Source organism: Lactuca virosa, chromosome 3 (genome assembly GCF_052849685.1).
Source record: "Lactuca virosa cultivar CGN04683 chromosome 3, Lactuca_virosa_CGN04683_v6, whole genome shotgun sequence".
NCBI classification, from domain to species: Eukaryota; Viridiplantae; Streptophyta; class Magnoliopsida; order Asterales; family Asteraceae; genus Lactuca; species Lactuca virosa.
The window spans coordinates 296,751,123-296,823,211 of NC_136428.1; the positions used below are offsets into that span (position 1 = coordinate 296,751,123).

At 34.9% G+C, this 72,089-nt stretch overlaps 1 pseudogene across 1 annotated transcript; it reads left to right on the forward strand.

Moving 5' to 3' along the window:
• Positions 1-1,965: 1,965 nt before the first annotated feature.
• LOC145163009 (ceramide synthase 1 LOH3-like) lies at positions 1,966-43,886 on the forward strand (annotated as a pseudogene). The gene is made up of 6 exons (XR_013739503.1): positions 1,966-2,152; positions 2,427-2,602; positions 2,768-2,923; positions 5,179-5,364; positions 15,833-16,017; positions 43,780-43,886. The product of XR_013739503.1 is annotated as a ceramide synthase 1 LOH3-like (transcript).
• The last annotated feature ends 28,203 nt before the right edge of the window (positions 43,887-72,089 follow it).

Genomic DNA, 72,089 nt, shown 5'->3' on the forward strand with positions numbered 1-72,089 from the left:
CACTCATCCAAGATGTCCACAATCTAAACTTACAAGCACTAGAACAACATTTCACTAAAAGTCTCATGCTATCATCTTTCTTGTAGCATAACCGATAACCATTTGCAACAACATAGTTACACATCATGTGTTTCAGTTGGTTAGGACTCATAAATCTCATACCTAATACAAGCTTCTGTTTTTTCCAATGAACTTTTTCATTGTAAATAGCTTGGTCATTAGATATTACCTCATCCTCATCTACATGATCATATGGCTCTTCATGAGGAGGACTGTTAGGGGTAACTTGGTCCTTTGGGCACATCTTGCTCAATAACTCATCATCTTTTGTCTTGTTCATAGGAAAACACTCATCAGGTTCATTGTTAACTTCCAAGTCAATGCCATCATCTTCCTTACCTTGCCAATCCTCCCTAGTACCTTGCAGATCCTCCCTATCACCTTGCATATTGTCAACTTCAATGTTAATGCCATCATCTTCCCCATCTTGCAAATCTTCCCTAGTGCCTTGCAAATCCTCCGTAACACCTTGCCAACTATGACCTACCAAATCCTCAATGTCAATTCCATCATCCATATCCATACCACCTTGCACTTATTCACCAACTTCATTTCTAGCAGACAATTCGTCTAATGAACTGCATAATTCGGCTTGCTCGTCAAGAATCCATTGATGTACATTAACACCAAGATGGTCCATGTATACATGACTTACACTAGCAGAAGCATACCCTACTTCGATGAAGTCCATGTAGTCTATATCAGTAGCTATTACCCTCAAGCCATCAGGGAACTCCACATCAGGCATGCAAAAGTAAACATTGAAGCATACCTCATTAGAGAATCTTTGAAGGAACACCACAAACTCGTTCTTGTCCATTCCAACAAAATCGACATCATCGAACCTTTGCTTTGCACCATCTGGGTAACAAATAGCAGGGTACCTCGTAAAAATTCCGAAAAAATGGAGATCTATCTTCATGTAGACAGCCATAGGCTTGATTATGTTGGCCGATTTGAGCGAGGAGGAGTTTAAGAAACGGATTCGTGTCGATCACGGTTTGAAAAAAGTATACCGATGAAAAAGGTAGCAGAATTAATGAAAGCGACAGTTGAGAGGGTTTAAACGGATATTAAATTTCATTTACTAACAAAACACGTGGCAATGACCTGCCATATTTAATCTAGTTGGCATTGACGTCGATTAAACAAACATCCTAGTAGGATGGGTGTCACTGATTGCACCCTTCAAATCTTAAAATGTGACATTTTAAACCATAAAATCACAAGTACAAGCCATTTAAAAGCAAAAAAAAGTCACAAGGGACCATTTAAACTAATATAAGAAAGATGGTTGGGCTACAGTGCCAATTTCCCTAAAATGAATCCTTAATTGGTATTTGTTCTAGATTCATCACTTGATGGAAGCTTCGAATATCAAACTAGTGAGCTAACCGTATTTATGATAAGGGGTTAGGGAAGGTGTCGTATTTCAAGCTAGTAGGGGATATGGTAAATGTTTGGGAAGGGATAAGCCTTCATTTCAATAGAAATTAAAAATAATGCAAAAGGTAAAAATAGGTATTTTAGGAAATTTAACGGTTCACAACGTAATTTTAGCATAGGATGGACCAAATGTGCAATTAAATAAAACCATAAAAACGGTCTATGTAACAAAGTTAATAGTTGGATTGAAGTCGTAATGTTTACTATACCGTAAGGACCATTTTTGTAACTTACACTTTTAATTATGAATTCACACCAAATCAAAATTTCCAATTCGTGTGGTGTAAAGATGTTGCTCGAAGAGATTCATTGGCCGTAGACTCAGGAAACCCAAAGTAATTTTTTATTAAAAAAATAAATAAATGTTCCATTACTCACTCCCACCGCTTTCCCCGCGCGTAGATTATTTATAATCATAATTTAAGCAACACCCTCTTGGTAAATCGCGACATAGCTGAATTCGATTGAAATTAGGAGTAAATAAATCATCTTGGAGAACATGGGTTTGGTTGACGTTTTGAAATCGATTGATTTTGAACACGAATCGTTCCCAACTTACCATGATTTTTTAATTCTTCCTCTGTTTGCCATATTCTTCCCATCTGTTCGATTTTGTCTGGACAGACTTGTTTTCCAGGTAATTGTTGTCTGATTCCATTAATTTTAACTAGTTGTTTAATCGAATTAGTTTACCCTGAATAGTAGATCAACTACATGATTTGTCTTGAAATACTTTCTAAAATAAGATAATGTAATTTAATAACATGCAACTTGAACACCAATAATATAGTACTCCATCAAGTGTTTGCCTATTTGCGAAGCTGAATCAATGCCATTGATCATCTTCTACAAAGAAGTAATTCTGACTTCAAAGTTAGACCAACCCTTTTACATAAACATTTATATAATCAAGTTATAAGTTATATGTTGCAGGGTGTGGCAAGGCGGTTAATAATTAGCAAGCATGGAAATTTGTATATTATCTTTCAGCAGAAATCCTAGCCTTGGTTGTAACTTATAACGAAGCTTGGTTCACTAAAACATCCAACTTTTACATAGGACCTGGCAACCAGAGATGGCCTAACCAGAAAATGAAGTATGTTATCTTATTACCAATATAAAAAACACGATTCAAAGTAATACAAAACAAAAATATACAACTTTCAATTCCAATATGGATTGAGCTCATATTTCAAATGATATTATTGGGATGGGGCTTAACTATTTAGAATTTTGAATAATTTTGAATTTGATTTTTTAGGTTTAAATTGAAAGCTGTGTACATGTATGCCGGAGGATTTTACACGTACTCAATATTTGCTTTGATATTTTGGGAGACAAGACGATCTGATTTTGGTGTGTCAATGGGCCATCATATTGTAACAGTCATACTTATCATAACGTCTTACATATTGAGGTACTTTTTTTTTCTTTTTTTTTAGAGGAATTAGGGTTTATGTTGGAGACCTCGACATCCTTTGGATCGTGTAAATACTTTTCGAACTGATATTTCTACCATATGTCTAGGTTGTAAGAAATTCAACCTAGGATAATCCAAGAGGACACTTACGAATCTAGACACAGAAATCGTAAGCCAATTTGCTAGAAGGATTCTATGTTCGTTTGAATAAAAAAAAACTAATGATTTTCGTGTGTGTACTCTCAAAGTGAAGAGCCGTTTATTTATAATAAACGAGATTAGGGTTTGCCTCTTAGGGCATCTCTAACCCACCCCCAAACTCTATTTTTCACCCTATTTCTTCCCCTATTCTTCTTCAACTCTATCCCATTTTCACCTCCATTTTTGGAGATATGAATAGTATTCCCCCATATATGGGGGAATACTATTCATATCTTAAAAAATGGAGGTGAAGTTTGGTTGTCAATTTTAGTCCTTCTAATTTTTATTTTATATATTTCTAGTTTATTTTATTTACTAATTATAATTTAAATGCAATATTTAATATTTATAATATAATGTTATATACTAATTTATATTAATTAATCATAAATATAGAGTTTAATTAGTAGAGGGGTGTATTTGACAATATATATAAGTTATAAAAATTGAATATTCTAGGAATATACTGTTTGGGGTAAAAAATGGGATAGAAAATGGAATAGGGTTGGAGATGAAACACTATTTACTCCATTTTTTACTCCATTTATGGGGGGAAAAATGGAGATGGGTTGGAGATGGTCTTAGGGTTGGCCGTCATGGGTTGCTTTGGAAGCAAATCAGGAAATCCAGAATTTAATGAGGATTTAAGGTTTCCAAAACAAACGAATTTCCTTAGTTTTACCATAATCACCAGCCAAGGGCTCTGCCCCTTGGACCCCGCTGCCCCTAGACCCCGCCAAAGGGGCGCTGCCCTTTTGGATAGCCATGTCGAAAATATCTGATACCCAAATTACCCGTCCGATTTTTTCGGATATCGGGTTAATCGGATATCGGGTTAATTTTTTCGGATAACCCGATTTTTTTTCAGGTCGAGTATAGGGTACGTTTGTTGGGTTTCGGGTATACCCGAATTATTTTAAATTTTTTTTTCTTTCGTAGTGCTTATACTCTGTAACAGGTATTTGATCACATGCTTAAACTAATTATCATTATTGTAAAACATGAATCTCTTTTATTATGGCAGTATGACACCAACAATATTAAAAGCAATTGTTTATATGTCACAATGATTTTTAAAACTTAACTATTTTCTAGATTATAGTTTTTATTGCAACTAACAAACTCATTATCTTGACAAAACTTCGCAAAACTTATGGTTACAATTATCTTAAACATTTTAAACTATTAAACTAAGATCTTTAAGTATTTGTTTTCTAACATCTTATTAAATTAGATTAAGCTGTTAAAAGATTACTTGATATCTCAAGTATTATTAACTAAAAAATCTTAATGTTTAAAGATTGGGTAACTTCGTTTATGCCTCGTTTGTTTATATAAATAAAACTAATAGAGCACTGACATATTTATGTCATTAAATTTATTTTCAGGTGCCATTAAAAAAAATTATATATTTCGGGTAATACCCGAATTATCGAAACCCGACCCACTACCCGAATTACCCAAACCCGAATTACCTGAATTTAATTTGGGTCAGGTAACGGGTATTTTTTAACATGAAAAACTTGAATTACCCGGAAACCCGGAAAAATTACCCGATCAACACCTCTACCTTTGGAAACCCCGGACCCAGGGGCGCTGCGCCCGGACCCCCGACTTGTCGTCGAACCGACTTCTAATTCGATCTTATACATGTGTGCACTCCGCACAAAACCGTACATATATTAGAGTACAAATTATGAAGCTCCTTAGCTCACATGTTAGTGCCAATTATATAAAATAACATGGTGACACTAAAATCACCAACACTTTTTTGTGACAACGAGTTTCTAGTTTTTATCTTTGGTGGTATCTTTGTAGAAACAAGAAAATAGTCTCAGTCTCATTATAAGCTATTGTATATGAGTTTCAATTCCAATCGTGGATTGAGTTTTTATGGGTATCAGTGTGTCTAATTTACATTCTATATCCGAAGTACTAACAATATGGGCCCGTTTGAAGGTTGCTAGATGAACAAATCTGAACAATATTTTCTACTATTTATGATCCCAGATGGCTTCACACATATTTTATTATTTGTATGTTCCTCATAGGTTTGCTCGTGTTGGGTCGATTATTTTAGCTCTTCATGATGCTAGTGACGTGTTTCTTGAAGTAGGGAAGATGTCGAAATACAGTGGAGTGGAAGTGCTTGCAAGGTTTTCATTCCTTTTGTTCGTATTGTCATGGGTGGTGCTTCGCCTTATTTATTTCCCCTTTTGGATTCTATGGAGTACAAGGTTAGATACGATGCTTATTGCTTAATACATAACTAGGTTTAAACCCGTGGAAACCACGGTTGAAAAAGAAAAATACTATCGATAATTCCAAATCGTAATGACTAATCAAAGATTTGCAAAATAACATAGAGATTATAAAGAAATTGTAATTACTAATCATAGATTAGTATACATTATTTTTATACAATAAATAATAGTTTATTAAATAAACTACAATATTTCATTTATCATTAGTGTTATAGACAAAAAAGTGTTTATTATTCCTCTTCCGAGTTGTTGATCATCATATTATAGCTTCAAACCCCACATTTGGAACATAATAGTATTATTAGAGAAATATGAAGGGAATTTGGTAAGTACTTAAAATAATAACAAAAAAGAATATAAAGTAAAACTTTAGAGAAATAATATACGTAGGTTCTTTTTCTTTCATAAGGTAATCACTAAATGCCTTCGATATTTATTTTCAAACAATATAAACGATCAATTGAATTAATTACAAAAGACGCTCCAGTCAATTCTAACCTTCTTATTTGTATCACAATGGCCCTTCAAGATAATGAATAAGGGCAAGAAAGTCTTTTGCTTTAACTAATCTTTTGGTGGTGTTTTAAAACATGTATGATATTATTTCATTGACAAATAATATCTTTATCGGCTAGTGGGACTGTTATAAACAATCTGATTGATCCAAATACCCAAACCTTTGTATCAAAAATCAAATCCTCACAAACTACACCGCCTTTGTAACTTAATTTTCCAGTCCTTCCCTCATTATTAAGGTAATTTTCCTGATCACACACACCTAAAGGATTTATGATACCAGATCCTACACTCAATCCAAATACCCAATATGTCGTGCTTTAGTGCAGCCGCGTGCCTAGTTCCTCATGGAACTTCTGCCAGAAACAGGAGGTAAATCTAACATCTCGATCGGAGATAATGGAAACCGGAACTTCGTGGCGAGCAACAATCTCGCGGACATACACTCGTGGCGAGCAACGATCTCGCGGACATACACGTCGGCCAACTTCTCGGCCGATGAACTCTCCCGTACGGCCAAGAAATGGGCACTCTTGGTCAATCGATCCACGATGACCCATATAGCATCAAACCCCTTCGCCGTCGTCGGCAGCTTGGTAATAAAGTCCATCGTGATCTGTTCCCATTTCCACATGGGAATCTCCAGGGGCTGCAGCTTGCCATGCGGCCTCTGATGCTCGGCCTTGACCATCCTACAGGTCAAGCACCTCTCGACGTACCAAGCGATTTCTCACTTCATGCACGGCCACCAGTAACTCAAACTCAAGTCCCGGTACATCTTGGTGGCCCCCGGATGAATAGAGAAGTGAGACTTGTGAGCCTCCTCCATAACTGTCCGTCTGACCCCACCAGACATCGGAACCCATACTCGACCGCATCGGGTCAATAATCTCCGACTATCCTGCACAAACCGGGCGTTCTCGCCCCTGATCCTCTCCAGTTTCCAATTCTCTGGTCGCATGCCCTCAACCTAAGCATCTCTAATCAAACTCACAAGTGGAGAATCCACCGCTATCCTCATACATATCGCTGGGGTGGAAGACCCAGCTGACTTGCGGCTCAGAGCGTCCGCCACCACATTCGCTTTACCGGGGTGGTAAAGGATCTCGCAGTCGTAGTCCTTGACCACCTCCAACCACCTGCACTGTCTCATGTTCAGGTTGGGCTGATCCATGATGTGTCTCAGGCTCTTGTGATCCGTTTATATGGTACAGCAAACCCCATGGAGGTAATGTCTCCAAATCTTGAGAGCGAATACCACCGCTCCTAACTCCAGATCATGAGTAGGGTATCTCGTCTCATGCGGCTTTAGCTGCCGCAATGTGTAGGCTATCACCCGTCCTCTCTGCATGAGGACCACTCCCATACCTGTGATGGATGCATCACAATAAACCACAAAATCCTCTAATCCCTCAGGGAGGGTCAAAACTGGAGCCTCGCATAACCGCTGTCTGAGGGTCTCAAACACCCTCTGCTGCTCAGGGCCCCACCGGAAATCCACCCCCTTCCTCGTCAGACGAGTGAGGGGTACTGCAATCTTGGACAAGTCATGTATGAATCTCCGGTAGTACCCTGCCAATCCCAGAAAACTCCTGATGTCTGAGGGAGATTTCGGAACCTCCCACTGTATGACTACCTCGATTTTGGCCGGGTCGAGCAAAATCCCCTCCTAGTTAACGAGATGTCCGAGGAATTGGACCTCTTAACCAAAACTCACACTTCGAGAACTTAGCGTATAGCCGTTCCCGTCTCAGAACTCCCAGTAACTCCCTGAGGTGCTCCTCGTGCTGCTCTCGGGTCTTGGAATACACCAAGATATCGTCGATGAATACTATGACCGAGCGATCGAGCATCGGTCTGCAGACCCAATTCATCAGGTCCATAAACACTGCTGGCGCGTTGGTGAGCCCAAACGGCATCACCACAAACTCGTAATGTCCATAACGAGTCTGAAACGTGGTCTTCTCCACGTCCTCCTCTCTAACCCTGACCTGATGATACCCCAATCTCAAGTCTATCTTGGAAAACCAAGATGCAACCTGTAACTGGTCAAATAAATCATCTATCCTCGGGAGTGGATAACGGTTTTTCACTGTCAGCTTGTTCAACTCCCGGTAATCAATGCACATCCGATGCGAACCATCCCTCTTCCTGACGAAAAGGATCGGTGCTCCCCATGGAGAACTGCTCGGGAGAATGAACTGCTTGCCCAGCAGTTCCTGCAGCTGTGATGACAACTCTTGCATCTCTGGCGGTGCCAATCGGTACGACGCCTTGGCGATAAGGGCCGCACCAGGCACCAGGTCGATCTGGAACTCGATCTGTCTCTCCGGAGGTATCCCCAGTAACTCCTCCGGGAACACGTCAACAAACTCTCTAACCACTGGAACCTCTGATACTAGAGTCTGGTCCCTGACCCGCGTATCCACCACATACGCTAGATAACCCGCACAATCGTGCTGAATATACCGTCGAGCCCTGACAGTTGAACAAAACTCTGATCCCACTCTGGTGCCCTCTCCATGTACAATCAGTTCTCCCCCACTTGGGGTTCGAACTACAACCCGCTGACCCTCACAATCAATCATGGCACCGAATCAACTGAGTCAATCTATCCCCACAATTACGCACACATCCCCCATGGGAATCGGAATCAAGTCTATCAGAAAGGATACCCCAAAGATCTCTAACTCACATCCTCGGTAGACCGAAGAAGCAGAAACTCTGTGTTCGTTGGCGATAGAGACTCGCAACGGACAATCTAGCTCGCCTACTGGCACACTGAACTCCCTACTAAATGTATGTGATACAAATGACCGACTCGCCCTCGAGTCAAATAAAACCAATGCAGGCAAGGAGTTCACTAAAAACGTACCTAAACACATGTATACACAGATAAGCATAAAACATATAAGATCAGTAAGATAAGGGATAGAAACATACCAGCAACCACATCTGGTGCTGCCCTGGCCTCCTCTGCGGTGAGTTCGAAGGCGCGCCCCTGAGCCTTCGGGGGCTCTGCTCTACCTGACCTCCCGTCCGTAATCCTCAATGTAGCTTGCACGGGAGCCTGTGCCGGCTTGGCGGCAAGTAACGGACAGTTGGCCTTCAAGTGGCCAACCTGATCACAGTGATAACACAATCTCATGCTCGGAATCGAGGCGGGCTGGCAACAGTCCTTCGCATAATGCCCGTCCTTGCCACACTTGTGGCACCCACTACCAGCTCGACAAACCCCAGAATAACCATTGCCGCACTTTCCATAAGTGCGGCTCTGCTAACTCTCAACCATAGAATTAGTGGTCTTAGACCGTTTCGGCGTCGGCTGTGACTGTGTCGGGGCCTGTCGCTGCTCCCTCAACTGCAGCTCAATCCCTAACTCACGCCGCCTAGCGGCCTCCTACAAATCCAGGAGAGTATCACATCACTGTGTGGCAACAAACTGACGAATGTCAGTCTTGAGCATGCTCTGATAACGTGTCATCTGGGCCTACTTAGAAGCAAACTCTAGGCAGAACAACGCCCTCTCAGTGAACATGCGGGTGATCTCCGTCATCGACTCCCCATCCTATCTCAAACTCAAAAACTCCTGAGCCAAACGTTCCCGCTCGACCCATGGAATGTATCGAGCGCGGAACATATCCCTGAACTGCTCCCAAGTAACAGCAGCTCTCTGATCATTAGTGTACGACTCTGTCGTCAATCTCCACCAGTCCTTGGCCCCGAGCCTCAGCAGGTTTAGGGCACATCTGACCTTCTGGTCAGTAGGACACGAGCAAGTAAAGAAACACCCCTCCACATCAGAATTCCACCTCATGGCTTTGATGGGGTCATGAGTCCCCTCAAAATTAAGGGGCTTCGTGTTATCGAAGTCCCTGTACTGGAAAGCCCGACTGGATCCTCCTCCTCCTGCCGCTGTTACAGTCGATGCAGCTGCAGCGACAGCCGTCTCTACAAGGGCTGCGTAATGCTTGTCGAAATACTCGACCATGGCGGTCTTAATAGACCCAAACATCTCTGGTAGTTGTGTCCGGAACATAGCGGCAACCTCATCATGCAGGATCTCTTGAATCCTAGCATCTAGCTCCTCTATCCCCATCTGCACCACAGTCTCGGGTGCTGTTGGCCCTCCTGGCCTCCGTCTCCTGATCCTTATCCTGGCCCGGATCCAGTCACAAAGCGTCTCGTAACCACCATTCTGAAAACATACCAGAAAGATATCAGATAATCCACATGATAACAGGGGACCAACTTTCAACTAAACCCTAGGGGTTGTGACTTCCGTGCTACGCGTATGGGTCCTGTGCTTTTAGTAGTACGGGCCCATACTACCTTCCACACCTACCCATATTTGCCTCATGTATCACCACAACACCCTAACCATATATATACATAAACATAGCGAGCACTCAATCCTCACTCCTATAGGAATGCTAAATATCTCATAACTCGCCTCCCGGCCTCGCACGACCCACCCATCCATGAAACTTCCACCAACCCTGTAGCACTCGTGTATGCTAACCATACATAACGTTGGACCCTATAGACTTTCGAATACCTGATCCTACCCTAAGCCCTTCATCAGACAAGAACATGAAATAAGGCCAAACCAAACATTCTCAGGCTATAAGATCTTAATTATGTACAGCCGTGATGCATACATTAAGCAACTACAGTAATGATGTCAATCTCATATAAAGAAAACCCTAGGCTAGCAGGCATCATGTAATCAGACAATTCTATCATGTAATTCCTGAAGATCCCAAGCCTAGTACTAGCATGATGTTCTAACATATCATAATATCAAATAACTGTATGGTATTTTTGGGCCTACTTACTGGCTCCGGCTGATCGTACACCCTGCATCCTCCTTTGATATTTTGAAAACCTTTATGAAAAATCATTTTGAAAATCTTTTCCTTGGTTTGAGACTAGATTCACACAAGTGTTCCTCCAATTCACTGAAACCAAGGCTCTGATACCAACTTGTAACACCCATAAAAATCAAGACAAATTTAAACTTTTAAAAACATTTCAAAACCATTAATCATTACAAAACTTGTTTTCAAAATGTATAATATCAGAGTATCCCAGAAACATAAATATGAGGAGCTGTACGATAATGCCTTTGCCTTATCTGAAACAATAAAGTGAAACTGTAAGCCCGAGGCTTAGTGAGTTGCCCAAAATACCGATATACTACACATAACACATATACAAATAACAGCATGTACTGGGTCCACAGCTTTACAGACTGGATTACCCCTGGGCCCACAGTGTGAGTCTGGACTGCCTTCCGGGCCCACATCTCACATCTGGATTGCCATCGATCCCGCATTACGAGTCTGGTATGCCCCACCTGGCCCTCAGCTCGTATCTGGAATGCTCCCGAGCCCACAGTACGAGTCTGGCATGCCCCACCTGGCCCTCAGCTCGTATATGGAATGCTCCTTGGTTTGTTGGTTACCACACGGAGCATTATCACCTCAACCCATCCCACATAATATGTCGACATATAACACAACTAATGCACATACAAGTAATCACATAATAATCCAGGTAGCCCTACAAATCTACCTAACTGGCATAGCAACTAGCATGCAACACTAACTCATACTCATCATACTACCAACTGCTAGGATATCATATCCAATGGGCCGACCTTGGTGCCTTAGACCCCTTAGTATAGTGAGGTAACTCACCTCGCAAGTAGTGATGAAGTACCGAACCTCTGACTACTGTCTCACCGGGAATCCCAAACTATCACATAATAAATACCAAGTCAATACACCATATAACAGTCTTGACTAAGGGTCCACACAATCCATCATGTCCATTCTCCTAATTGGGCCTAATTCCAAGATCCATTATCAAAACTTGGCCCAAAACATCATATTCATAAAGTTCAGCAAAGGCCCAAATCCAACTAGTCCATAAACAGCCCAAAAACCCGAAGCCCAACAGAGGACGTATGCAGGGCGTACTCCTCTGGTACGCTGGGCGTACTCGTTCTGATGTTGATCACCATGGGGGTGGTTGACCCAGTACGCTGGGCGTACTGGATTTACGTTGGGCGTACGCCGTGTTTTGCCAAAAACTTAATAAGTGCTTAATGGCTTAAGCACTTAAGCCCAAACTTCAGATCCAGTGACCAAATGTGCCTAGGACCCATAAAGTCACGAACTTTATCACTTTGGACGTCCAGAAAGTTCTTAATACTTAGTGTTAATCCATTAAGACCTTCATACTCCATGCATGGGACATCTTAAGCCATTGAGACCTCATTTTTATCACTCAAAACTCCTTCAAGAGTCTAGAAGGACGGTTCATTTCGTCCAAATCACATCATGCACCATCTTGGGACTTTTTGGGAAAAGAAATGGTTCTTTAAAGCAAGAGTCTATACATATATGCATAAAGTTTGAGGCTTTTTACCTTCTGGAGCTTCTAGGGCACAAACCAACTTCAGATCTACAAGCTTGATCTTCTTCTCCAACTCATTCATGCAACACCTTCTTCTTAAAACACTCATGAAACACTCAATAAACTCACACACTCAAGGAAATGGCTAGGGTTTGGGGAAAACGACTCTAAGCAGTGGATGTTGAGGTAAGGGAGGGTTTGGTGCTCATAATGTTGCTTACATAGTCCCTAAACCCTAAATATTAGGGTTTCATCCTGATTTAAGTACGCCCAGCGTACACAAGTATACGCCCAGCGTACTAAGGCGGACCCTAATACGCTTAGCATACTCTTATGTACGTTTAGCTTACTCCTTCTTGACCCAAGGTTGCAACCTTGGCCCTTATACTTGACTTGGATCTACACTTCCAACCCCAAGGACTACAAATGACAAAGTAATGATAGAAGAGGGTTTGGAAATACCTGCAAAATCTCGGGATGTTACATATATATATATATATATATATATATATATATATATATATATATATATATATATATATATATATATATATATATATATATATATATATATATATATATATATATATATATATATATATATATATATATATATATAGAGAGAGAGAGAGAGAGAGAGAGAGAGAGAACCAACAATCCATCTGACAAACAATGAAATTGAAACAAGTCATATATGACTTCCACAATCAGTATTGCTCATAATCATTACTTTTTAAAGAAAAAAACAAAGATATTGATGATATTCAATTGAACCTCCAACAACAATGTTGTAATAGGCAACAAAACATGTCTAAATCATGGTATTCTCATGTCTAGTAAAAAGAACAAATAAAATCCTAGGTTTCTGAAGCATTTTTGTCCAAGTCCTCATAAATACAAAAGCAAGAAGTGCAGTCGAAACATTCATATTAGGTGTCATTACAGTTGTCAGTTTCAATTTCAATGTTATAATACTGTAAAATACTCCCTATAAAGAGTCGATTAATAAGAAATTTCAGTTTCGCATACACTACTTACTTCAAGCTTGTTAAATTTTGATAAAGTCGCAATCAACACCCTAAAATCAAACAAAAAAGTGAGTAAAGAACACTCATACAGTACTAAGCTTGCTAGTTTTGATAAAGTGACAATCAATGCCCTAAACTCAAACAAAAAGGTGATTAAAGAACACTCTTATACAAACTTACCAAAACTTATCAGTCGGTGGAGGATTTCGCCATTTACGATAAAACCTTTAAAATCACAGTTGCAAAGAATCAATGGTTAAGTTCATTGGAAGAAGGAGAAAGAGACAAGAAGAAAATGATTGATATTGAAGATTAGAGGAAAAGGTAACCTGATGAATTCATTTGGAAAAACAACCATTTCCTAAAACAATCAGTTCCTAAATTGAAGGCATTTAAGATGAGCATTCCAATTTAAATGGATGAAGAGTATTAGGGATTTAAGAGAGTTAAATCGAATCAAATGAAGAAACAAAACAATTGATTGGTAAGATGAAGAGGATTAGGGTTTAAGAGAGATAAATGGAGAAGAACACAGCTGAAGAGGAAACCGTTTAGGGATTTTTGATGCGTAAATTACGACCGAGAATTTGGGGGAGTTTGAATTTTGATTTTGATTTTATGGAGAAGAAGAAACATTGGCAAAGGATCAGCGTTAAAATGAATTAAGAAGAATGCGAAGATGAAGAGAACCATGGAGTTTATCGTAGCATAAGGCCAATATTGGTATTTCACTTTAAAATTTTGAGCGGGAAAATCTGATCGGAGGGCTTAGAGAATGCCATGTGGCAATGAAGCTACTAATTTATTAGGATAGGAGATTTAGAAATTTAACTATCTTACATGTGTTTTTACTTAACAAACTTATGGGAGAAATTATTTAATTCAATCAGTTTTATATTAATGTTTTTCACTCAATGTAGTAAAAACGACTTAAACATAAACGCAATGAGAGATTTCTCATTAACTTCTATCCTTTTGATAAAATAGTTTTGTGTTTCTTTCTATTTTATGTCATATTCTCTTTTTTTCTTTTTCTTTTTTAAATATTATTTATCCAATTTAAATGCAAAAGGGTATTGTTATTGTGTGACCATGAAAGTTGTGAATCCTTTTGTCTCGTGAAAGCTAGAACCTATACTTTATTGAAATCATCAGTAATTAAAGTTACATATTTGTATATTATTAGAGTTCAAATAAATTAATGACGCTGATACTGGTCCACAAGTTCTTGCATAGTTTTTATTAAAATGTATTTTTGATATTCAAAACCAATGTTTTAAAAAATCTAGATTTTAGTTGAATCGATTTAATGATAGTTTTTCAGGTAAGTGAGAAAAAAGTTGAGGTTTTATCAAACAAACGATGTACGATAAAAAAAAATCTGAAGGATGTGAAAAATATCATGTAAAATACCTTATTTGTGTTTGTTTTTATTCAATTAAACCCAATCATTTAGATTCAATTTAATTATTTTAACCGGTTTAACTGGGTTTTATAAAACCGGTGACTCGTTCCGGTCCAAAATAGAAATAAACCGGTCAAAACGATTTGACTACCCTTTTCAAACAAGTTTTAGAAACATTGTTTACGACAGCAAACAACTTTTTTTTTTTTTTTTTTTTGAAAGAACGTAAACTACTAGTTTTACTTAAATTATGCATGAACTCGAATAATATGATATTCATGTTACTTTTTTCCATAAAAATTGAAACACCTTGTTGAGCATCCCATAAGAAGGATAAATATTCACAAATTTTTATATAAAATTTGCATCAATCTTAGTTTACAAGATTCTTATAATTTTGCTAAATAGTGGTCCTTTCAAGTATTTGACGTGTATTTATGATGTGTTTGACAAAATAGCTGGTAGTTAGTAGCTTAAAGTTCGAAGTTAGGAGCTGGTATCTGATGGTCGGAAGCTATAGTTTTTATTTTCTAAAAGAGTATTTGGCAAAAATAGTTGGAATATTTTAAATTTTGTAAAATTACATAAAATGATAACTTTTATATATATATATATATATATATATATATATATATATATATATATATATATATATATATATATATATATATATATAACACTAAAGGCAATTCTGAAAAAGTTTTTTCTTAAATGTTACGGAGTAGTATACGAAGTAACATTTATATTTGTATATTTTTGTTGAAAATAAAAACTAGAAGATCTTACTCCGTAAAACTTTTTGTTTAAATTTAGATTTTTTTGTTAAATCTAAAAGTTAAAAAGCTCCTAAAATGTGCTTCAACCACGACTTTAAATTTTATTTCTATTGCACGTCAAAATCAATGATTAAGCTTTTTTATAGAGAGACACGCCTTTAAAACATATAAATTATATAAAAATAATTATTCTTTAATTCGTTAAATAATATTTTATAATTTTAAAATTATTGACGGCAGAGTCAATTGTTTTACAAATTAGCACATGATTATAATTTTTATTCTTTATGCAGTTTTGAGATGCTTGAAGCTTTGGAAAACTTTAAGGGCAATGAAGAAGGACTATACTACTATTATTTTTTTAACACTCTACTTTTCTGCTTGTTTGTTCTTCACATATATTGGTGGGTGCTAATTTATCGGTCGCTCCGTAAACAAATCCAAGATAGAGGCAAAGTTAGTGAAGACATTCGTTCTGGTAAGTTACTTTAAGCTCCTAATTTTGTTATTATATGTAATTGCAAATACTGGATGGTCCCACACTTACATAATGCATGTTGCTACACCTTCAACCAGAGGATGTGTATAGGAAACATCTTTCACATGTCACGTCATCTTTTTCCTTATATTTTTTTCTCTCATCAAAAAGCAGAAAATTGTCATCTTTCACTACCTTTCACTACATTTTTTTTATTTTTTTTAAATATATTTTATACAAATATTATACTCATTTTGTATGAAATTAAAAACCATGAATTTTGATATATATTTTTTATAATTTTTTAATAGGTATATAATTTAATAAATACTAACAAAAAAAATCTAAACATTCAGAGGAGGAGAGAGAATGAGGGAAGCATTCCCCTCACCCCCTTACACCATCTTTCCCGCACCCTCCGTGTAGTGTCCCACGGTGCGAATTCGGTTCCCGCATTAACTTCCCGCTACACTCCGTGTAGCCTTACGCCATCTTGAATGAATATACTATAAGATTAAAGTTTAAGAAAATGTTAACATAATCATAGTGATTATGAAAGAATATATGTTAAGATTATTTTTGAAGAATTTGACTTGGGATTAATAGTTTTAATTTGACACTTTGAATTTATAAATTAAAGTACCATCAATCATTTTTATGTGATTAATTTCATATATTAATAAATAAACAATATTAAAAATTTCTTATGTAGATATAAGAATAAAGAAAATAATCCATGGTGTAAATAGTATTGGTCTGGTCAAAAATTTATCTTTTAGGTTTATTGCTTTTTCTACGGAAACAACGAATAAATTATATAAAAAGACTCACACCTAGCAAAGAGCTAGATGAGGTAAAAAAAACTAGGTATATAAGAAAGTGTGTAACAAAATATAGAAATGCGAACAACACCAATCACTCCACCTATATGTATTATATTTTTCCCTATGTTTGCACCAGATATACACCATTAAAATTACATCATCCGCTACAATGGCAAGAAAATGAATTACCTTGTTGTAAATCTTGTCGTTTCTCACCTTCTAAATAGGCCATAAGAGACCATAAATTATCAAAACAATAATCTTGCGTTTTTAGGGTAATTTCCCCGACCAGCAACAAACTTAAGTATGTCAGCAACATTGATAAACTGTCTTTGAGGAATTCCACATCACCGAAATGTCCAATTGATTACAGTTTTTGCAAAAGGGAACCTAACAAGCACGTGATCAACAGTTTGATCGTATGTGTCGCAAAGATGACAGTTTGTTGCTGACAACTAAACAACTCTTTTTCGTTAGTATGTTTGCAACTAGGATACGACCCAACATTGACTTCCATATGATGCATAACACTTTCAAGGGGCCAATATTTGTCCCTTGAATCAAATCTCCATCCCTTATGGTAATTCTTAAGATCAATAGCTTTTTTGGCTTCCTCCACCTTGAATTTACCATGTAACGTTCCGAATTTCAAGGCAAAATTTTCATTGATATTTATTAAATATATCAGAGTACTATTACATTGTGCGGAAACATGTTACGACTGCGTGTGTGTACAGTTGACCCTTGCCCTTCTCATGAATCACTGAAGTACCTGGAAAACTTTTTTATTCAACTGGGTAAGCATGAAGCTTAGTGAGTTCCCCAAGATACCATATACCACAATACATATACATGCATTCAAAAAGACCCCACCCCCAAACTACATAATGGGCTCTGCCCCTCTACCTAATGGGCCCTGCTTAACTACTTAATGGGTCCCACCCAAGATACATAATGGGGCCCGCCCAAACTACAACACGGGACCCACCTGACATATATAACGATACATAGAGACTACACATTGCGTTCTACTGATAAAGGAACATAGAAGCTATATTATTGACTCTGTTTTGCTAACTATTATGTCCTAACATACATGGATATATATTGTAACACATGATATAGTGAGATAACTCACTTTGACAGTTACTCCGACAATTGATATCCATTTGGGTGATCCTACTGCTTATCCAACTGACGAGTAATGTGCCTAACAAGTATTAACCTATAATACTATGACTTATTAATATTTATGACAATCTGGTAATTAAAGTTAGATCTTTCATTAATCCCAATGAATACTGAGAGTTCTATCAAATAAGGATCAGCCAAGCCGGACAGTTGGGAGGCAGGATCATTTCGGCATATAGCCTTTTTGAAATGCAACAACCAAGCCAATGTGACCATTCTAGACATCTCTCCTATAAGTAGATTAATCAACATTATAACTAGAATTACTGATAAATCTTATTTATATATCCATAACAACGAGTATGAATATAAATATAATTTACACTAAAAGTGTAGCTTAACTTACTGGGATCCTAGTGAAAACTGGGATTTGCGCTGGCATAACTTCAATACCGAGCACTTATAATTCCCAAGCCCTCTGATGCTCGAGAGCTTCACTACAAATAAAACTTTCTAAACTTCTGAAAAACTCCAAAAATCAGACTTAAAGAACCAGAGAGAATGTGAGAATTGGTATGAGGAATAAGGGGATGAAAGCACCAAATTATAAGCAATATCAGGATGTGCGCCGCACACATGGTCTAGAGCGTGCCGCACACTTGGTCGAGGGTGTTGATGTGGCATCGTTTGGGTGGTGACACGTGTCTCGATCTTGTGATATGTTAGAGCAGCGCCGCACACCGTGTTGGCGTGCGTGTTTGGGCACAAATTTTTATAAATCTGTAAAAATATGTATCTTCTTCATAAGAGCTCCGTTTTCGACGTTCTTTATATCCACACGTAGCTATCGACGAGATATACAACTTTCGTTTAGACTCTGTCTGCTAATTCTCATTTTATTATTAAAGCTATATTTTTAATAGGCTTAGCTTATACTATTAAAATCCGTACAAAAATCATAACTCTCTCATATGAATTTTGTTCTCGACTGTCTTTATACCTATGGAATCATATGGACGAGATCTTCAACTCTTGTTTAGATTTTTTTTTCTAACAATCGACCGATTTCTATTTCGGTTTCTGTGTCGTACACTGTTGCGCTAAAACTTCTGAAAAATCATAACTTCCTCTAATGAAGTCAGATTAAGACGTTATCTATACGCACGCTCTCGGTTTTGCGATTACTACAACTTTCATCAGAATATTTATCCTAAATAGTCTTCTATCAACGATGTCTACTTACGTAACTGGTTGTTTATTGTATAAGGCGAAAATGGGGTGTTACATACCATTTAAGTTAAGCATGCATTTAAATTCATCACTTCTCTGCAAGAAATAAAAAACAAAAATGCACATAATTGAGTTAAGTGCATGAAGCTCCTGTTGCACCGAGACTGTATTACGGATAAACTTCCATGCCCACAAGATACCCGAATCATATATCAATTCCAAGATGTGGCAAGATTTGAGCAATTCTAAGGAGAAATGTTCAGGAAATTTGGCTTGTAATATGAATGGTCCAACCCATTTTTCTTTCCATAGTAGAGTGTCATCCCTAGAAATAATAAATTGCTGAAATATGTCATATGAGGGAATGCCAATGTTGTTGAGATTTTCAAGAGATTTGATAATGTTTAACCACACGCCAGGTAACAATTTTTTTGTTGAAGCATCCCATGGTTTTTTGTCTAAGTTATGCAACCTATTGATAACCTTGCACCATAAAGAGCATTTTTTTTCCTAACGTAGACACCATAACCATTTTAGTAGTAATGCCAAGTTTTGACCTTTAAGTGATCCGACTCCTAATCCTCCGTCTTTCTTTTGAGCTAGCACTTTGTACCAAAAGACACAATTGATTTATTACTTTTGCTAGAGCCACGCCACATAAATCTTCTTCTTATTTTCTTAAGTTCGTCAATGATACAAACAAGATCTTTAAAGATCAAAAAGTAATAAGTAGGAAGACTTCCAAGAACCGCTTTTATTAATTTCAACCTTCCTCCAAATGAGATAGAGTTTGCCTTCCAAGAAGATAATTTGTATTGAAACCGCTAAATAATAGGTTTCCAATTAATCTTTCGAGTCAAATTTGCACCCACCGGAACTACAAGGTAAGTGAATGGGATTGAATCAACCGAGCAACTAAGGGAAGAAGACCACCTTTTTGTTTCATTTCCGTTAACACAAATACCTAGGACTTTTGATTTATGAAAATTTACTTTTAGGACCGATGAGGTTGTAAACATCTTAAGATACAGGCCATGTTTTTTATATTACTCTGGGACCAATCACCAACAAATATTGCATCGCCGGCATAGAATAAATGTGAGATTACATGACCATTATTTGGAACCATAATTCCATGAAAAATAGACTTGCTACTAGCAGATTTCATAGAAGTATTCAAACCCTCCATCACAAAATTGAATAAGAATGGGGAGAGGGGGTCACCGTGTCACACCCCCAAAGCAGGATGGCGAAAACGTCCGGAGGTGGATGACTTTCATGTATTGTATCATAACAATTGAGTAATAGTAAAGAAAGCAAACATAACCATCATATATATAATTGAAAAGTTACATCATTGTAAGTGTTACATGTTTTAAAAGTCAATTACAATATGATGACAAAAGATTTGTTTGACGCCTTAGCGTCACATCCTCAAAAGCTGTTGGTTACCTGTTTTACTGATTTCCTGATAATACAAGTTGTTTGAAAAAGTGTCAACAATTAAGTTGTTGAGTTCATAAGAGTTTGTATAAATAATTGTAAGCCTTTCCGTATAAAATAATCGTGTTTGTTTCCAGAAAATTCGATATTTTCCATAAAATGAGTTGTAGTCTTAAATGTTCCAAGACCGAAATGAACAAGTGTTTTCCATACCTAAAAATAGTAATATGTAGTTTTATTCGTATATAAAACCGTTTGAAGTAATGTGTTTTCGTGTAAAATAGACTTATCGTCGTTTCCCCTTGTGAGTTCTCATAACCGTGCTAAAAATGAATTGTCTGCCTCGACGTAAAACAATTATATGTAAAATTATTCCCCTTTTTCCAGGATAATATTGAAAATGCCGTAAAACAATTATATATGTACTTTATATAATCACACCCTTTGCTCAACGGGTTACAAAGGTGGTAGAGTTTCGTAAACAATATTTATATAGTTTAAAGAAATGAACGTTTTGTACTCAAAATATATACAATGATATATATATATTTATAAGAATAATGTAGTGTATTTTTGTAACCGTTTTTCATATCTTTACGTTTTTATCAAAACGTTGTATGTAAAAATATACGAGTTTGATAGTAAAGTCGTTTCACGTATTTATCACTTTTCGTAAAAATAGTAAACAAACGTATTTAAATGATTACGTTATAAAGTAAATTCTCTTGTGTGTTACTTTTATTCCCCCCCCCCCCTAAAACATAGAAAAAGTCTTAAAAAATGTAGGGGTATAAACTCACCTTATATGTGTTCTTGGCTAGATAACGAGGTAAAAACGATGATCTTCGAGTTAGAACACGTGAAGGTAGTCGTATCATAATGGTTTTAAACACATAATTACATGTGTAAATGAGAGTATATATCAAAGAAAGTGTTGAATAAACACTAGATTATATACGAGATACTTACAACAAATCTCTTGGAAATCAAATTGAAAGCTAAACTTTGAAAGGTTTGGACTTGATCTTGAGAAATAAGGGCTTGATATTGGGAGAATTATAGGTTTGATTTTGAGAGAATAAGTGGTGATATGTTTAACTGTGAAGATGTTGAAGGAGTCCTAAATCATGTTTATATAGGAAGGAAAAGATAAGGTGAAGTGATGTTTACATTGGTAAATGTAATTATCTCATTGAGAAGCTAATCCACCAATCAAGTGGAACCATTTGACCACCTTTTGGGTAATTTCGGCCACACTATGACCGAAATCACTTTTATTTCGGTTTGATATCACCCAAGGAAGGGTGATTTCAGTCTTAATGTCATCCACAAAAGAGATTTCTGTTGGGTTTTGAGCATTCTAACACTCCTAAGGTGTACATGCAACCCTAAATACCTTGGATCTATGTTTTCTCTATTATACATGCAAATATCAATTTTCCAAGGTATTACCCTAACTAGCATACAATCATATGTACTAGGATAACAAAACTAGATAGAATACATACCTCTTTGTTGTAGCTTGATTCCATGGAGCTTAAGAGCCTAGTGCCCCAAGTGTGATACCTCAAATGGTTCACACAACATCATCAACATTTGGAATAACCATGAGAAGAGATACTTGACTCTTAGAAATCGGCTTGCCCTCTTGTGTATGCACTAGTGCCAATTTCACCAACCAATGGGGTCTTTATATAGTGTGCACATTAAGGTTACACCATGTAACTCATGACTTTACCCATTCCTTATGCTCCATGGATTTTAACCTCTATGGAGTATCCATGGATCACTCCATGGGTTTAGCCCAACATAAGGAATCATGGATCATAAGCCCACATATATAAGAATCAATGATTTACACAATCAATCCCCATATATTTAATTAGTCTATTTTAATCACTAAATTAATTCCAAATTAATTCTTGATCAATACTAATTAATTCATATGATTTCATATTAATATATTAGAACTTATAATATATTAATATGTCACAAATATCCTATTCTCACAAAAGGTCTATCCAAATTGTTCCGATGCCATGCAACCCAAATGGACCATGCCGGGTCGGGTCAAGTATATACCAATTATAGTTATGGACTTAGACACTAATCCAATAGTCTCACACTTGGATAAGTCTAATAACTATTATTGCAAGTATGACTCCAACCTGACCAGCAATCGTAGCTCTTAAAAGCTGCTGTCGAACTCTGAACAAATCACTGACGCGTCCATTAGATAAGTGATCATATATTCCTCCATTCTAGATATCATATGGACTGAGACATGGATTATAATCATTCTCTCTGTCCATTTGTTGTTTCCCGATTTCTGATTTATGACGACCGACTAATTGAACAAATCAAATCAGTCCAGGCTTGGCCAAGCACTTCAGGGTGTCATCACTAAATCATCGAGGGGCCCACAGATATCGCTTTTATCCCTTTAAGGGTAAAAGGAATGGATAAACTTTGACTCATATGCTTGTACTAACTACTTGTTTAATCATACACAAAGGCACGTTTTATAACATCGAGTTACCAATGCATTTTCGTGCAATCAATGTATAACCAACTCATAGGAAACAACTCATATCTCTAGGTTTGAAGAATATAAGATATTATCGTCTCATGATCACTCGTGATAAAATCCATGAAGTGAGTCAAATGAGCGTGGTTTAATCCAATACTCGGAACTTATGAGCACTCATGAATGTTGTAGCAACTCTTGCTATGTCCACTACCTTGGACATCTACAAACCAGCTTCATGACAATCTTGCCTTAATACCTACTTCCAACGTATTATCGACTGTGGATGGTTTGAACAACTTAGTCATTCAGGAAGAATGACCTAGTTATTATGGAAGTCAAAACATTCAAAATGAAACACAAGAATAATACTAATCCTATATGGCCCCAACACTTTGAGAGTAAATAAAACACCTTTTATCTAAGCACCATATTGATTACTCATTATTCATTGTATAATGTTTCGATTTATCAAATTAATACTTGAATTAAAACAATAGTCATGCCATGCTCCAAGCATTCACACTATGTTTGTCCAAACAATAGCTATGTCATACTCCAAGTATGCACACTATGTTTGTCTTATGATCCTTACTTTATGAACATATCAATTGACAATATTTTAATGATGCTCATTTCACAATCCCAATCCTTATTGTAAATGTAAGAATACCAAACTCTTTCCATTTACTATAATCTATTAGATTCTAAACTTATATGCAATGATTCCCTTGTAATGATTATGCCCAAGTCACAAAGACTTGACAACAAACATTACAAAGTATTCCAATGGAAATCAATTCCATGGAACCGACGTCTCACATTCAAAGTACATTCCTTTAAACACCCTTCTTGCATTAAGTTCTCTAATCTTACACAGATTCAAAGAATAACTTCCACCTATGGAGACAATTCCATACTCCCATTTTGACTATCACTTCTGAACAAGAGTTGCCTCCTTTCAGAATATGTCAATATGGTCCTATCTCTATACTTCCAATTGTCCATGAGCAACCAATCTTTGGCAAACCTCAGATTGTCCTCGACAATTGCTTAATCATCATCCCCCCGTTAAAGGGAATTTCGTCCCGAAATTAGCATTCTGAGTGGGACTTCGAGGGTTGGGGAAAAGATGTGGGTATTTTTGTTTCATCTGGTCTTCTCGTTCCCAGGTGTATTCAGGTCTTCACTTGGTGTTCTAATAGATCTTCACTATTAGTATATGACTTTGTTTTGTTCTTTTGATTTCCCTATCCATGATTTCCACTGGCTCTTCGATGAAGTTGAGACTCTCATTTACCTCGATTTCATCGAGTGGGATTACAAGGGTCTCGTCGGATAGACACTTCTTTAGATTGGATACATGGAAGGTGGGGTGTACGTTGTTGAGTTCCTGTGGTAGTTGGACTTTGTAAGCTACCGAGCCGATTCTAGCAAGGATCTCGAATGGTCCGATATACCGTGGATTTAGTTTTCCACGTTTTCCAAAACGTATCATTCCCTTCCAAGGTGAGACTTTTAACAGAACGCGTTCACCAACCTGGAACTCCAAGGGTTTGCGTCTCTTATCTGCATAGCTCTTTTTCCGGTCCCTAGATGCTTTAAGCCGTTCACGGATTTGAACAATTTCTACGTAGTTTCTCGTATTATCTCGGGGCTGGTGAGAGTGCTGTCAGGAACTTGCCTCTTTGCTAGCTGTGTGCCACCCACTTTAGCCCAACACAGAGGTGATTTGCACTTGCGTCCGTAGAGGGCTTCGAATTGCGCGACCTTGATGCTAGTGTGATAGCTGTTATTGTACGAGAATTCGATGAGTGGTAAATGGGTATCCCAAGCTTTACCAAAGTCTATCACACAGGCTCTCAACATGTCCTCCAGCGTCTGTATGATTCTTTCGATTTCCTGTCAGTTTGGGGATGGTACGTTGTACTCATGTCGAGCTTGGTTCCGAAGGATTTTTGTAGTGACTGCCAGAACCGCGAGGTGAATCTACTATCTCTGTCAGAGATGATGGATATTGGTACACCATGTAATCACACGATCTCTTTGATGTAGGTTCTGGTTAGCTTCTCCATCTTGTCGGTTTCTTTTATTGGCAGGAAGTGTGCAGATTTGGTCAACCTGTCAACGATCACCCAGATGGTGTCGAGTCCACCTGTCGTCTTGGGTAACTTGGTGATGAAGTCCATGGTTATCCGCTCCCACTTCTACTCGGGTATTTCTGGTTGTTGTAGTAAACCCGAGGGCTTTTGGTATTCTACCTTGACCTTGGTGCAAGTCAGGCATTTGCCCACATAGGTAGCGATTTCTGCCTTCATGTGTGGCCACCAATAAAATTTCTTGAGGTCCAGGTACATCTTGTCTGAACCGGGATGAACGGGGTACTTGGTCTTGTGAGCCTCGTTCTTGACAACGTCTCTATACCCACCAAACTTCGCTGTCCAGATCCGATTCATGAGATAACGAGCTCCGTCACCCTTGACCTCCAGATTTTTATCCATTCCTCTCAAGGATTCACCTGTGACATTTTCAGGTTTCAAGGCTTGCAGTTGGGCCTCTTTGATCTGTGTGGATAGGTTTGAGTGGATAGTTATGGTCAACGACTTTACTCGACGACCTGAGTATTCTTTTCGGCTGAGGGCATCTGCTACTACGTTGGCCTTTTTTGGATGATAACGAATTTAACATTCGTAATCGTTTAGTAGCTCCAACGATCGTCGTTGCCTCATGTTGAGTTCCTTTTGATCAAAGATATGTTGGAGACCTTTATAGTCTGTGAAGATTGTGCATTTGGTGCCGTAAAGGTAGTTCCTCCAAATCTTCAGGGCAAACACCACTTCTCCCAGTTCGAGGTCATGCGTGGTGTAGTTAGCTTCGTGAGTCTTAAGTTGTCTCGAGGCATAGGCGATGACCTTTCCTCGTTGCATAAGCACACATCCCAAACCTTGCTTGGATGCGTCACAGTAGACCACAAAGTCTTCGGTTCCTTCGAGAAGAGACAAGATCGGGGCGCTGCATAAGGCTTGCTTTAGTGTGTGGAAGGCAACCTCCTGTTTATCTTCCCAGTTGAAGGTCACTCCTTTTTCTTTCAAGGTAGTGAGTGGCTTAGCGATCTTGGAGAAGTTATGTATGAATCTTCTGTAGTAGCCAACAAGGCCTAAGAACTGGCGGATCTTCGTCGGTGTTCTTGGTGCTTTCCAGTTCTTAATTGCCTTGATTTTGGAGGGGTCCACATGTATTCCCTCTTTGCTGACCAATTAACCTAAGAAGTCCACCTCTCGGATCCCAAATTCACATTTGGAAAACATGGCATATAGCTTTTCCGTCCTCAATGTCTCTAGGACTTGTCGTAGATGTTGAATGTGCTCTTCCTTACTTCGTGAATAGATCAATATGTCATCGATGAACACTATCACGAATTTATCTAAGTAAGGTCGGAATACCCGATTCATCAGGTCCATGAACACAGGTACTGCATTCGTTAATCCGAAGGGCATCACCACGAACTCGTAGTGACCATAGCGAGTCTGAAACGCCGTTTTGGAAACATTTTCCTCCTGGACCCGCTGTTGGTGGTAACCCTACCTGAGATCAATTTTTAAGAAGTAGCATGCTCCCTGAAGTTGGTCAAATAGGTCATTGATTCGGGGTAGGGTATATCGGTTTTTGATAGTGAGTTTGTTCAACTCACGATAGTCAATGCACATGCGAAAAGATCTGTATTTCTTCTTAACGAACAAAACTGGTGCTCCCCATGGTGAGAAGCTTGGTCGGATAAATCCTTTGTTCAGTAGTTCGTTTAGTTGACTGGATAATTCCTGCATTTCGGCTGGAGCCAATCGGTATGGGGACTTGGCTATGGGGGTGGCTCCAGGAATTAAGTCGATTCTGAACTCGACTTGTCGCAAAGGAGGTATTCCCGGAAGGTCTTCTGGGAATACATCGGGAAAGTTATAGACTTATGGAATATCCTTGATATCCTTTACCTCCTTCTTCTTGTCAACAACGTGTGCTAGGAATGCATGGTACTTCTTGCGCAGATAGGTCTGAGCCTTGATGCATGAGATGATTTTGAGACTTGTGCTAGGTTTGTCACTGTAGATGACGAGGGTCTCGTTATTTGGTATGTTGAGTTGGACGACTTTTTCGTAACACAAGATATCGACGTGGTGAGGACTTAACCAATCCATACCAATGATAACTTCGAAACTCCTTATTGTAACCGACATTAAATCGATTTGAAAGGAATGATTGTTTAGAGTTAGATTGTACCCTATGTACACGTCTTTAGTGATTTCAGTTTTAACATTTGACATTTCAACTGTGAATATTTCGTTGAGTGATTGTGGTTTTTGGTTGAGTATGAGTTTAAATTTGTGGCTCACGAAAACTTCTCTCCGCACCATTATCGAAGAGTAAGCATGCATATGAGTTATTAAGAAGGAACGTACCGGTAACCACCGTGGGATCCTTCAGGGCTTCCTCGTGTCCTAATGTCAGAACTCTTCCTGTACCCCCAACATTCCTGTTGTTGGCCTTTGGGCATTCCCTTCTGAAATGCCTTGTTTCCCTGCACCCGTAGCATGTTCGGCTCACTCTGGTATTTGTGGTTGGGATGGCCTGATGGGCTGGCTCCTTACAGAAACGGACAATGTGTCCTTTCTTATTGCAATTTGTGCAATGCATTTCCCGACAAGATCCAACATGGTGGAAGTTGCACTTGTTACATTTGGGTAGGGATCCAACATATTGCTTTGTTGGTGCTAGGGGGTCGGGATAGTGACAGTGTGGGCTACCACTATTTGTTGTTTCTTGGCGGGTTCTTGCGTTGATTTGCCCTTCCTCTTGTTCCAGGGTCTTCTTTTGTTGTCACTCCCTTTTGCTTGTTCGGGAATGGCCGTCATAAAGCCCTGGCGGACTCCATGATCTACAAGCGTTCGTGCCAAGCGTTTGGCACTATCAAAGGTGGAGGGGTTTGAAGATACCACATTTCCTTGGATCTGGGGGGATAGTACCCAGATGTAACGCTCCACCTTTTTTCTTTCCAGGGTGACCATCCCAGGACAAAGCACTGCCAAGTCACTGAACCTTGTGGTATATGCTGCTATATTGGAACCCTCCATTGTGAGGTTCCAGAGTTCTTGCTCCAGTTTTTGTATTTCGCCCCTTGGGTAATACTCTGCCAACCTCATGATTTTTAGGTCCTCCCAACTCAAAGTGTTGGCCACATGGAGTGTTAATTATTTGACCTGACCGTTCCACCAGGAGAGGGCCCCGTCGGTGAATGTGCATGCTGCGGATTTGACTTTACTCTCTTCCGGACAAACACATATTTCAAATACTGACTCAGTCTTTTCGAAACACCTTGTCATGGCGATGACGCCTCCGTCGCCATAGAATGCTTTGGGTTTGCAGTTCGAGAAGTCCTTATAGGAGCATCCTCTCGATCGGCCATGGTTGTCACCTTGGTTAGAACTATTAGTACCAATTCCAGCCCTATTGGTACCGTTGGAGCTAATCTGTGCTATGGCAGCCGTTACAATGGCTGTTACAGCAGCTTAAAAGACAGCAGTATCCATCGGTGGTGGTGCTGGTGGTGGCGTTGTTGTGTTGTTGTAACGCCTGTTAGATTTGTGCGATGACATTTTTCTGCCATAAAGTTTAAAGATGAAACTATGATGAGTTTTCAATAGTGGTTACAAGTCGGGTGTTATTGAACTGAATTATTTTAGTTCTATGCGTTTTATGTTATGACTTTAGTGTATTTTGTAAGCGATTCGTGATGGAAATCTACCATAGTTAATTAAATGATTACAATCAATTTATGAATTTATTAGTGACTCCCCAATGAAATAAAATGCATGTCAATTTCATTGATATATTTTAGTACATAATACTGGGAAAATTTGGACTTCTAAGCAGGCCTACAATACATTAATGTACGAGAAAATTTTGACAGCATATCGACCCCTTGAATAGTCTAATCATTTATTCGTAGGGTTGTACTTACATACGGAAAGAAAAACACCTAATCTATAACAAAACATGAGTAGTATAGGAAACTACTCGTGGCGGTTGGTCTTCTGTGAGCCATGAGATGAAGTCATGAAGGTCTACATCTCCTTCACTCGGTGCTCGGCCTCAAATACACGCCTCTCCATTATGGTTTGACGTTCCCGATATTCTCTCATCTCATCTCGAGTCGCGGTAACTTCCCTCTGAAGGGCCTCGGTATGATCTCGTGTTCGATCATGATCTTCATCCAGATGACGAAGATGGACTGATGTGACCTCGGTGTTGGCGCCAACCTCCCTGATATGGTTAGTGGATGCCCTTGCCTGTTCACCCTGGTGAGCGATGCGACAAATTATGACATGGAGAGCCCTGTCTGCTGAACCCCCTCTATCGAGGTTGTAGAAACCTCGTTCCATACCATAGGGTGGGTGTTGGCCCTGTTCTTGGCTCCATCTTCTTAAATCTACTGCCCATCGAGGCGTCGGACCATGGAAGTTCCGTCTGGGGTTTTGGGCGACGTGCGGTGGATTGTAAACTTCTGGTTCTAAGTCGGTGTCTTCCTCGACGTCTCCTCTTCTTCTTCCGAAATCTCTTCAGAATCCTCCACTGGATCTCCCACGATCCAGCCGACGTTTCCCTGGTTAAGGGGGGTAGGGATCTCCGGGTAGGTGGAATCCTGCCATAGAGTCTATTCGAGAATAGGGGTAAGAGGTACATAAAGAATCTAAGTGTGTGGTTTTATCGTATCACAAAATACTCCTGTAGTATTTTAAGTTTAGAGATTCTTTGTATGGTTTGTTGGTAAGTTTAGACTTGTCGTTCACTATGACCATTCCTCGGCATACGTTAGTCACATCCTGGATAAATATAGTTGATCAGGCTATATTCATCCCGGATCTGATTACATACCCCGGGGCTTACTCGTAGTGTTCAACTTATCTTAATACTTTTTGTTTTGTTACTGTTATGACACCGAACTAGAAAGTATGATTGTACTTATACTTTTATAAAAATATCATAATATTTTAAAGTATACTTGTACGAAAATGTTACGTCAGAGAGTTTTAGTCCCATTGTATTTATAGTTTGTATAACCTATGTGGTTTGATATACTTAGTTCACTATAAACAATGCTCTGATACCAATCTGTCACACCCCCAAACCAGGATGGCGGAAACATCCGGGGGTAGATGACTTTCATGTATTGTATCATAACAATTGAGTAATCGTAAAGAAAGAAAACATAACCATCATATATATAATTGAAAAGTTACATCATTGTAAGTGTTACATCTTTCAAAAGTCAATTGCAATATGATGAAAAAAATATTTGTTTGACGCCTTAGCGTCCCATCCTCAAAAGCTATTGGTTACCTGTTTTACTGATTCCCTGAGAATACAAGTTGTTTGAAAAAGTGTCAACAATTAAGTTGGTGAGTTCATTAGAGTTTGTATGAATAATTGTAAGCCTTTCCGTATAAATTAATCGTGTTTGTTTCCAGAAAATCCGATATTTTTCATAAAATGAGTTGTAGTCTTAAATGTTCCGAGACCGAAATGTACAAGTGTTTTCCATACCTAAAAATAGTAATATGTAGTTTTATTCGTATATAAAACCGTTTGAAGTAATGTGTTTTCGTGTAAAATAGACGTATCGTCGTTTCCCCTTGTGAGTTCTCATAACCGTGCTAAAAATGAATTGTCTGCCTCGACGTTCTTCAGACGTCGAAACGTTTATGACATTTCTCACCCCTAACATGTCGCTCTGACTGTAGCTAACAGTCAAGGTGTGCGATCATCAGTCCTGTATAGATCTATACACAAGTATCACACTCTCTTATGGGATATTCCGGTTATAAAACAAGACTTTCGTGTATACCTCAGTTAGGTATGATGAAGACAATGTATCACAAATCTATTCAACAAGTGTACGTGTTTTTGTAATGAAAACGTTTGTATATGTAAAATTATCCCATTTTTTCTAGGATAATATCGAAAATGCCGTAAAACAATTATATATGTACTTTATATAATTACACCCTTTGCTCAACTGGTTACAAAAGTGGTAAAGTTTCGTAAACTGTATTTATATAGTTTAAAGAAATGAACGTTTTGTACTCAATATATATATATATATATATATATATATATAAGAATAATGTAGTGTATTTTGTAACCGTTTTTCATATCTTTACGTATTTATCAAAACATTGTATGTAAAAATATACGAGTTTGGTAGTAAAGTCGTTTCACGTATTTATCACTTTTCGTAAAAATAGTAAACAAACGTATTTAAATGATTACGTTTTAACGTAAATTTTCTTGTGTGTTACTTGTATTCCCTCCTAAAACATAGAAAACGTCTTGAAAAATGTAAGGGTATAAACTCACATTATATGCGTTCTTGGCTAGATAACGAGGTAAAAACGATGATCTTCGAGTTAGAACATTTGAAGGTAGCCGTATCCTAATGGTTTTAAACATATAATGACATGTGTAAATGAGAGGATATATCAAAGAAAGTGTTGAATAAACACGAGATTATATACGAGATACTTACAACAAATCTCTTCGAAATTAAATTGAAAGCTAAACTTTGAAAGGTTTGGACTTGATCTTGAGAAATAAGGCTTGATCTTGAGAGAATTATGGGTTTGATTTTGAGAGAATAAGTGGTGAAATGTTTAACTGTGAAGATGTTGCAGGAGTCCTAAATCGTGTTTATATAGGAAGGAAAAGATAAGGTAAAGTGATGTTTACAATGGTAAATGTAATTATCTCATTGGGAAGTTAATCCACCAATCAAGTGGCACCATTTGACCACCTTTTGGGTGATTTCGGCCACACTATGACCGAAATCACTTTGATTTCGGTTTGGTATCACCCAAGGAAGGGTGATTTCGATCTTAATGTCATCCACAAAAGAGATTTCGGTCATAGGCTTTGAGATTTCAGCCATATCATGAGATCATGGCCCTACAAAACCGAAAACCCTTGGTTTTTTATTCCAAAAACCGAAATCTCTTTAGTAATATTTAATTTCATGCTTTTAAATTTATCCATTTGATTTGTGTTGACTTGTTTTATCTTGTGTTATCTGATGCGGCCTTATGTTAATTGTGTTGACTTTCAAAGTTCATTTCTACATGGTTTTCAATTTATATATTTATATATATATATATATATATATATATATATATATATATATATATATATATACTTATACAAATGATACCTTTTGGCTATAGATGATCCATTGCAACAAGATTAAGATGTGGTTTCACTTATACATAATACATCTTTAGAGTTTGCTCGACCCCAACTTTGCTAGTGGTCACACACCGTGTCTGACACCCTTAGTTATCGAGAACTTTAGAGTAGGTATGCCGTTAACTAGTACTGAGGCTCGAGCAGAAGTGAGACACCCCCGAATCCATGATCTCCATCCCCAAACCCATTTGCTCCATTATTAAGTCTAGAAAACCCCATTTAATGTAGTCAAATGCTTTCTCGAAGTCGACTTTAAGAAGAAACATCCTTTTCCTGACCTTTTTAGCCCAAGTGCAAAGTTCGTTGATGATGAGCGGCCCCTCAAGAATATTTCTCCCGTCTATGTTTGCTGATTGAACCTCGCCAATAACATTCCCGATCACTTTCTTAAGTCTTAAGGCGAGAGCCTTAGCTATTATTTCTTCCGTCTATGTTTGTTGATTGAACCTCGCCAATAACGTTCCCAGTCACTTTTTTAAGTCTTAAGGCAAGAGGCTTGGGTATTATTTTGTAAAAGTACCCAATGAGACTAATGGGTCACTAATCACCTAATGTGAGAGGATCTTTGATCTTTGGGACTAATATGATGAAATTAGAAATCCCAGTAGGATTTCAGATACATCTTCAACATCACAATGATGCTTCCAATAGGCGTTATATTCAAATCTACTACTTAGACAAGGTGGTTCAGAAACATGGCCTTCAATAATATACAATTTCTGATCTTTCTTGAGAATGACTCTCAAGACATGAAGCCAACCATCGAAATTCTATACATCGAATGTTATTATTTCTTATAGATCAGCAAGAGAAATACGATGTATAGTAATGCGAGTGGATTTTGTTTTCATCTATAAAATTTTAATAAAATTTTATTTAGTATTTTCAATATTTAAATATTAAATAATTAATACCCTTTAAGTTTCTAAAAAATTAATCATCAAATTCTGGGATCCAAGTTGCAAAACAAATAAATGGTTAGGTATCCTTTATCCCATTTATTTAATTCAACTAGGTAGATAGCGATTAACAATTTTATTCTAACATATACTTCCTAACGTTATGGGATCGCTTACAACTTATGTTGATAGACATGTTTGATCTCATCTATGCCTCAAACTTCTTTTTCTTAGGTGACCTTTATCATAAAAGATTTCCGATCAAATCATTTGGTTTGAGTAACATGTTTAATCGGCCTATCACTTGCTTATAGAAATCACGAATACAACTCGACTATCAAAAGATAACACTAGCGGTTAGCTGATCTTTATCCCAATATCTTATACAAGTAACGTGCGAGTGTTGTCAAAATGAATGACATAGACTTACGTTTTAATAAGGGTTCTTTTAATGTTTTTATAATTCTAGTTTAAAACATATGATATAATGGCTATTGAATGCATCCAATAAGCTATGGTATATTTTAGCAAAGTCACATTTTATAGAAATGCTTATTTTATAAAATCCAATTAATTATAATTGACGCAATCAAATTTTAAATTTAATATCTTGTATTAAGATTTGACGTTTGAGCGCTAAAGAAATATTTATAAACATTTTAATAAAACCTATCTTTCATTATAAGCTTTGAAGTTTGATAGGTTTTTAAAATCTCAATTTTAAACTTATAAAATTTAATCATCAAAATTTGCAGTGATTAAGGTTTTTATAACAAAAAAAAAAGTTTTTGTTTTAGAACCACAATTTGTTACATTTTATGTATATAAAAATTTGTCTAGAATTTAAAATTATATTTTACAAATATGCATAATACATAAACATAAAACAAGCGTCAAAAAACATAAAATATGTGTGCATAAACCAACCATAAACTAATGACATCTTGTAACACATCACAATAATGCCATGACAAAAATTCCAACTCCATTCCCACGAGACATAAGAGACAAAATCTTCTGATGATGTGTTCATCCTCCTACTTGCTTAAACACTTGTAGAAAATTCATAAAATAATTTTATAAACTTTATAAAACTTTAATAAAACTTGGTGCATGAACTTTTGATCTTTAAAATGGCCACCATTTTCATTATTGTTACATTTTTATAAACATAAACTATTCTAACAATCGATTACTCAAAAAACAAACAAAATGAAAAATATCTATTTAATTATTACATACCATATGAATAAATAAATATTACACCCAATTTAACAAATCAACACAAGTAACATCATAAATGGTCCATGACTAGTTTATGCACATCACATATATATATATATATATATATATATATATATATATATATATATATATATATATATATATATATATATATATAATCTACAAAATAACACTTTGTTTTTCTAAGAAAACTTTTATGACTAAAAAGATGCATGTAAACTTCTAGTCATAAAAATAAAAATTATAAACATATTAAAGCTTTCACAGAAAATATGTATGAAATTTTCTTACAAAAAAAACAATCATGTTTTCCAAAAACAAAGATTATACCAAATAATATAATGACGTAACCAATGTTGCAAAAATGGCTCTGATACCGATTGTTGAGTTTTATTCAAAAATTGGTTTCTCAAAGCACTAGAAACGACAACGAAAGCTTTAAAATTGTAAATAAACTTAAAAAAAATTAACCAACCAAGGGCCATTTTAGAAACATGGAAAGATTATAACCACCATAGGAAGAACATAATACAACCATTGAAGTCTTTGATTCCTCTTGGTTGGTTGGAATTTGATGAATAATGTAGAGTAGAACCCCACGTTAGAAGAAACGCCAAAATATATCAATATGATATGAATTCTAGTCCTTCTTGTAATAATACGAAAACGCTTAAGCTTTAAGTTAAAACCCAAGTAATCACTTTAAGAAAGATGCAAGTATCAATTTCTTGTTTTATGATATTAATTCCATAAGAGACAAAACAAGAGAGAGTATGAAGAGGGATAGAGAATTCATATTTATCTAGCCAAAAGTGTTGGAAAACAAAACAAGTTACGAACTTCAAACAAGTGTAAAAACAAACTTCGAGGAAACTCGAGGAAATAAAACTTCTGAAAAACGTAAACCAAATGAACAAAATATCTAATATGTTTCGGTCAAGCTGACCTACATCCACTAACGGGTTTCTAGCCCAACTGTATCAGGTGTTGCCATCCTTTCTTGAGTTTGAGGGTTCAAATCTTATCATGGACATAGGTGGAATTAAGGAGTAGCTTAGGAGTAGAATAGACTTTCGTTTAAAAAAAGTGACCTATGTCCATCGGTGTATGAGAGAGAGAGAGAGAGAGAGAAAGAGAGAGAGAGAGAGAGAGAGGATTTTATTAACTTTCATGAACTATTACAAACACTCAATGTTGTATCACACTCTAAGCTCTCACTGAATACTAAACTAGCAATTTAAAATGATGGGGATATGAGCTTATTTATAGGAAGACATGGGAAACCCTAAATCTGATAGGAAAAGCCCATCCATAACTATCCTATGGAAGGGGTGCCTTAATTTCCAACCAATCAGAAATTCCATGCGGACGCTTCTAGAACCTTCAACTTTATACACATCAACTATACACATGATGAAGCATCATGAACAATGATGGTGCATCATGTGCCCTATTTATAAGTTATGGTCCCAAAAATGGGCCCTATTTATAAGTTATTATCACAAAAATTTCCAACTTATTTATTAATACAATTGTAAAGCTTTCAATTCGGGCATTACAACTATTACAAATAAACCATAGTAAAGTTCACATGTTGTTTCTGTCATGGAAACTATATCCATATTTTATCCAGTGACTCTCCGCTACCGGTAACAACATAGCCTTCTATGTTTAATTTCATTACCTAGAATACATGGCATTTAACAAAAATACGTGGGAAAAACATTGTCCGGTGAGCTACATGGGTTAAGACACAAAATTAACATCAAAATCATTCAACCAAACTGTCCTTTTACATGCATTTATAAACATAATGCATGACTTGTTATGCATGTCCTCGCTCAATACAATTATTCTGCTGAGTTTAATGTCCATAAGGACCGCTCCAAATCCGGATGAGCTACAACAAGTGACTTAATAACACCCTAATTGGGTTGGTCACTGCATGTGACAAATAAACGCCCAAATTGGGTTGGTCACAAAATGTGACAACTAGAGCTAAACTTTACCACGATACAATTCATCTAGGAAAAGCACCACAATTAGTCCTCACGTGGACCCCTTACACAATGTTGGTCCGTACATGGACCCTTTGGGCAACACCCGTCCCTAAATAGACCCCTTGGGAAATATTGATTTCCGCACGGTCCCTTTAGGCAACATTGGTCCCCACGCAGACCCCTTAGGTAACATTGGTCCTAATGCAAACCACTTGGACAATATTGGTCCCCACATGGACCCCTTGGGTAAGCCTAAAATTACGTTTTAGTATGCAACTCTCTTGTATGATGCATGATCACCGTTGTTATTTTACTTACTCAATCACACACAAATGACATGTTCAAACATAACTATTATAAATTTTTATAGTAATAATTCAAAACATTTCACAACTGTGAATCACAACTTATTAATACTTTTCAATCATCTACGTAACAAATCATAACCCGTTAACCATTACTCGTGAAAAATTAATATGTTAGACAACATTTGTCTTTCGAAACCTTTTACTTACTCTTTTAGAAAAAGAGTTCATTTATTCGCTAGCTAATAATTAATACTTTTCAAACAAGAAACATTCCCAAATGATTTCCAAATATTTAACATAAATCTTTACTAATATTTCATGTAACCCGGAGGGAAAATCCACATGTACCCACCTAGCGGGTTAGTGCAAACTAACTTCCATTCCAGCCTCTAGTCTTGCGTTATCTCTTAACTCAATCGCTTGTCCTAACATCTTTTGAAAATATACTAAGTTCCTTAGAACTTATCTCAATATATTATGAGCTTATTTATTATATCTACTCTAGTGACAATTTGTCTGGTCACTAACAGAACTTGGTAAGCATTTATTACCAAATCACTATGGTCCATAAAATTATTACTAAATGGCTTAATCCTATAAGCTAATAGTCCAGTCTCACCGATCCGACAGTTATGTAAACTAGGGTCTACACCCTCATTTTCCAAATCAATAATTCCATCATGAAAACCCTCTATCAATCTTACCGATTAGTTCAAAACAACACCACAACACCACATTACGAAATTTAAATACTATATCAGGTTTCATCAACCCTTCCCAATCCAAATATATGTAACTACAATTATGTATTAACGAATAAAAGACATACCTTACCTCATATAATAATTGTACCGTCTCTAACAGATCTCACGACTTTCGTCTCTAGGTTGTAATTGATACTCACAGACTCTGTCTCCATCTTACCAAAGTAACTAACGAAAAGACATTTCGAGCTATTTATAGGGTCCAAAACAGGAATTATTTGTTGCACCCCTGTCATGTGCGTGCCGTTCCCCTGATGGTGGACTGTCATGTACCATATTCATGCACCACGTGTCCTATGTCTCAGGATGGTCTATGTGCCTTGTTTTGTAATCAGACATGTTGCGTTTTGGTCAACTTTGACATTTTCTTGACTTTATTGAATAACATTCTACTTTCTCGCTTATCTTTCCTCTATAAAGTATAAGAAATACTCAAATTTGCGGGTCGTTAAAAACTGATTTGTATTTGAAAAACATTTTTGTTCTCGCCTATCCTTAAAGCTAAATTGGCCTTATCAATCTGATGTAGTTAGGTCAAATTTTGGTTTTAATTACCCACTTAGAGTGTGGATATGTGTCTTAATGAATTTCGAACTTACTGTAAGAACCAATAGGAGTCCATTATTTAGATATGAAATGATCAAACACATCCTATCATTGTCTCTGATACACATATCACATACCTTAGCGGTGCTCCTCCATCTTAGTGGACTTTTGCCATCCTCCTATGTTTAATCCCTCGAGCTCCCATCAAGGACGTTTAATCCCGAAGCTCCCATGAAGGTAAACATTATTTTCGCCATTTTCAATGAAAATGATCATATCTATTTATCCCGAAAATAACATCATATTTTTTATTTTCAAGACGTTCTTCGTGAAATCTAGAAGATCATATTCATGACCTTGTGATTCGTACCTTCCTAGCTTTAGTCCCACGGGTCCCTTAAGCTTCTCTCAACTCATTAGGGAGCATAACGCTATAATTTTCTGCCCATTAAATTTCCCCTTAAGTTCTTATCTAGTGATGTCAACAATCAGGTAGGATTTCAAATGGATGGTTTATGAAATATCCTTGGAATTGTGATTTAAGGTATAGGAGATATCGAAAATCCCCATAATATATATATATATATATATATATATATATATATATATATATATATATATATATATATATATATATATATATATATATATATATATATATAATATGTGGTTCATCTAGAGAAAAAAAAATGATTGAGTGGATTTGATCATTAAGGAGTGAACATCAAATTAATTTCGTTAGTGGAAATAAACCCAAATCGAAGATTTCCCAAGCATTCCCTTGAAATAATTATAAGATTCTTTTGAATTCGATTACATGGCTATTAAAGTGAGATGTAAATCTAATGGTGTATTCTGTATTTGCTATCCAAACAATTTAAATAGCATTCTTAGTCATTTAAAGTTGTTCCTTTGTAGTTGTCATTAGCTCATGGATGGGTATTAGTAGGGCTGTAAACGAACCGAACGAACACGAACGGGGCTTGTTCATGTTCGTTCGTTTAAGTTAGCCGAACAAATAAACGAACACGAACAGATAAACGAATGAGTTTTGTTGTTCATGTTCGTTCGTTTAAAAATTTACATTGTTCATGTTCGTTCGTTTATGTTCGTGAACATGCTAAACGAACATAAACAAACGAACATAAATGAATAAAGATAAAAAAACATAATTGAAGATATAACATAAATGAACATATAATACACTAATGTAATCAAACAAAATTAGGCATATGTGAACATAAAATGAACTTATATGAACGAACGTCAACAAACAACATAAACGAACGTTCACGAACATAATTGAACAAACGAGACCATTGTTCATGTTCGTTTGTTTAACTAAACGAACGATAATTTGTGTTCATGTTCGTTCGTTTATGAAATAAATGAACATAAACGAACTTCCCGCCGAACGGTTCACGAACAGTTCGCTGAACGTTCAGTTGGGATTAATGTCATTATTGTCCAATCAACTTTTTGGTTTTGGTTTAAATGGTCCTTCAACTTAATTTATTATTTTCTAAAGGTATAAAGTGAAGTTTGCTGGGTTTAAAAGGTCTCTTTTGAGAATGTGAAAGGGGTAACCCGGTTACCCCATATCATATCATTAAATAAATGTTCCACATAGATATTTTTTGGAACCTCTTTTCGTTCAACACCAACTTCTCCTTGTTACCCTTTTCTCTTCTCCTTTAAAACCCTACGCAACATTTAGGACACCGCACACGGCACCTTCGGCTTCATTATTATCATTCTTATGATTACCGCTAACATTAAATCATCTACAACCACCACCTTCTCCATCCATCTCCCACCTCCGCTGTCGTCATTAATCTTCCATCACTATTGTCGCCATCCAGTTCTAAGAATTGCCTTCTGTCTGCCGATTCACCTTTTCATTTGTGAAGGGAGAGCCCATCTCCATTTAACCAGCCTAGAACGTTTTTTGTTGCATTTAATTTAGGTCAAATTGAGATCATCTCTTACTCATCGTTGATTACATCTGCAACGACAATACCACTAGGTGATTCCATCACTAATTCTTCTCTCTCTCTCTCTCTCTCTCTCTCTCTCTCTCTCTCTCTCTCTCTCCATATGCTAGAACTATTCTAGGGATCAATTTTTGTTGGGTTAGATTTTTTAGCAGTCTGATTTGTGTTGCCATCTATTACTAATAGCTCTGCAACGATTTTTGACGGGTTTGATTTTTGTTGACTTTAACTTTTGCTAGGTTTGATTTTTTTTCTACCATCTTTAAGCATTGTAACTACAAGTTTTTTTTGGTTGGGTTCGATTATGTTTTTTTTGGAAGTCGATTGTGGTGGAATAAATTCCCACAATTTAATTTTATTTTCACTAGGAAATCGATTTTCTTTTCACTGGTGGAACCGATGGTGGTGGAAATGGTGAAGATGATGGATATGAAATATAAATTTTGTTCGATTTTTTTGTCATTAGGAATGCATTCTTGAATGTATGCCTAAAATCTGAATGTTGTAGGAAATTGACAATGTCGGCATGTAAAATTGATAGTGGTAGGAAATTAACTTGATTCTTCTTCTGCAACTCTGAGTATGCATGTAGGAAATAAATTATAAAAAATGAATGGTTAGGTTGAAGGGGTAATTGGATGCAATAGGTAACGTTGACCAAATAAGCAGGTCAATATCGAGTTTGTACCCCTAAAAAGAAAGAAATTAAGTTGAGGGACCATTTAAACCAAAACCAAAAAATTGGTTCGGCTACAGTGACATTAACCCTTTTTAGTTGTGTTCTTATCTTAGCATCTTGCCGGTTTATTTTCTTTTTTTGTTTAATAAAATCTTGCCTCTGTTAGGAAAAAAGAACCTAGTACATTTGTTAATTATAAGGTTTAACTTTTTTGTAATATTTTAAATATCCTTAATAAAAACAAATAAGAAAATCTTGTGGTCCTTTTATAAATTAGCTAATGTTTAGGTTTAAGATGTTTTATGTAAATTAATAATGTCAAGAGAAATAAAATATCTTCCTACATTTTTTTCAGACTCATCTTCCTATCATATCAAATGATGATAAGTAGATTAAAAATATTATTAATTTCATTAAATATGACACATCTCAATATCTATCCATATCTATATCTATATCTATCTATCTATATCTATATCTATATCTATCTATATATCTATATCTATCTATCTATATATCTATATAAAGGAAACATTTTTCCTTTCACCACATTCATTTGAAACTTCCATGACTTTTCAATTTCTTTCTAATAAGGAAGCATTTTTCATTTCACCACATTCATTTGAAAATCCCATGTATTTTCCTTTCACCACATTCATTTGAAACTCCCATGACTTTTCAATTTCTTTCTAATAATAATTATAAGTTGGTTAATAAGGTTAAATAAATATCAAACCTAAAGTGTAAAAACATATAAACTAAATTTCAATATTAAAATAATATATTTACTTCTACTTATTAAGTGTTTTTTTTTTAACTTTTAACATATTATACTTAATTTATTAGTTTTAATATATTGTTGGATGTAAACCATTATGATTTTAAAGATATATATTTTGGAACAATTTGTATAAAATACTTAAATTATTAATTTGAATATAACATTACAGAGTCAACTTAAATATAAATTTAGTTTAACTTAAACAACCCAAAGAATATTTTGTAAATAGTTAAAAATGATTAATTGTAGTGTCTTTCTAATAATGATTATAAGTTGTTTAATAAGGTTAAATAAATATCAAACCTAAAGTGTAATCATAAATATACTAAATTTCAATTTTAAAATAATATATTTACTTCTACTTATAAAGTTATGTCTTTAACTTTTAACATAATATACTTAATTTATTAGATTTAATATCTTGTTCTATGTAAACCATTATCAGTTTAAAGCTACAACTTTTAAACATTTTGGACAAAATACTTAAATTGTTATTTTAAATATAACATTACAATGTCAACTTAAATATAAATTTCAGTTTCACTTAAAAAATCAAAAAATATTTTGTAAATAGTTAAAAGTGATAAATGCAAAAAATAATGACTTTTCAATTTCTTTCACCACATTCATTTGAAACTCACATGACTTTTCAATTTCTTTCTAATAATGATTATAAGTTGGTTAATATGATTAAATAAATATAAAATCTAAAGTGTAATCATATATAAACTAAATTTCAATATTAAAAGAATATCTTTACTTCTACTTATAAAGTTATGTTTCTTAATTTTTAACATATTATACTTAATTTATTAGTTTTAATATATTATTGGATGTAAACCATTATTATTTTAAAGTTACAACTTTTGAACAGTTTATATAAAATACTAAAATTATAAATTTAAGTATAACATTACAGAATCAACTTAAATATAAATTTTAGTTTCAATTAAACAACCCAAAAAATATTTTGTAAATAGTTAAAAGGGATAAATTGTAGTGTCTTTCTATTAATAATAATAAGTTGGTTTATAAGGTTAAATAAATATAAAACTTAAAGTAATCATAAATAAACTAAATTTCAATATTAAAATAATATCTTTATTTCTACTTATAAAGTTATGTTTTTAACTTTTAACATATTATACTTAATTTATTTGATTAAATATGTTGTTGTATGTAAATCATTATCAGTTTAAAGCTAAACTTTTGAACAGATTGGACAAAATACTTAAATTGTTAATTTAAATATAACATTACAGTGTCAATTTAAATATAAATTTCAGTTCCACTTAAAAAACAAAATGAATATTTTGTGAATAGTTAAAAGTGACAAATTGTAGTGTTAAATGCAAAACTAAATTATAATCTCAGTTTAACTAAAATATTTCCTAAAGATATTTTTATAATAATTAAAAGTTTTCAAATAAGTAGCTTGAAATAACTTACAATAACAATAATAAAAAAATAACTCTATATAAATGATTATATTGTTACCTTTAAAATCAAAAAACAATGTTTGATGTTTTAAATAATTATAATGATAGAAATTAAAACGTTAAACAAATAAATTTTAAAAAAATTAATTAACAATAACAACTATAAATAACATTAAACCATATATTATATTTAATTTTATTTATGACTAACTCGCGGGTAGAAATAATTCAAACGATTGAGATTATGCAGTTATAATAGATGTATGTTATCATATAATTCAAAATAATCAATATATTATATCAATTTAGTATACGAATTATTAAATCAAATTTAACAACAACGTTATTGTTATACTTAAAAAAACATATATTTGTAAAGACTTTAACTATATAGGTGTTTTTGTGCAACACGTGAGCATTCGCCTAATTTGATATGGTACGAAGATAAGTAGGAAGAAAATATAAAATGATATTTAATCTCAATAGACCACAACAAGGTTTATTTGTCAACATTTTACTTCAGTTAGATATCAAGGTAGACATTAGAATGTGAATGTATTACGTATTTCACTAATGATTTGATTATTTTTAGTTATATAATAAGGTGCCAATACATTAACGTATTACATATGTATCATTTATGTTTCATACTTTTTCCCTTTTGCAGATTCTGAAAGTGATAACGAACATAAGGATTGATCGCTATTTGAATTCTGTTGCATTGCAATCCATAAGGTACTTGAAAGTCATTTGAAAAATGATATAACATCACAGTAACATTTTTTAATCTATTTAAAAGAACGATGACAAAATGTAAATAAGGGATTGTGAAAGCTAAGGACATAATGGGAAAATGCGTCTTTTTCCTTGAAATTATATATATATATATATATATATATATATATATATATATATATATATATATATATATATATAGAGGATACGTTGAGAACTCATAGTTTTCGAAAACCCAAGAACTAAAAGTTGAGCGTTAGATCAAAATTAACTCATTAACAGCATGATCGTCATCTTACCAATCTCATTTCATGTTTAGTTTTTTGTGTCATTGAAAAATTAATAAAAATGTCTAAAAATTAACATAATAAATTAAATTTTCGGATTTTTTTTAAATAACAATTTTTTATTATAAAAATGCAGATTTTTTAAATTTTTTCAGAAAACATGAGATTTAAAAATAATTGAAAAAAAAACCGCAAATTTTTTTTAAATAGTAAATTTTAAAAAAATCAATAAATTTTTGAAAAAAAAAAACTATAACTTTTTTAACCAAAAAATCAACTTTTTATGTGCATATATACATATTTTTTCAAATGCATGTATGCATATTTCTTATACTATAATATTCGTAAGTAAATCATAAAAAAAAACTCATATTTATTTACTAATATATAAACACAATAGTACAACTATTTTATTCGATACAAAATAAAATATAAAAATAAAAAAATACAACAAAATTTCAAAGTTTTGTCATGTATTAATGTCAAGATTTCCATATTTTCTTTAATTTATCACTTTTCACCTCTTTAATATTCTCCATAATTCCTCCAAATCTACAAAAAAATTAAAAAAAAAATGACTAATGGAAGAACATTCACAAAAATGCATGTGTGCATATAGACGTAATTCTCATGTGATTTATTTGTGATTTACATGCAAATAACATATTTACATGCGAATCACATGTAATTCATATGTGATTCACTTGTGATTTACATATGATTCATATGTGAATTACATTTGAATCGCAAGTAATTCATATGCGATTCATTTGTGATTTACATGTGATTCATATGTGATTCATATGTGATTTACATGTGAATCATATGTAATTCATATCTGATTCACTTGTGAATTACATGTGATTCATATGTGAATTACATGTGAGTCACATGTAATTAATACGTGATTTACTTGTGATTTACATGTGAATTACATGTGATTCATATGTGAATTACATGTAATTTATATGTGATTCAGGTGTGATTTAAATGTGAATTTAATGGGTGGTAAATAGGTAAATTCAAGATTGGAAATTTGTTACGATTGTAATACTACAAATGTAGATATGTAAATTCAAGATTGGAGTTGGAAATGGAATCAAAATGTGAAATTTTGGTTGGCCGGAATGGGATTCAATAATAAAAATGAAATCTTCATTTATATTTAAATATTTTTTTGTTTATTGTAAATGTATAAAACTAAATTTTTTATTTTTGTTTATTTAGTATATATGTAATGAGAGCATTTTGGGTTTTAATTAAAAAGAAAAAATGAAAATAATTCAAGTCTATTTGGCAACCATGGAATGAATCTCTAATTCCAATTCCGTTGGAATCCGCCAAGTTAAATTTCTTAAAAATTTATGAAGCCATGTTTTATCTTGTCATGATTTTAATTTTACAAATTTATGCATGTAAAAAATCCACTTCATTACAAAAATTGGTAAGAAATTGAAACATGGCTACATAAATTGGTAAAATAATCAACTTTCTTGCATAAATAAGTCATTAACATATCTCGAAAAATAAAAAGAATTATATTTTTTGGAAATTTAAAAAATATTGAGTACCTTTCTTTGATGAAAGCAGTCTTGGCCATGAAAGTTGTTCCATTGGTGGAATCTTTTGCACTTGTATCCAAGAAAAGAATTCAAAGTTCAGTTCACTGGAAAACAAAGAACAAAAAAATTGAATTTAGAAGTTACATTTTTTTGTGTTTTTCTATAATGAAGATGAACAATAATTAAATTAAAAAAGAATTTGAATATTAAAAAGAATTTGAATATTATATATAGTAATTTGAAGTCAGCATTAGTACTCAAGTACGAAAGTAGTAAATTTTAATTAGTAAATATGAACCTTTTTAACAACATTTCAATATAGATCTATTTGATAATGATTACAAATCTATTTGATAATGATTACAGGCATTAGGCATACATTATTCTACTTAAATATATGATAAAAGCAATAAAACAATACAACTAATCATGTCAATCACAACTAAACCTTAATTATACTATATTCAGCTTGAATTTATGAAACGATTAATAACATATATGTTTAAATTTACTAAATAATGAGGCGCTATACTTTCTTAAAAAAATGTGTTTCAGTGGGCTACAATTTCTATCATGCGTCATTGTATTGCGTCACTATTATAGTAGTTTGCTTGTTTTTTAATTTCGCAAGAAAGATAAGACAGTCGAGGTCATTATGCCATTTTGTAGTCTTATCTAGAGAAGTTGATAATTAATCTCATTTTCAAGATCTTTACAACAAAACAAATAAAACATGTTATTCTCCACCTATTATGAAAGGGGCATATGGACCAACAAAATATGATTAACACATATGAAATGCTAATTGAAGTATTTGAAATCTTTTTAACTTTTATTAATAGCTATAACCTATAAGATCACTAAAACTAAAGAAGCTAGATCATATAAAAACATATCCCTTCTAGCAACAGATGGCTCAATGCTATTTATAGAATATACATTACTAATCACATATAAGCACTTTATATTAGAGTATTAGATTTAGAAGATATATTATTTCCATGATAAATAACTCTATAAATAAGGATTAATAGTGGTTAATTATTTTTAAGCTTGGTTAGATTGTTGAACTAAAGCTTAATTAATGAAAAATATACAATCGATTGAGTAAGCACATGCTTCAAGATGGCCGCCTCTGCATGCTCTGATACCTTAAAAATCATGTCATGGTTAATTAGTACAGTAGTGAGCTTCTCAAAAAATCATGTTGGTTTTCCCAATATCTTGTTGTCTACCTTTGATAGCTTTCTTTTTCCCATTTCGTTGTATAGTCTCTTCAAAATCTGAATCCCTTTGAAGCGTACTGCATCTTATTATACAAATTCCAAAATTGTGCTTCTATTTTTCAAGAAATTAACTAAAAGCAAATAAAGCACAATGTTTCAGTATTGACTTTTGCCTCATTTGATTTCTAAATTTAAAATTTCTATATTAAGTTCACAATGAATTGATCTTCATATAGCGTTAATGAGTTGTTATATTTCATACAACTCATAATTTTATGTTTCGTACAATGCGATTGAATTGTAGAAAGTTCAAAGGAAAATTACCAAAGAACAAAAAAATTGAATTTATAAATTAAAACCTTAAGGAGGTAGAGGAATACTAAACAGAAAAAAGTCAAAAACAATTCCAATCAATTCATTTACAATTGATAGACAACCAGGCTCTTGTGATACACTCCAGTAATCAATTCCATATTCAGAATCAACAAATGATGGAAAAATAAATAGAAAAAAGTCAAAATCTCACAATAAATTAAAAGTATACGCAATAATTTGAGCATGAGATAGAAATTTTTGGACCTGTTTCACAGATTCGACGATCTCGGGACTGGTACTGTCGCCACGGAAGAGAGTGGCGCGGATCAGATTGGAGCTGGAAGAATAGTTCCAATCTATTATGAACTGATACTTGAATGAATTTCCATGGTCATATGTTTGACTTTCCGACCTCAGCCAATGATCAATGATAACAAATCGATACTTACAGACACTTGATAGATCCTTGTTGATCGATCTCGATGAATCGATCAACAATGTGTAGTCTAAAATTGTTAGAATTTGTAGAATATTCTAATATTCTACTAAAATTGTTTGAATATTTGTAGTCTAATATTCTAGTAGAATATGTGAATATTCTAACAATTTTGTTGTAATTTTTATAGTAGAATATTCTATTAAAATATTTCACAGATATTTTAACAAAAACGGTAATTTTCTTTTATTTTATTATTTTTAAAATTTTTTTATTATCTTTTTTTTGGAAAAAATAGATGATGAAAATAATATTTATTATTTTTTTTGAAAATTGCAAATTATTTTTCATTTTAAAAATATTTTTTATCTCCAAAATTAATGGCTAGGACTACGCCCCCATGTGTCACAAAATATAGTGGTCTCAAATGAACCTAACTCTCTCTCTCTCTCTATATATATATATATATATATATATATATATATATATATATATATATATATATATATATATATATATATATATATATATATATATATATATATATATATATATATAGGGTTAGGTTCATGTGAGACGGCCTAATTTTGTGAGACCGTGAGACGCAATCCTAACTACTCATTTAGTAGATAAAAAAAATATTTTTAAAATGCAAAATAATTGAAAATTTTCGAAATTTTTTTTTCAAATATTATTTTCGGAATTTATATTTTTCAAAATAAAATAAAAAAAGTAAAAAAAAATAAAAAAAGTAAAAAAAACAAATAAAAAAAATACATTTTTTTACATATTCTAGTAGAATATTAGAATATTCTACATATCTGATAAATCTAGTACAATATTCTAACATTCTAAAAATCACATTAGAATATTTACAGTGTAATATTCTATTAGAATATTTCACGTATTTTTCAAAAAAAAAACCATAATTTTATTTTATTTTATTTTCATTTTTATTTTCTTTAGGTAATTAAAGTTCCGAAAATAATAATTAAAAAAATAATTTTTTGGATTTTTCCTTTTATTTTGCATTTTAAAATTATTTGTAGATTTGGTGTTACGGTCTCACAAAATTAGCATGGTCTCAAATGAACCTGAGCATATATATATATATATATATATATATATATATATATATATATATATATATATATATATATATATATATATATATATATATATGGCTAAGTTATTGTGAGAACTAAAAAAAACGTGTGAACTTACGAAGTCATAATTAACTCATCAATTTTCAAATCCAAAAACATCAATCTTCTCTAAATATTGTGTCTAAGCCATATCTAGGTTCAAAAAATAAAAAATCTGACAATTTTTTTTTTATTTTCGAAATTTGCATGTATGCATAATCAACAGTCGTATGGACTGTCGATGAGCACAATCAACAATCATATGGACTGCGAATGTGCACAATAAACAACCACATAGACTGTTGATGAGCAATCAGCAGTCCATATGGCTTCTGATTGTGTTCATCAACAGTACATATGATTGTTGATTGTTCTCATCAACAATCCATATGACTGTTGATTGTGCTCATCATCAGCGATACAAAAAAACCAAATAAAAAATAAAAAAATCGTCATATCTTTTTTTTTTGAGCCTATGTATGGCTTAGACGCACGATTTGGAGAAGATTTGTGTTTTTTATGTTGAAAAATGATAAGCTGATTATGAGTTCGCAAGTTCTCACAAATCTTTTGGTTTTCAAAAGACCGTCTCTCTCTCTCTCTCTCTCTCTTTATATATATATATATATATATATATATATATATATATATATATATATATATATATATATATATATAGTGAGAGAGAGAGAGAGGGAGAGAGAGAAAAGAGAGATGATGATGAGAGTTTAATTGAGAAAAAAGGTTGAAAATGTGAAAATCAATCACATCCACACATTTATTTTGTCGCAAAACACTTGGAAGTACCGACGTAAATGAGAAAATAGTACATGTGTGTGTTCAAACCAAACATGGTTCCTTAAATTATACTAATCAATATCTTAATATATACATTGTTTTTTTTATGAAGCTATTTTTTTCGAAAAAATTATTTTAAATATATTAAAACTCATAATTTTTTGTTTTTAATAAATAGACATCCAAATTGATATAGTTTTAAGATAAAATAACAATTTTTTTTTCATAGTTTTAGCTATCGTAATTTATTAGTGAATAAAAATTTATGAAATTTTTATTATAGTACATTCGTTATTCACTTGTGATTTAAAAGTATGTTTATTTTTTTACAGTTTAAGTATCATTCATATATGAATATAACACGTAATAAAGTTTATTACCTAAAATATATTTTTTTGTATCATCTTTCGTCATATGTTATATTCTTATATGAATAAAACATGTAATAGCTCTCGTCATATATTATATTCATATATGAATTAAACATGTATCAGATTTTTGTTATAATTCATTTTTTATTCATATATGAACAAGCAATATGTTAATAAAAGACGAAGTTTTTGAAATAATTGAACTACTCATTCATATATGAATGACAAATAACTGTAACAAAATTCAGATAAACATGTTATTCATATATGAATATAACTTGTGAGGAGAGCTAATAAATGTTTTATTCATATGTGAATATAACAGTTGATGAGGGTTGATGTAAACTGTAAAAAAGTGTATTACATGTTATCTTCATATATAAATGATACATAAACTGTAAAAAAAAATTAAGCATATTTTTTATTCATAACTGAATAACAAATGTACTGTAATAAAAATCTAATTCACTTTTATTGACTTATGAATAACGAGAGTTGAAACTATAAAAAAAATATTTTATCTTAAAACTATATAAATATGGATGTCTATTTATTGAGAATAAAAAATTATACATTTTGATACATATAAAATCGTTTTTCGATAAAAATAGCTCCTTAAAAAATAAAAACAAAAAAACTATGTATTTTTGTATATATTATGGTAATGATTACCATAGTTTAAGGAAAAATTATTTTGTTTCAAAACACAGGTGTATTATTTTCCCCTTTCCGTCGGTACGATGGAGAGTTTTAAGGCAAAAATAAATGATAGGCTGAGAATTAGTCTCTCATTCTCAATCTTTTTATTTTTTCAATTAAACTTCTCTCTCTCTCTCTCTCTCTCTCTCTATATATATATATATATATATATATATATATATATATATATATATATATATAATCAATAGAGAAACTATTAATAATCAAAGAATTAAGAACTAAATCCAAAGCATCGAAATTTAAAACGATCAGCAGTAAAAGAAAGTGTGGTACACTTGTACAATAAACATACATGTACTGGATTATATCAAAATCACTTCTTTTTTTTAGTTTAATTTTTTTAGGTCATATTTTTTATCGAAAAAAAAACGAATATGCTATTGTTTATGATTTTTCGTCATCATTCCATATAGATCGATATTGATATATTAAAAATGATTTTTTTCAAAAAAACCCACTTCATTTTGTTTGTTTTTGAAAAGTAAGGTCTATTTTTATCGAAAAAAATTAATAAATATATCAAAATTTATATTTTTTTGTACTCTTTAAACATAGATTCACACACACACACATATATATATATATATATATATATATATATATATATATATATATATATATATATATATATATCAAAATTTCAGCTCATATTCACATTGTGAATTCTGAAACTGTATTATAGTTCTGATTCATAATATGAATAAATTCGTTTGATGGTTTTACAAAACTAATTTATGAGTAATCAAAACATTAAAGTATCATAAAATTACATGAAAATATATTTCGATTCATATGTAAATTTCACTAAATTAATTTGTGAATGGTTAAAGTGTTGAAATAGTAAGTCAGATTAACATTATGCATGTTAAAATTGAAATTTGGAGTTCAGATTCATAGTGTGAATCTGTGCAAATCGAGGTTTTTTTAATCGATGTTAATGTTTATTAATAGAGGACAAAAAATTGAGATTTTTAAAATATTTAGTTTTTTTGGGATAAAAATAAACCTAAATATTGAAAAAGAAAACAACAAAATGAAATGTTTATTTTCGTAAAATAAAGTTTTGTTTTTTTATATATCAATATGGATCTCTATGGAAAGAGCATGAAAAATTATAAAAAATGCTATATTCATTTTTTAATAAAAAACATGGCCTAAAAAAATTAAACAAAAAATGTGGATTTTTTGGCATAGTCCGGTGTATTTACGTCCAATGTACAAATCTACAACCATTCCATTAGCCGTTGATCATTATGATTTTCGATGCGCACGATTGGTTCCTTGTTAATAATGGTTCTCTATTGAACCTCACCCTATATATATATATATATATATATATATATATATATATATATATATATATATATATATATATATATATATGACATAATAGAACGATGCTAGTTCGTGCTTAGTACGACCTTAAGACATACTAGTATGTGTGTGTGTGCATATATATATATATATATATATATATATATATATATATATATATATATATATATATATATATATATATATATAGACACACACACACATACTAGTATGTCTTAAGGTCGTACTAAGCACGACCTAGCATCATTCTATTATGTCATATCCGATCCAAAATGAGATGATGGAAATGGTTGGTCTAGGAACTACAACTTCCTGTGTGACTAGGATGCCTTTTATAGGAGCTTTAGAGAACATATGAAAGTCTATTTGTAACACCGAAAATCTTGAGGTGCAATGGTATGGAATGAATTCCATTTTGTGGACTAGACTCGACGTGTTGGAGGAACCAACATGGCATGTCTATATAAGGAAAAGCACGATTCTCATTATGGTCAACACGACGTGTTGGTGTCTAAACACGACATGTTGGAAGCTAGGAAGGAAACCCTAATTTTTAGGATGTTGCGCCATATATAATCTCTTTAAGCCCCAAGGGCTGGTCTCTTTACCAGCCTCCATTGACACTAAAACCCTAAAATCGATCTTTAAGTCTCTTGTTGGTGTTCTTGAGCTAGCAAGAAGTTGTTGGTGCTCATTATTGGTCTTTGTGAAGGAAGAGGAGATCTTGAAGTTGATTTGTTTGGGGAAAAGGCTTTAGATCCAGAATCATCATCTTGTGGGGAAGCTTTCTGAGGTATCAAGTTTTCATTTTGTTTTGTATATGTTTAGATCTCTTTTTTTGTGCTTTTGGTCCCTCTTTGGGTTGAGGAGAGAGTGAAGACGTTTAAGGGCTTGTTATTCCAGATCTGAGTTGGTATTGGACTCCTTGAGCATAAAGGTGCAAGATTTGTGATATTTTTGGTGTCATGCATGTATTAAGTCAATGATTAAGCCCCTTTTTAAGCTTATGATCTTCATTTAGTCATGCATGAACATAAAGTTGGCAACTTTACGTGGTTTTCCAGCCCAAGAAAGTCAGATCTTTGTTTTGGGGTTGAGTCTTCAATAATTAAGTGCTTATTGATTAAGCCATTGCACTATCAAGCCTTTTTGGTTGGGTTTGGACCCTTTTTGGTAATCCCTATGGGTAAAGATGAAAACTTTACCCTTCTCAGTCTCATTTTGGTCAGATCTGAGCTTTGGAGCTCTTGGAATCAGAGAGGGTAGATTAATGTATTAAGTTATTGGAATTCAGGCAAACACGACGTGTTTGCAAGCCAACATGGCGTGTTGGCTGGGATTTTCCCGACTGTTTAGATGATGGCAAAGCACGACGTGTTGGCAAGTCAACATGGCGTGTTTGGTCAACGTGGACTGTTGACTTTGACTTTGACCAGAAGTTTGATCAGGGTTGACCATGTGATGTTTTGGGCCATGTTTGGGCCTTTTGGATTGTTGAATTGGGCCTTGTCTTTGGAGGCCAAGTTATAGAGAGGGTAAAAAGGTCTTTTAACCTAGTTTGGACACTTTATGTGGGTCAGATCCGATTATTGATGGATGTTTATCTTGTGATTGATAGTGTGTGGATCTGTCAGCCAAGTAGCCAATGATTATCTGAATGATTCGGCAGTGTGAGGTGAGTTTCCTCAATATGCTTAGCGGGTCGAAGGCACCAATGCCGACCCATGGTTTTCTATGTAGAAAGCTAGTTGTCTGCATGACTTGTGTATGTGTATGCGTTTGTATGCTTACTGGGTGGGCCCCGATGGTTATTATGTATGCTAGTTTTAGGTTACGCATATATGATTTGTATGTGGGCAGGGCCCGATGATTGTACAGTATGCTATTATCTTTTTGATCTTCGCATGTGTTTGAATGTTTATATGATTATATGGTTATGTGAGTGTGGGCGGGGCCCGATATGCGAGTGTGGTTGGGGCCCGATATACGAGTGTGGGTGGGGCCCGTATCTCATTAGGGCAGGGGCCGTTATGTGCTTCGCTATGTATGATATGTGGTATCTTAGGGAACTCACTAAGCTTTGTGCTTATGGTTTTTAGTTTATGTTACAGGTACTTCGTATTTTCAAATAGAAGAGCCCGGGATGATTGCAGAGCAGACACCACATGTTTCCGCGTTGTGTGATTTACTCTGATTTGATGATGTTTTGATAAATCTTGATTAACTTGGTTTTATGGAAGTGATATATATTAACGATTTATGAATCTAAAAACAAAAATTTTATATCATTATTTTTGGTATGTTACAAGCTGGTATCAGAGCCTTGGTTTGAGGGATTCGAACATACTCTCGGGTGTGTCTGAACTCAAACTGAGGATTTGGTAAAGTTTTCAAAAAGAAAAGTATTTTTAAGAAAAGAGTTTTATAAGATAAGAAAGGGTGTGGTGCATGCAATCAGCCGAGCTCAATTAAGTTTCTCCCAAAATACCCATACATTTTATTTGGTATGATTTGATTTATGAATCTGTGAATTGCATGCTAGTTAGGGCTAAGGATCTGCTCAGTTTTTGCATGATAGAATGCTAGGAGAGATGCCTTGTATGCCTATTGAATGAGCTTTTAGACTTGTTTGCTAGCTCTGATTAGCCAGTAATAGGTTATCCTGATATGTGATGCCTGGTAGTCTAGGAAGCATGGGATGCTCGTTTAGGTATAATTTGTATCCGTAAGGCAATCAGTAGCGGGAGTGGGAGCTCCTAGTTTGGGTTGTAATATGTGGGATTGGATGGTTGTGATTATCTGGTGGATTGGAGTGCTACTACATGAATGTTGTAAGCTTTGTGCTTTGTGGAACTCTTAGGTGATGGGAGTTAGCTACTAAGTGAATATGTCAAGTCAGATGTGACAACGGTTGAATAATCTCAGAGTGATGGATTTGACCATATTGCACAGCTCTTGTCCGAGTCCAACCGTTGTAGGGATGAGTATGTTACTCGAAGGATTATCTAATCTTTGATGCATGTGATTATATTCATGAGGTGGGTAACTGGCGTTTGGGGAGTTCTTCAGCAGTTGATGGCAGGGTGAGGCCGGGAACCTAGGAAGCCTGGGGATTGCTTTGGTGGGTCTTGTTGCGCTGGGTAATAAGTGTTTGATGTATGGATTTGAGAAGGTGACTTAGAGTATTCGGGAGGATTCTTGAGGAAAGTATGGATAGGTGTGGAAGGTAGTATTAGGCGCGTACTACTGAAAGCACAGGATCCATACTCGAATTGGGGAGAGTCTTGGAGAATCTAGGAAGCCTGTGGGATGAGGATTCTTGGGTGTATTCGGATATTTTGCATGTTGTTTCGGTATGGTGTTGAGCACTCAGGAATGGGGTTCAGATTCTAGTTCCGACTCAGGAGCAGGTACTAAGCCGATCGATGCGCGGTCGCGGGAGTTCATCTCATCGGAGATTATTTGCGATGTTTTGGAATGAACCTCGATGGTGTTGGGTTCAGCCAAGGAAGGGATTTTGGAATTCTTTGATGGTTATCTTGGGGCCTTTCGGGCCGAGATTGTTGCGGGGCAGTTCGGGGCTCATATGGAGCCCAAAGCTTGTGGATCCCTGGAATCCTTCAGGAAGGAGGATCCTACTGTTGGTTCTTGTCTTATGGGATCATAAGGGAGTTCTGTACCATGTCCTCAGGATGGTAGGGGTAACTCAGGAGGAGGAAGTCAGGATTCCTTCGGATGCTTTTGCGGGTATGTTACTTTCTGTTTTCATCTGGGTTGTTGTCAGGAATCTGTTTTGTGTTGGAATTTTGCTTGGGTTTTAGTAAGTTATATCTCGGGTTGATTTTCTGATATTATCTTGGTTATATTATCAAGGATTGTGTTATGGCATTCTGCATGCCGAAAGTCTTCAATGAATCGGTAGTGGGTCGTATCTTGTTGAATGGGTTTCAGCGTGATCAGTTGTTGTTCCGAGTTTTGTCGGAATCAATGCAGGGGTATTGTCTGGAGGATCCTTGGTCAGGGTTGAGTTGTTTCAAATTTTGATCTGGTGGGATTGACAGTCATCTATGGAAGAACTTTTGGGGTTCAACACTACCGTTACAAGGAGAGGAGCGATAGCAGGAAGATGGCGGTGTCAGTGCATGAGTTGTTTGGTCATTGGAAATGTCAGGAGAGTTTTATGTTTGCATAGGTTGTAGACGGTTAGAATTCAGTAGTTCTTTGAGGATGGAAGATGGGGTAAAGATTTGCCAGTTCAGAACAAGGGTTATGGTTTTAGTCACCAACATAAGAACTCAAGGAATTGGTATGATATCATGGGAAGTGATTCGGATTTTCAGACTGGTTAAGGTCTCAAGAGTATTCTTCCGGATTTCAGAAGTTGGGTGATTACTGAGTTGGATAGTAATATAATGTTGGTTTTGAGTAGCGCATGTCATGGGCGGTTCATGTATTATGAGGTTGATGGGTCGGGAATCCATCATATTTTAGAGGTGAAAGGGCTTCATCAAATCCAAGTGGGGGAGAATCGATCAGAATTTCCGAGAGTTGGATCGGGTGTGGAACTAGGGCAAGTTTCACAACCTGATCAGGAGGGAGACGACCCAAGTGGCTGTTTAGATTTAGATTGTGTAGGGTGGGTGTTCAGGAAACTTCCAATCGTTGGTCGGCGCCTTTTTTTATTATCTATAGCAGGCTTGTGGTTGAGTCCAGGTTGAGGGCTTTGGAATTCGAGGTATGACCCGAATACCTGATTGGATGCGGGTTTCGATTTAGGATGTGTGGGGTTGTGATGGTTAGGGTGTGGTTAGGCCATGGATGGTAACCCTGGTTGGTTTGTTGTGTTGTAAGGCTGCGATGGGATCATAGCATTCACCAGTTCGAGGTAGACTATCATTGGAGGTAGTCATGAGCGTAAAGGGGGAATCAGTTCATGCATTGGGCATGCCGGTTAGGATTTTTGAAGGGAATTGCTCTATTGGAGGTTGAGGACCATTGGGGTCCGAGGCGGAGTCGGGCCTGTGTAGCCCTAGATGGGTGGGACCCGTGGGCGAGGCTGGTCCGTGGTATAGTTTAGGTAGGACCGGTGGGCGAGGCCCGTTTGTTTATGGAAATGCAGGTGGGACCTGGTAGAGACCGTTTGGGTCGAGATTTTGAATCTTGAGTTAAAGGAATAAGTGTGTGGTCGGTGCGTGGCACAGAGGGGTTTATAGGCTGAGTAGCCTTGTCATTTGGACTCTTGGGAACCTGGTGGATGGACCAAGTGCGATACTGGTAGTCTTAGAGATGGTTTGGGAATCTCTATACCCCATATTAGTGAGGGGTTGCTGTAAATCAGAAAGTTTCGAGTGAAATACAAGTGTAAGTCCTTTGATCCCGGGTTATAAGTTGGGTACCGAGAGGGTTCTTAGTGGGAACTTGCATTGGGAATCACGAGTGTTTATGTGCAAGGCCTTCTCTTCTATAGGATATGAGTTAAGGAATATGAATGCCAAGGTATCAGTTAAAGGGTTCATGGTTAAGGGATGGTTTCAATTTTATTGGCAGATCAAGATCTTGTGTTTTGGTTTGGTTCCATCTGTGTAGGGGTCAGGAAAGTATGGGGTTTTGGAATTTCAGATGGATTTCATTTTATCATTGGTCATGGGTTTCTTTATATGGATTAGACCAGGGTGGGTCAGTTCGTAAGGATGTGGGAAGACCACAACATGCATGAAACCAGGAAGTGGTAGGTCGTTGGAGGCCCGTTGTGATATAAGACTACAGTTGGTCTTGTAGCAATCATTTTTAGCATTGGATTTGGTGGCGTCAGGCTTGTTGGGCTGTTATGATCGTTGGAGCCATAAGTGGCGAGATAGCTTGGACAATTGTTTCCAGATGAGGCCTTCATTCGAAAGTCACATGGGGCGACTGTGTGTGTCTTTTGACTTAGAAACCGGGCGGGATTCCGGTGTTTCAGTTAGTGGCAGACAAGTTGGGACCAAGGAGGTCTCGGATGCTCTTTGAAAGCTGCTAGGGAGCATCGAGATAAGTCAAGGCAGTGATAGTGATTTGGGACTCATGTGTGGAGTCGTTTGTCATTCGGGGGATGCGTAGGTCACTTGCAGCTTGGATTAAATAATCTCAAAGTAAGTATTTTGACCCTGTTGTACAACTCCCGTCTGAGTCTAACCGTTGCAGGGATGAGTCTTCTACTCGAAGCATTATCTGAGCCTTCTGTCAAGTATAAGTGTTCTACAACAGTAAATGACAAGTGATTTTGTTCCCAGTGGAAGCATCAAGATAATTATGGATTGGAAGCGTTGTGTTGGTTTGGAATTCAATAAGGTTTCGGTATGGTAGTGATTCAGTATGGGCGGTCTCTCAGGAAGTCAGACCAATTCGAGAATTCGAGATTTCAGGCTTCAGGTAAAGGTAGGGCTAGTTTTCTGCATGGGATTATGGATTCGTCTTCTCTAGGTTTGGAGAGTTCTGCTATGGTTGGGTTCGGTAGCCTTGGGAAGGCCGTGTGTGTTCGGGGTAGTGGTTTCATTCCCCAGGCTATCTGGGCGACTGGGATGGTAAGGAACGATTTCGAGGACGAAAACTAATTTAAGTGGGGGAGAGTTGTAAACCGGAATCTTGAGGTGTAATGGTAAGGAATGAATCCCATTTTGTGGACTAGACATGACATGTTAAAGGAACCAACATGACATGTCTAGATAAGGAAAAGCGCGGTTTTCATTAAGGTCAACACAACGTGTTGGTGTCTAAACATGGCGTGTTGGAAGCTGGGAAGGAAACCCTAATTTTTAGGATGTTGCACCCTATATAATCTCTTTAAGCCCCAATGGCTGGTCTCCTTACCAGCCTCCATTAACACTAAAACCCTAAAATCGATCTTTAAGTCTCTTGTTGGTGTTCTTGAGCTACCAATAAGTTCTTGGAGCTCATTGTTGGTCTTTGTGAAGGAAGAGGAGATCTTGAAGTTGCTTTGTTTGGTGAAAAGGCTTTGGATCCAGAATCATCATCTTGTGGGGAAGATTTCTGAGGTATCAAGTTTGCATCTTGTCTTGTATATGTTTAGATCTCTTCTTTTGTGCTTTGTTGTGCTTTTGGTCCCTCTTGTGGTTGAGGAGAGAGTGAAGACGTTTAAGGGCTTGTTATTCCATATTTGAGTTGGTATTGGACTCCTTGAGCATAAAGGTGCAAGCTTTATGAGATTTTTGGTGACATGCATGCATTAAGTCAATAATTAAATCCCTTTTTAATCTTATGAGCTTCATTTAGTCATGCATTAATGTAAATTTAGCAACTTTATGTGGTTTTCCAGCCCAAGGAAGTCAGATCTATGTTTTGGGGTTGTGTCTTCAAGGATTAGGTGCTTATTGGTTAAGACATTGCAGTATCAAGCCTTTTTGGTTGGGTTTGGACCCTTTTTAGTAATCCATATGGGTAAAGATGGAAACCTCACCCTTCTAAGTCTCATTTTGGTCTAGATCTGAGCTTTGGAGCTTTTGGAATCGGAGAAGGTAACTTAATGTATTAAGTTGTTGGATTTCAGGCAAACACGACCTGTTTGCAAGTCAACATGGCGTGTTGACTGGGATTTTCCTAACTGTTTAGATGATGGCGAAGCACGACGTGTTGGCAAGTCAACAAGGCATGTTTGGTCAACATGAATATTGATTTTGACTTTGACCAGAAGTTTGATCAGGGTTGGCCATGTGATGTTTTGGGCCATGTTTGGGCCTTGGCTTTGGAGGCCAAGTTATAGAGAGGGTAAAATGTCTTTTACCCTAGTTTGGACACTTAATGTGGGTCGGATCCGATTATTGATAGATGTTTATCTTGTGATTAATAGTGCGGGGATCTGTCAGCCAACAGCCCGGGATTATCTGAATGATTCGACAGTGTGAGGTGAGTTTCCTCATTATGCTTAGCGGGTCGAAGGCACCAATGTCGTCCCATGGTTTTCTATGTAGAGTGCTAGTTGTGTGCGTGACTCTTGCATGTGTATGCGTTTGTATGCTTACCGGGGCCCAATGGTTATTCTGTATGCTAGTATCAGGTTACACATATATGATTTGTATGTGGACGGGGCCCGATGATTGTACAATATGCTATTATCTTTGTGATCTTCGCATGTGTTTGAATGTTTATATGATTATATGGTTATGCGAGTGTGGGCGGGGCCCGTATCTCAGTGGGTGGGGCCCAATATGCGAGTGTGGGCGGGGCCCGTATCTCAGTGGGCGGGGCCCGATATGTGAGTGTGGGTGGGGCCCGTATCTCAGTGGGTGGGGCCCGATATGCGAGTGTGGGTGGGGACCGTATCTCAGTGGGCGGGGCGCGATATGCAAGTGTGGGCGGGGCCCGTATCTCATTGGGGTTGGGCCCGTTATGTGCTTAGCCATGTATGGTGTTTGTTATCTTGGGGAACTCACTTAGCTTTTTGATTACAGTTTTCAGTTTATGTTTAAGGTACTTCGGATTTTTAAATAGAAGCGTCTGGGATGATTGTAGAGCACACAACACATGTTTCCGCATTCTGTGATTTACTCTGATTTGATGATGTTTTGATAAATCTCGATTAACTTGGTTTTATGGAAGTGATATGTATTAACGATTTATTAATGTAAAAACGAAAATTTTATATCATTATTTTTGGGACGTAACAATATTACTATTATAGCGGCTTAAAAATATCAGTTTAGATGCTTAATCAAAGTTTGTTGTTATTAGTTTTTGTTATTGAACACAGGTCCACTTTCTCCATCTTTAAGCCTTTTTTACATATTCAAGGTATACCAAAGAGTACCTAATAGGTTGTTTGTTGATTTTGCATCAAGTTTTAACAAGATAAATACCTTATCACTATATTTGGCGACAACAATGTTAGCCATTGTTGCATAAAGAGCATGTTTCATTCTTTCATCTTGCACTATATATATATATATATATATATATATATATATATATATATATATATATATATATATATATATATATATATATATAGATGAGGGTTCAATTGAGAAAATAAAAAGGCTGAGAAGGGGGAATTTTAACATGTATTAATTCTCTTTATATATTATATTCATACATGAATAAAACATATATAAAATTTTTGTTACAGTTTATTTGTTATTTATATATGAATAAGTCATATGTTAATAAAAGACGAAGTATTATGAAAATTCAAACCATTTATTCATATATGAATAACAAAATGAACTGTAACAAAATTCTGACAAACATGTTATTCATATATGATCACCAAATATTTTACTCATTTGAAAATGATTTTGATCATTTATTAGTTTTTCAACTATAATGTGAGTAGAGGTCCAATTTTAATGATTTTCTTGATATCATGTGAATTCTTAATAGCTACATTTCTTTCAATTTTATGAACATGATTGAACAAAAATTAATCAAGAACTAGTGAAGGTTCCCCACTTTGCGGGGGTTTGAAGTCTTCCTTTTTTGACGGTTTTTTTTTGTTAATTTTACTAATTATGAACGTCCGTATCTACATATGTAGACACAAATAGAATCGAAAATACTGAGGCTTACTATCACAAAAACATACATCAGTTTTTATAAGCATAGTTTTTATAAGCATAGAAGGGTAAAATGGTCATTTAATAATATTCCTTTTTACAACTTGTCTATTTTTGGGTCCAAATGTTACTTTATATATATATATATATATATATATATATATATATATATATATATATATATATATATATATATATATAGAGAGAGTCAAGATCAAATAAGAAGGAAATTTTTGGTAGGAAGGTAAGAAGTTTTTTTTCTACATATTTTTTTCGCGAACAAACAAAATGAATCATTAGATGATTCATTTGTAAGATGATTCACAAGAAAAAATTCTCAAAAAAACATATCGATGATTCATTTATACAATGATTTTGTTGTTATTCACTAAAATTGTCATAAAAGTGAATTTTTTCTTAATTTACTTAAAAATGAATCATAAAGATGTTTTTTTGGGAATTTTTTCTTGTGAATCATCTTACAAATGAATCATCTAGTGATTCATTTATTTTGTTCGTCAAAAAAATATATAGAAAAAAAACTTCTTACCTTCTTACCAAAAATTTCCTTCTTACCGGATATATATATATATATATATATATATATATATATATATATATATATATATATATATATATATATATACTAAAAGACAAGTCCCTTATGAACAGTTCTTGCAGTCTGAGAATTGATAGGCTTATTTACCTATGCATGATATTCCTTAATATTTTATTTGTAGAACTCTTATGTTAATTTACATAAAATGGATTACATTACTATATGAATGGAATATTTAAAAGGAATTGGAATTAGAAGAAGTGTTGTGACGGGTTTGGTTGACAGGAAACAAAAAATTCAATCATATATATCAAACAAAAAAAATGAAAATTATGTACTATGACCAAAATGACCTTTATTGATTTGTTTTCTAATGAGTTTAAGAGGTCTAACTTGGTTTTCTAATAAAAAAGAAACCGTGAAGGAATCTCCACGAATTCAATTCCCTTGAGCAAATCCAAAGCTATAAAACACATGAATAAAAAGTCATAAACTACTATAAAAATCATTGGATCTTGTAACATAAAATTAATAATCACAGTTTATTACAATTCATACACACCTGTGACCAATCTGGACGCGGAGGTGGTGTTGTTTCATGTAATGAAGAGAGTAAAATAACTTTAAATTATAATCAATTAAAGACACAAGTTTATATAATGCAATAAAAAATTAAAAATAAAAATGAGAAGACTTGTTAAATAATCGGTATTTTGAGCTATTTTCTCCATTTTCCTACAATATTTCAGATCTTACCAGAATATACAATCTAACAACATTAGTTTGTAAATATGTAAAATATGTAGCGAATCATCTCAAATGACCAACAGTCCTAAAAGAAAATTATAAATTTTATGGATTCACTTGTAAAAAGATAAAGAAATAGAAGCTTACCTTCAAATTTTCAATTATACCCCTGCCCCCAAATCAAATTATTCAAACACGGCTCACATCTGGATCAAGAGCAAAATAATAGCTAATAGTTGATAAAATATCAACAGTAAAATCAGGTTGACTCAGTGATTATCGATTGACCCATTACCCGTCCGTCAAACCGGATCAAATAAAAATCGGGTTTTTAAAAATTGGCACCTAACCTCATCGAATCTTGTAATCCTTAATTTTAAAAGAATTTTGTTTACTGACCTAGTCTTCTTCAATAGATTTTGTGTTGCACCTTGTAGTTCTTATTGTAGTTATTTTGTGGTTTTATTTATCAGTCAATCTTCAAATCCAAACCTTATGCAGGAAAATATTCAGTTTTCCTTCAATTAGGGTTACCTGCGTAATAAACAAATAAATGAAACTATATTGTTATTTTGAAAGTACAATGTGTTCAATTGTTTATCATAATGTACATAAGTTGTAACGTTTCTTTTGCATTTTTCATAAACAATGACTATTTGGTTATGAAATAACAACATTCATTTAATTGTGTATTATAGAATTCTACTTTCTGTTTTCTGTTACAGACTTACAATAATCCAGTTTTAATTTTATTTGGTTTTAAAAGCATTGTAACTTTCAGTTGTAGGGGTTATAGCATTCTACAGTCTAAATTGAATTTTTTTAAAATTGACCGTTAATTCTCAAGGGCTGGAACCAACAAACTTGAGTAGCACATCTTTCACATTCACTTGACAACAAAACAGAAAAAAGAATGGAGGCGTGTGACTCATGGAACAATTATATAGACATATAAATGAGAAATTATGTCTAAATCAAAGCCATGTATCGCAAGAACTATAGATGCATGACAACTTCAGAAGCATAAACCAAAACTATACCTATTGGTAGCCTTCATTCTAATCGTTTTTGTATACTGGGAAATTTCAAGAAACTCAAGTAATTCTTTGACACAGATCATCTGTAAACAACATACATGCTAATAGAAAGACGTTGACACAAATCATCTGTAAACAACATACATTATTTAGTTTGATTTCTTTTGTGTTTTAGGGTTTGTTTAGGCTGCAATATTTTGAAAAATGGAGTGGCATTGTAACTGTTTTTAATAGCAACATAAACTGAATCTTGAAGATGTATTATCTCCAACAACTTCGTTTAGAACAACAATTCCTACTGTCTGTTTTGTGGGAATATTTGCGTTAACATTTTCTTTTACCCAATTGAGGGCATGAATGGCATTTGGAACCTTCTAAGAGCCAATCTGTAAAAGAAGAGCATGGAAACTTGAAGCTTTCAACTTCTCAAGAGTTGGGTAAGAATTAGATGATGATTTCTTCTGTAATTCCCTTTCTTAAGATAACATCATTTTTACCAAATTGATTAGATTAAATTCAAACCAATTGGACTTCCTCCCTGCAAAAGACTAAGTTACAGATTCAAAACGAAAACTCGTATTGCTATTCTCTCCTAGTTCCATTAAATTAAAAGAAGTTGATGTATTTGATTTGATTATAATAATATGTAATATGAGGAAGTTACAATGACGTTTTTATTTAGAATAAAATGGTTGCCATGTCATGCCCAATACAGTGTCATGTCGTGCCACTCATTTAAGATGTGTGTCTCATACAAGCGTTGCCACGTCGTGGCCAACCAAACTTCCCAATTTACTTTTAAAATTCATATCTCAATGATCTCGATGTTATAGTTTATGATATCGCCTCAATGAATAGACCCAATTTCTTTTATTGAATCCTAGATGTCATCTGAATCCTAGAAGATATGAAAATAGAGAGATATTCTTACCATATGGTGCCCTATCCTAGAAGATATGAAAAGAGATATATGCTTACCATTAGGTTCCTTCAAGAACACATACATCCTTATTTTTTTTATTGTTTTAACATTAACTAACCTTTAAGCATCAATATTCCAAATGACATCATCTCCTTCTAGAGAGATTAAATCTTAAGGCTTTTCAAAGTAGTTGATTATTTTTTATGTTTCTTTGAGTTCCTGATACGTATTTTATGCACTAATTAATAAACCTACTAATATAGACTAACTAATACGCATTAGGCAATGTACGTAATCGGATAGGAGGATACTTCAGGTAAGTATGGTATTGAACATAGGGAACAGAGATATCAACTAAAGTACTACAAAATGTTAACTAATTAAAACAATTAATTAAAGAGAGGGTTTTTCTAGTTTTGCAAGTCTAGAAACTTAAAACTATTATTACCAAAAGCAATTAAACTAACAAAATCAATTCAAATTAAGGATTAAGACAAGATATTAAAGAGACTTCCGTTTAGATTCGATTCACAATACTCTTATGGTTGATTTCTTGGATAAGTGCAATGGATTAAGTTGATTGTTGCTTACCTATTTCTAAGTTGACTAAAATTTATGATCAAAAGAATTAGCCCTTAGTAAAACTAGTTTATTCATGCATTGATTGTGAATAAACAAATAAGATTACTAGACTTGAACTATGATTGACATTAATGGATAATAACATCAATTCGATACATGAATGAACATCACATACTAGCTTCCACATTAATTTACCTATTCTTCTATTTGACCCGAGGTTTATGATCAAACCACTAGTCTTATAACTTTGATGGTCAAAAATTCATAATACTCAAGTTTACCAAATAAGAATGATCCTCCAATTCAGAAAAATTCAGCAATAATGCATGAAGTGTGTATATACCTAGCTTGCAAGTCTAGAGCTCAAGCTACGTCAAAAATGGAAAATAACACCAAAGTCTTATGCATGAAGCTCAAAAAACCAACACACTTTAGATCTGAAGCTTACGTTCACCAAGGGACCTCAAGGATCCATAATTTTCCTAACTTTACGGAATCCCACCATTCCAACTAGCTCATATTTGAACAAAAGGGAAAAAAACCTAGATTTAGAGACATAGAACAATAAAGCTTGGATCTTGAACACTTACAAAGGTCCAAAATATAAGATTAGAGATGATGATGAGACTTGCAAGCAAGATCAATACACCAAGTGTGCATCCTTTTCCTTTAGAACACCAAAACACCAACAAAAGCTCAACATCTTCAACAACGGTGGCTACAGCTTCAATGAGAGTGAAAGGGAGGTGATAGAGGCTGAGGTGTGGAAACCCTAGCCATTACATCCCTTAAATTGGAGTACAACTCTTGGAATTAAGGTTTATCATAAAATGGTTGCCACGTTATGCCCAATATAGCGCCATGTCGTGCCATTCATTTAAGATGCACTTCTCATACAAGCGTTGTCATGTCGTGGCCAACCAAAATTCTTAATTTACTTTTAAAATTCATGTGTCAATGATCCCGATGTTACAGTTTATGATATCACCACACTGAATAGACCTAATTTTTTTTTATTGAATCCTAGATGTCATTTGAATCCTAAAAGATATGAAAAGAGAGAGATATTCTTACCATATGGTGCCCTATCCTAGAAGATATGAAAAGAGATATATGATTACCATAAGGTTCCTTCAAGAACACATACACCCTTATTTTTTTTATTGTTTTAACATTAACTAACCTTTAATGATCAATATTCCAAATGACATCATCTTCTTCTAGAGAGATTAAATCTTAAGGCTTTTCAAAGTAGTTGATTGTTTTTTATGTTTCTTTGAGTTCCTGATACGTATTTTATGTACTAAGTAATAAACCTACTAAGCTATACTAACTAATACGCATTAGGCAGTGTACGTAATCGGATAGGAGGATAGTTCACGTAAGTATGGTATTGAACATAGGGAACATAAACATCAACTAAAGTACTACAAAATGTTAACTAATTCAAACAATTAATTAAAGAAAGGGTTTTTATAGTTTTGCAAGTCTAGAAATAAAAAACTATTATTACAAAAAGCAAATAAACTAACAAAATCAATTCAAATTAAGGATTAACACAAAATATTAAAGAGACTTCCGTTTAGATTTGATTGGCAATACTCTTATAGTTGATTTCTTGGATAAGTGGAATGGATTAAGTTGATTGATGCTTACCTATTTCTAAGTTGACTAAAATTTATGATCAAAAGAATAATCCCTTAGTAAAACTAGTGTATTCATGCATTGATTAGGTGAATAAACAAATAAGATTACTAGACTTCAACTATGATTAACATTAATGGATAATAACATTAATTCAATACATGAATGATCATCGCATACTAGTGTCACACCCCGAAACCGATGGCGGAAACGTTCCGGGGCGGAGTGACGTCATGTAGAGTATCACAACCAATGTACATAGCAAGCATAGTAAACACAACCATTACATTACATGAGAAAGTTTTACATTTGTTTGAAAATAAGGTACTACAAGTTTTCTTAGATACATTGGTTAGATCAAAAGTAAAGACGAGTCTTCTATATGCTCCGTCTTCTCAAAAAGGTTGGTAAGAGTACCTGTCTATGGATGCCCTGAGAATACAAGCAGTTTTAAAATATCAGCATAAAGCTGGTGAGTTCATAAGCGGTTTGTTTTCTGGAAAAAGATTCAGTTTCCTTTAGTTTCATGAACAGTTGATATCCAAGAAAATCCCGTATTTTCTTATAAAAGTAGTTTGGTTATCCCTTTGTTACACAATTTGAATTAAGAAAATCCTGCAAATTTCCTTATGAAAATATGATTTGATTTCTCGTTAGATGTGCCATACAACCTTGTTTGTGAAAAGTTACGTTATCCCAAGAAAACCCTATGTTTTCTTATGTAAAACATTCGTTGGTTATCGATTCTGAACTGATGTGTACAAGTATCTACCATACTTGTATCGTTTGAGTGAAACATACTGAATGACTAGTATCCCGTAGTAAGCATATTAGTTTTGACACGTACACAAAACTAATAAGTAAGTAGTGAACTGGTAGTAATCAAAGACAGTTATTACTAGAAGGTTAGTTCACTAGGTTTGCTATTACTTTATCAGTAAATCTCCATTATCTAAGTTGCGAGTTCCATAACCATACGATAGACTAGATATGGCAATAAGAAGTCCATCATCATTTTATGACTTTCGTCACCCATGGACCTGACGATCCAACTGTAGCTAGCAGCAGGGTGCGGGGTAGTCAGCCCCGTATAGATCTATACACTCAAGTCACGCTCTCCCTCCAAGAGATTCTGGTTACGGGAGTAGTCCTCCACTCTCGTAATCCGTGTGGAGTGTTACCGAGGACGTGTCTCCAATCATAAGAATAATGAACTTTACAAGTAATAGTATTGAAAATCCCGGTTTATGAAATGACATGAAATCCTTGTGAAATGTAAAAATGTAACATTTTATAATGAGTTTCACAATTGGTTTTGAAAACTAACTCCACGAGTTAGACGGTTGGTTAAAACAGATTTTCAATGTTCAAAACATATTGAACATGTAGTTATGTTATACGAAATAATCGGTTTGAGTACAAGTTTCCTTGTACTTTTGCTTGTATTCCCCCCTGAAAACATGAAAAACACAGAAAATGGTGTAGGGGTATGAACTCACCTGACTAGAATGTGCCGATTTAGATGCTAAGTATTAGTTTAGGGCTTGAACACGCGTGAGGTTCCTATGTAACATGAAGAGATACATAATTGCATCTAATTAGACTTTGATTTACCAAGATAGTAGGATAATACACTCCGAGGCACGAAAACACTTCAATGCAAGTGTTAGGGATGGTACGGGTTGCATTTAAGGAGTGTAGGGCCTAGATAAGGTGTTTACTCTTCAAGTGTAAACCCTTAGGGAGTTTACGGTCCAAAGACCATATCCCCCATGAGTTTACGGCCGTAAACTCGTGGGTGTGGTAGTTTGAGTGATCCAAGGTCTCATCTTGCACATAGGAAGGATCTAAGGTTGATTCCATGGCTTAGGAAGTGATCGGGACATGAAATGGCCTAGGAATTTGGGTTTACGGTCCTTGGACCACCCTTGGGGAGTTTACGGTCGTAAACTCAAGGGTTTACGGTCCTTGGACCACCCTTGGGGAGTTTACGGTCGTAAACTCATGGGTTTACGGCCGTAAACTCATGGGTTTACGGCCGTAAACCCACCTTTGTCATGTTTGTCCGTTTTCCATGTGTTTTGGTGGTTTGTAGGCCATTCATGCAATTTCTAGACTCGAATACAAGCCATGCAAAGTGTTTGGAGCATTAAAACACCTTTGGAAGGTGTTTACACTTCTTTGGACACGTTTTAGGGTTCTAAGATCATCCAAGCAAGTTTCAAGGCCATTAGACATGCATTGGAAGGGTTAAGGAGCATCAAAACCCCATGAAAGGGTGTTTACGGTTCTTGAATATTCAAGGACCGTAAACTCATGTTCATGGCCAAAAATTCATGATCTTGTGGTTCTAACTCCATGCATGTAAGGATCTAAGCATTAGAAGAGGTTTGGAAGGGTCTTGGGGCTTCAAAACCCCCATTGAAGGAGTTTACGGTTTTTGGGAGGCTCCCCAAACCGTAAACACGAGTTTGTGATGCATTTGGGAGTTTAAGACATGGATTTGCATGCATGTTAGGATAAACAACTAGTTAGGAAGGATCACTTACCAAATTGGAGCTTGAATGTGGAGATTTTCTTGAGAGGATTCGATTTCTAGAGAGAGAGAGTAGAGAGAGAAAGTTCAAGTGTGGGAAAAGCTCAAATGGTGGTCACTCCACCCTTTTATGTATGACTAGAGTTAGTGACCCGGTGGGAATACACCCAATACAGACATTAAACGGAGCTTAATATTTTACCCGGGTAAATGACCATTACCCGTATTAGTCGTAGTCTAGAATTTTCAAAAGATTATTTAGAGTGATTACACTCAAATAAATATTTCGTTTCAACACATAGGAAATAATAATAATAATTCCAAATGAATTATTTAATTTGAAGGTTAACGGAAAAACCCAAAATAAAATAAATTTTATTAACGGCATGGGTTATGTTAACGGAATATCTTTCGGGTTGTCACAACTAGCTTCCACATTAATTTACCTATTCTTCTACTTAAGCCTAGGTTAATGATCAAAACACTATCTTATAACTTTGATGGTCACAAATTCATAAGATTCAATTTTACCAAATAAGAATGTCACACCCCGAAATCGTGATGTCGGAATCGTTTCGGGGTGGAGGACGTCATGCGTAGTATCACAACAATTGTATAGCAAGCATAGTAAACACAACCAAACATTGAATACAAATATGAAAAGTGTTTACATCAGTATGAAACTTGTTTTAAGTACATCAAAAGTATGTAATATATATATATATATATATATATATATATATATATATATATATATATATATATATATATATAAAACATGACTCTTATTGCTCTGGCTCCTCTAAATCCAAGATGTACTTGTCTACTGATTTCCTGAGAATACAAGCAGTTTGAAGAGTATTAGCATAAAGCTGGTGAGTTTATAAGCATTTAGTTTTGGTGGAAAAGTGTTCTTGAAATCCTTTTGAAGAGTATTCCTCAAGAAAATCCTATATTTTCTTATGAAAAGCGTATTTGAAAAACCCATTGCTTCCATGACTCCCATGTTCCTACAAAGTATGTACAATCCAAAGAGTCGTGGAATGAATATGAATATTCGTTGGTTACATGATGAACAATCCGTTTTGAATAGCGGGTTTATCCCGGGAAAAATCCTATATTTTCCCTAAAGGTTGATGGTTGATTATCCGTTTTAAACTGAGGTTCGCAAGTATCTACCATACTCGTGTCGATAAAAGCAGTTTTCTTTTAAAAACCCTGGTTACACCCAGAGAGGTATATTAGTCTTAAAAACTAAATAAAAGAAAACCGTGATGAACTAAGTCCTGAAGATATTATTATTAATACCTTTCAGTAATCTATTGGTTATTACTTTGAGGTTAGCTCACTTGATTCATTATTACAAAAGTAAATCTCTGCTATCTAACTTGTGAGTTTTATAACCATGCATTAACTTGATATGGCACGTATGGGGGCCAGTATCCTTTATGACTTTGTCACCCGTAGACCTGCCGGTCCCACTGTAGCTAGCAGCGAGGTGCGGGATAGTCAGTCCTGTATAGATCTATACACAACAGTCACACTCTCCCTACAAGAGATTATGGTCATGAGTGCTAGTCCTACACTCTGATTATGTGGGAGTGTTACCAAGGACGTGTCTCAAATCTTAGACTAACAATTTACAAGTAAAAATACTGAAAATCTTGTTTATGATTTGCATGAATCCTTTATACAATAATACATTTTACTGCATGATTCACAAGTTCATTACCCTAGTTTGGAAAATTGTTTCTATGTGTTGATTTCTTAATCGGTTGGTAAAACTGTTTTCCTTGTTAAAAGCATACAGAAAATTTAATTATTTTAACAAAATAACATATTTTGAGCACAAGTTTCCTTATGCTTTTGCTTGTATTCCCCCTGAAAACGTTAAAAACAGGGAAAATGTAGGGGTATGAACTCACAGTTTGACGTAAGACCCGAGCGTAAGGTCGGTGTGGATGCTGAGTGTCAACTGATGTTTCGTACGCAAGTGGATCCTATTAACATATGGTAACACATATATACATTAGATGAGGACATAACACTATTTGTTATGGAAGGAAACCACCTTAGGGACTAGGAAACACTTGAAACTAAGTGTTAGAATCACACGTGATTGAAGATGGGGAGTTTGTGGACGTAATCAGGAGTGTACGGTCAGGGGTTTGCGGCCCAACAGGGTTTACGGCCCACGAGTTTGCGGCCCAAGTGTTTGTGGTCCATGGGTTTACGGCCCATGGGTTCACGGCCTGTGGGTTTACGGCCCATGTGTTTTCGGCCGTAAACACTTGGTGAAAGGTGTGATTTTCAGTGTTTCAAGGTCCTTTCTAGCCTCTTGGAAGTGTTCTAAGCCTTGTACCCAGCTCAAGGAAGAGTTTAAAGGCCAATAGGGAGTAGTTACTTACTGTAAGAGGCTTGGAATGAGGTTTTTAGTCACCAAGAACTAGTGTGTGTTCTTGGTGAGAGAGAAGA